The 60948-nt window shown below is 42.2% G+C and overlaps 1 protein-coding gene across 1 annotated transcript; it reads left to right on the forward strand.

Moving 5' to 3' along the window:
• Positions 1-53832: 53832 nt before the first annotated feature.
• Positions 53833-57445, forward strand: LOC117880036. Its single transcript, XM_034775693.1, has 4 exons — positions 53833-54055; positions 54247-54373; positions 56208-56294; positions 57153-57445. The coding sequence occupies exons 1-4, from the start codon at positions 53833-53835 to the stop codon at positions 57361-57363; spliced, it is 648 nt and encodes a 215-aa protein (XP_034631584.1). The 3' UTR covers positions 57364-57445.
• Positions 57446-60948: the final 3503 nt, after the last annotated feature.

Consider the following 60948-nt stretch of genomic DNA (forward strand, 5'->3'; position numbering starts at 1 on the left):
ACTCCTTTCCCCCTCATGTTATTCACCCAGGGGATCCTGCCCATCAGTTCCCTGAGGGAGTCAAAGTCTGCTTTTCTGAAGTCCAGGGTCCGTATTCTGCTGCTCTCCTTTCTTCCTTGTGTCAGGATCCTGAACTTGACCATCTCATGATAACTGCCTCCCAGGTACCCATCCACTTTTGCTTCCCCTACTAATTCTTCCCGGTTTGTGAGCAGCAGGTCTAGAAGAGCTCTGCCCCTAGTTGGTTCCTCCAGCACTTGCACCAGGAAATTGTCCCCTATACTTTCCAAAAACTTCCTGGATTGTCTGTGCACTGCTGTATTGCTCTCAGATATCAGGGTAATTAAAGTCTCCCATGAGAACCAGGGCCTGTGATCTAGTAACTTCTGCTAGTTGCCGGAAGAAAGCCTCGTCCACCTCATCCCCCCGTTCTGGTGGTCTATAGCAGACTCCCACCATGACATCACCCTTGTTGCTCACACTTCTAAACTTAATCCAGAGACTCTCAGGTTTTTCTGCAGTTTCATACCGGACCTCTGAGCAGTCATACTCCTCTCTTACATACAATGCAACTCCCCCACCTTTTCTGCCCTGCCTGTCCTTCCTGAACAGTTTATATCCATCCATGACAGTACTCCAGTCCTGTGAGTTATCCCACCAAGTCTCTGTTATTCCAATCACATCATAGTTCCTTGACTGTGCCAGGACTTCCAGTTCTCCCTGCTTGTTTCCCAGGCTTCTTGCATTTCTGTATAGGCACTTAAGGTAACTCGCTGATTGTCCTGCTTTCTCAGTCTGAGACAGGAGTCCTCCCCTCTTGCACTCTCCTGCTCATGCTTCCTCCTGGTATCCCATTTCCCCACTTACCTCAGGGCTTTGGTCTCCTTCCCCTGGTGAACTTAGTTTAAAGCCGTCCTCACTAGGTTAGCCAGCCTGCCTGTGAAGATGCTCTTCCCTCTCTTTGTTAGGTGGAGCCTGTCTCTGCCTAGCACTCCTTCTTGGAACACCATCCCAGGGTCGAAGAATCCAAAGCCTTCTCTCCGACACCACCTGCATAGCCATTCGTTGACTTCCACAATTCAACGGGCTCTTCCCAGGCCTTTTCCCTGCAGAGGGAGGATGGACGAGAATTCCACTTGCACCTCAAACTCCTTTATCCTTCTTCCCAGAGCCACGTAGTCTGCAGTGATCCACTCAAGGTCATTCTTGGCAGTGTCATTGGTGCCCACGTGGAGAAGCAGGAAGGGGTAGCGATTCGAGAGCTTGATGAGTCTTGGCAGTCTCTCCGTCACATCGTGAATCCTAGCTCCTGGCAAGCAGCAGACCTCTTGGTTTTCTTGGTCGGGGTGGCAGATAGATGACTCAGTCCCCCTCAGGAGGGAGTCCCCGACCACCACCACCACCTTCCTCCTTCTCTTGGGAGCGGTGGTCATGGAACTCACATCCCTAGGACAGTGCATCTCATGCCTTCCAATCGGTGGAGTCTCCTTCTGCTCCCTTCCCTCAGATGTATCATCTAGTCCACTCTCTGCATTAGTACCTGTGGAGAGAACATGAAAATGGTTGCTCACCTGTATCTCCATTGCTGGAACATGGATGCTCCTCTTTCTTCTTCTGGAGGTAACATGCTGCCAAATTTCCTCACCATCCCGCAGTCCCCTCAATATATGGGCAACGGGGTGACATTTAATAACCTGTGATATACAGGAGGTCAGATTAGATGGTTCCGTCTGGCCATAAGCTCTATGAATATGTATTTAACCACATGAGTAGTGTCATTGCAATCAGCTTGCTGGATCGGGGCCTGAAAGTTGCTACTAGTCTGGTAGACTTGTGTGAAATGTGTTTGTTGATGAATCCAATTCCCGCACAACATTGCAACTCCCCTCCTTCTTGGCACTTTCAGTGGAGAGGCTGACAAATGACTGATGTGGAGACTACTCATAGGTGGTCCCTCCTGACTGTAATTATCATATATCTGTGGAGTAGCACTGGGAAGCTTTTACTGCTACTTCCAAGGCCAAAAATGTTTAGCAGCAGTCATAAACGTGGAAGATGGGATTATCTAGAAATTGACACTTACAAAATTTTAATTAATTGGGTCCAAAATATGAGTTAAATGTTTCCTTATTTTTTAAGTTCCTGCATAGATTATTGCAGAAAATAGAGCAATCTGATATTTTTAAGCCAATCTAGATACTCTGCTTTGCAAAGAAATGCCTGGGAGGCATGTGTGGAGGATATACATGGATGAAGGAATCGCAGTTGATCCCGGAGCAAATATTAAACAGAGAAAAATTCTTAGTTGATGTGTCTGGAATTATGGGGTCACGCCATCAGTGTGATGGGGGTGGACTCCCCACACTAGCCCTGCAAGAGGAGAATTAGGTTAGGTGGGCCCAATGAGCTAATTAAACTACAAGCAGGAGCAATTTAGGCTGGAGGCAGATAATTAAGGACAGACTCACCTGTGTAGGAACAGAGAGAGTCTGTAAAAAGCCAGATAGCTGACTGCAGAGAGCGGGGCTGATGCTGGGAAAAGCTTCAGGGAAGTAGGCTGCAATCACTCCCTGAGCAGAGGCTGGCAAACCCAGAGAGGGGGAAGCCAGATATGTAGGAAGAAGTCCCGGGAAACAGCAGCAAGAGGTTGGATTGTACAGGGACTGTGGCCGCTTTTATAGGGTTTCTGGGCTGGAACCCAGTATAGAGGGTGGGTCTGGGTTCCCCTACCAGCCACTGGGGAGTGGCAAGGGCGTTGGAAGCACCAGTCAGCCAGCAGCTCTGGAAAGACTGTGAATTCCCCAGAAGGGGAGGACTTTAGTGATCTAGTACTTTAGTGCCCAATTTACGTTGGCATACAGCCACCACAGTTATTAAATCACTTGTGCGTGTGCACACTTGGCTCCTTGTGCTGATAGTGCGTATCCTCACTAGGGGCATTGTATCGATTGTACTGTCAACTTGGGGCATTGTGGGATGGCTCTTGAAAGCCAATAACAGTTGATGTAAGCAACACAGTGTCTGCAGGGACACTGCGTCAACCTAATTACATTGACCGACTCTATGCCTCTCGGGGAGGTAGTGTTACTAAATTGGCATAGAGAGGCACTTATGTCGGTGGAAGCCAAATGTAAGTGAAGATGCTTCCACAGCTGGATCAACGCAAGGCAGCTTATATTGACCTAACCATATAGTGTAGACCAGGCTTTAATGTCCTATTCAGTCAGTCAATTTCTCTTAGGGCTTTCAACTCCCAAAGAAGGTGGATAGGGGGGATATTCAAGTTCCAGTTTCTAGAGCAGCCTTCACAAAACTGTTTCCACTCCTGGTCCAGCTCTCAGAATCAGCCTTGCTTCTTGGTGCCACATGCAGCTCATTTCCCCCCGTTCTCCTGGGCTACCAACATCCTTTTAAACTGTTCCTCCACTGGGAACATGCCTTCCAACTGTTGAGGGGCAGGGCGTCCCTAGCCTAATATTGCTCTCCTCTCTGCACTGGTTCAGCATAGGGCCTGTGGACCCCATCACAGGAAGATAGTTAATGTGCAGAATGAGTGTCTAATGAATTAGAATTTCTGCATCCTAATCAATCAGTCGACCCAGTTCTGCTGTAGAAATCCTTAAAGCAATATCATAAGCTTACTAGAGTCTGTTGATATTGCAACAAATTGAAGGAAAGGAAATATAGAAAAAGTGCTCTTTATCTGCTATGTAGGTTATAAGTGCATTCACAATCAGCTCCTTAACTAGATTAAGAATTTAATCTTCTATCCCTAACGCACGCTCACAATGAAACTTTTTCTCCTGGAAAATAGGGTTGCCAACTTTAGTAGGATGAATTCCTGGAGATTTCATCACATGTCACAATCTTTAATTAAAGATTAATCTTTAATTCCTGGAGACTCCAGGACAATACTGCAGGGTTGGAAACCCTAATGGAAAAGCATTTCAGATCTCCAAAGTCCTAAAGCCTGCATGTACAGTTCAAACCACTGTTAATATCTTATTGCTGTGTCAACAGGTATTTTAATTCCAGATTCTTGTATGTGGTCTATAGCAGAGCCTTTGAGTGAAAGAATTGACTTTTCATGACTATGGAAAGTCATGTATGTAAGAGATAAAAGCAAGTTCATTCTATGTGATTCCACTGACGGCTCATATGGAATGAATGAACCTGTGTCTTGTTAGACACATGCAGAGGGGTGGTGAAGGGAAACAATTGGAAAACGATCACTTTACAGTGGCAATGCTTCAGGCCTTAACTCTGGTTTTTAACACTCTAGGAGAAAATTGGTCCAGGCATGTACACTAAGCAGCATCTCTAGAGTTTGTTTTTCAAAACCAGCTGGTTCCCAAGCCCTCAAATTTGTTCCAGCTGCAAAGCTCATGTGATGTGGTTATTAGCTTGATTGGTAGGCAAAGCAAGATGTTTTAAAGACAGTTTAATGAGGTAAATTATTGTGTTGCTGGGCCTAGTTTTAAAATACTTTGTGTGCAACAAATTCTCTTAGAACATTGGAAAGAACAGTCTATTCTTCCCTAGAATTCATTTTCAGAGTGGTCCTTAGTCCACATACAAGTGGACAGACTGTCCATTCCCAGAGCAATGAAACCCCAAAGGACCCTATTAAAAAAGCTTGTAGAATCTCATGGTTCATTGAAACTTTAGAAGGAGGGATGAGCATCATGGGAAACTCTTCTTGGCCCTTTTCTGCCTACTGTTATTTGGGCAGAGGGGACTTTTTTGTTTATCTTCAGGATATCTCAAGTCATGATGACCATCCTGCATTGAAAGCTGAGGATGTTAAAAGAGGCACTGAACATATACTGTGATTGAGGGGTGGCCAAGAAGAGGCTGTATAGAGCATGATCCCTGGTGGACAGCTCTGAAATGATGTGAAGTAGTTTGTGGGAATTCAGGTGAATTATTTTCCCTGTTCACATATGTGCTGTTATTGTTATTAGTATTACAGTATAATCCAGAGTCCCAACTGAGAGTAGGTCCCCATTGTAATATATGCTGTACAAAAACATAGTGAGGGACAGCTCCTGTCCTGAGGTCCTTTAAGTCTAAATAGAAAGAGAGACAAAGGATGGAGGGGAAACAGGAAGAGAGGTGGCTAGTGTACTTAGGTTTTCAGAAGCCTTTGACAAGGTCCCTCACCAAAGGCTCTTAAGCAAAGTAAGCTGTCATGGGATAAGAGGGAAGTCTCTCATGGACTGGTAACTGGTTAAAAGATAGGAAACAAAGGGTAGGAATAAATGGTCAATTTTCAGAATGGAGAGAGGTAAATAGTGGTGTCCTCCAGGAGTCTGTACTGGCCCAGTTCTATTCAACATATTCATAAATGAGCTGGAAAAAGGGGTAAACAGTGAGGTGGCAAAATTTGCAGATGATACAAAACTTCTCAAGATAATTAAGTCCCAGGCAGACTGTGAAGAGCTACAAAAGTATCTCTCAAAACTGGGTGACTGGGAAACAAAATGGCAGATAAAATTCAATGTTGCTAAATTCAAAGTAATGCACATTGGAAAACATAATCTCAACTATACATATAAAATGAGGGGGGTCTAAATTAGCTTTTACCATTCAAGAAAGAGATCTTGGAGTGATTGTGGATAGTTCTCTGAAAACATCCACTCAATGTGCAGTGGCAGTTAAAAAAGCAAACAGAATGCTGGGAATCATTAAGAAAGGTATAGATAATAAGACAGAAAATATTATATTGCCTCTATATAAATCCATGGTACACCCACATCTTGAATACTGCGTGCAGATTTGGTCGCCCCATCTCAAAAAATAAAAATAAAATTGGAATTGGAAAAGGTTCAGAAAAGGGCAACAAAATGATTAGGGTATGGAACAGCTGCCATACGAGGAGAGATTAATAAGACTGGGACTTTTCAATTTGGAAAAGAGATGACTAAGGGGGGATCTGATTGAGGTCTATACAATCATGACTGATGTGGAGAAAGTAAATAAGGAAGTGTTATTTACTCCTTCTCATAACACAAGAACTAGGGGTCACCAAATGAAATTAATAGGCAGCAGGTTTAAAACAAACAAAAGGAAGTATTTTTTCACACAACGCACAGTCAACCTCTGGAACTCTTTGCCAGAGGATGTTGTGAAGGCCAAGACTATAACAGGGTTCAAAAAAGAACTAGATAAATTCATAGAGATAGGTCCATCAATGGCTATTAGCCAGGGTGGACAGGAATGGTGTCCCTAGCCTCTGTTTGCCAGAAGCTGGGAATGGGCAACAGGGGATGGATCACTTGATTACCTGTTCTGTTCATTCCCTCTGGGGCACCTGGCATTGGCTACTGTCGGAAGACAGGATACTGGGCTAGATGGACCTTTGGTCTGACCAAGTATGGCCATTGTTATGGCTTACCCAAAGTGGCAGACATAGGAATAGAACACAGGTTTTTGGATGACCAATATCATGCTCTCTCCACTGGATGACACTCCCTCTCCCAGTCAAGATTCACACGTGTCGAATATACCAAGTAAGGTCCTGCATGCATGTGATACATGGAAGGCCGGTTGAAGGGAATTGGCATTCTGCATGCAAAGCTCATGCAGGATTGAGTCCAGAAAGGGCAAAGTTGACGTACATTCATCTTGTCAACAATATTTTTCTATTTGTAAATGTAGAACATAGTGCTACAAAGTACAAACGTGCTGTACAGCCCAGCATCTCTAATCTCTGAGCAAGGGAAAGGAAAACAGTGATGCCTTTGGGATGACTAAAATAAATTATGTGGTTTCATGTTGAAGTATTTGCTCTGCAAGCAGATCTGCAGAAGTGCAGTGTGTGCACGTGTCTCATCTGAGCATGTGCAACTCAAAATGTGTGTGTGCAAATACACATACACTGGTTGGTGATCAGTGTTGCGTGCATGCAAATTCAATATGTGTAAAATTGCACCTTTTAAAAACCTAGTTTAATATGAACCAGTGAAATTATGTTGTCGATTACACTGATGTAACTTCTGGTCAGTTATGCTAGAGTTATAAGGGATACATGAGTAGAATATGGCCCAAGAACTTGGCAATTAGTTGCAAATGACATTTAGGGGGAACACTGAGCATTTGTACAGTGAGATTGCCAATAGTAATGAGTGGTGTTTTCAACCTTCTGTTAGAATATGAATTTATATTTGTGGTAATACATGGTGGAGGTTATGGTACCTTGACCTCATACATGCCATTGTAAAGATACACTTTTCTGGTGGTGTCAGTCAAATGAAGGGCCTGTACATAGTGGAACATCAAGAAGTCTGAAAAATAAGCAAGCAATAGGGTAGGAGAAACATCCATTCAGGAACATTTTTCATCTCCCACCTCTATTGAGAGACTGATGTTGGCTAATATAAGCACACTTAAATCTACAGACCATTAGTTTGGTCCAAATGGAATCTTTCCATTAACTTCAGTGGTCTTTTGACCAGGCCATACATGTCATCATGTGTCCCTGAGCCTTTGGAGATGCTGATCACACTAACTAGTCCCTGGCTGTCTTTGGAAATTTTAAAAGAAAATCAATTAAAACAGTTTTCCAAGTTGTGTGTCTACTTCAGGCCACAATGCTGCAAGCCCTCTCGATATGAAACAGCCACTGAAGTTGGTGGAAGTTCTGCATGTAGAGAGATTGTAAAAGGAAGCCCTCAGTGGATGTCTCTGCTATGACTGCAATAGCTACGACAGTGAATATGATTATAATTTTGAGGGTACTTTCTATTTTTTGTTTTCTGTAGGAGCTTCAGAAAAGGTTAAAGTCCCAACAAAGGCAGACGCCTGATGCAGTCTCAGTTGTGGTGGAGTCACTATTGCTTCACCATACTACATGGAAAATGCTCAGTTTTTGTCCCTACAACTGAAATGTATATTAAAGTTTCAAACAAATTTATTGATAGGTTGAGATTTAGCTCTTCGACTTTCAGAATTCATTTCAGTGAGGATGGGATACTCAAAAACACTCGCCACTGGCCTGACTCTGCTCTCATTGACACCAGTGGGAGTTTTACTTTCTCCTGCAATAGGTGGTGTTAGGTCAATGAGCAGTTTTGATAACCATGCCTATAGTGTACAATGTGATGAGATGGGAGAGAGACATCTTTTTTTTTCTAGCCATATATGCAATATTTTTTTAGCTTCATTTTGGCTTCAAAAGTAATTGGCCCTGAGAATGTGACAGCAGTTTTTCATTTCACTTGTGGCAGGTTTTTTTACGTCAGCATGAGGGGTGAGGTTCGGTGTCTCTGCCTTTTTATAGTGGCAGGAAAATGTCTTTCTCTCCTGCAATTAGTAATATGTGATTGAAAAAGAGCAAAGGGGATGTTTTGGCCTTAGTTGAACATCATAAAAGCTCATGTGCTTTAATCGCTTATTTAAATGTTATTCCCTGATGCACTAATTGGGGAATGATCTCTGGGCTCATACAGTCCTTCACCTATCTACCTATCTCCCATTCCACAGTGAGAGGAAACAAAGTCAAAATAAATGGCTGGCTTATTTCTGCTGTCACACCTCCATTTAGAGTAAATATCTCTCTACAGGTCACGCTTTATTGTGAAGGATCCTAAAAGTTAATGCTTAAGGAAATTATTACGATATTATTTGGATTGTAGTTATTGAATGGGAATGGGAAATTAGGGCTGATAAAATAGGATTACCTTAAACTTCCTTCCTTAGCCTGAACTTTCTTAGGGTAAAAATCTCTCTGAGCTACTTTGAAATTTTAATTATTATTCACTTTCACATGCCTGCATGCTTCCGTGTACCAGCTGGAAACAGCAGTGTTGTGGACTGGCTGTTTGCTCCAACCCTCTTCTCACCCCCTGAGTTTCTTCACCTCAGTCTCACTCCACACCCACACCTGTTATCCTCTCTTCCCCTGCCCTGGTCCAGTAACTCCGTGGTGCAGAATTCCCCCCACACACACTTCCCTTCAGTGTCCCTCTCCCTTCACTTTTCTTTCCATTTACACTCCTGGGGGAATTCTGCACTACGGTGCATGCATAATTAATGAGCCATGCATACTTTTAATTTTTTGCGCAGAAAAAAGCTTCTGCTGAAAGGCAGCAAGGGTGCAAGGCAACATGGGGATGGGGAATGGGTTTCTGAGTGGAGGTGGAGGGACAGGTGGAGGTGGAGGGATACGTGGACATGGGATGCAAGTCATATGGGGGTGCAGGGACACATGGGGGCAGGGGCAGATGTGCCTGACTGAATGGGAGAGGCTGGGGTCAGCCAGGGTCTGCATGGGAGAAGGTCCCTAACAGTCCCTTCCTGCCCTCCCTCAAAAAAACCTTGTTCCATACTTTTTCCACCCATACCCAATAGCCCTCCAAGTTCACACGTAGGCTCCTTCCCAACAATTATTTCTGTCTCCCTCAGCTCTTCCCTTACCCCTGACTCCCCCCAGCCTTTGCACTGCTTCTGGGGTGTGTGTGAAATATGGTTCTGTATTGTAGTTTAAATGAATTATTTCTCAGAGTTTTGTACTAAGGTATCTAATAAGAAATCTGTGTCAAAAAACATTTTCTGAATCTTTTTTGTTGTCTGTATTGTTACAGACATATTTGCTGACAGGTATTTTGAAATAAATGGCCAAAAATAATTAAAACTGGTGTGATTATATTGTGTTATTTTGACAAATAGAATACGCAGAATGTTGCAGATTTTGAAAATATTGTGCACAGAATTTTTTATTTTTGGCACAGAATTCCCCCAGAAGTACATTTAGTTGATCCCTTCTAACTAAAGTGACACACAAAATAAGTGCAATTAACCTGACATTTGCTGTCATCACATTGTTCACTTTGCTTGTGTGTTCTACACCTTCCCCCACCCTGAGTCTGTCTTGTCTTGTCTATTTAGATTTAAGCTTTCAGGGTAGAGATTGTCTCCTACTGTATGTGCAGTGCCTAGCACCCATTCTTGGGTTAGTCTTTAGGCACTACCTTAATAAACATGATTATTATCAATGAAATAGAAGAGTAATGCTGTTCAAAGACTGCTAGAAGCTGCAAGTCCTGGAAATGTCATGAGAGAACTTGTTCTCGTGCTAGTTCCAGCCCATCTGACTTGAAGAGTTGTGGAATCAGTCAGGTCAGCAAATAACAGGTTGGGTGCTTATCTAAACATAACTGAAGCCATTACTACTCAGGACCTATAGTTGGTAGTGCTTGAGAAACACTAATTAATTACAGTTGACAACAGTCCAGTGAGGAGATCCCCAGTTAGGGGAATTTGTGCCCCTTAGATCTAAGTATGACAGAAGCCCTCTGCACATGGATCTCCGAGTGCCCCATGGAAGGGGTGATCAGCTGCCTCCATGGCTAGTGCCTCCTCATTAATCCCCCATATTCCATGGCAGGTGACTGTGGTATGTGAAGGGTCAGCTAGGCCCAGTATTACCCCTGTTTTACAGTCATCAAGCAGACACAGGGAAAAGCCTATATTTTCAAAAATGTCAACTGCTGTCTCACATTGGGCTGTCAACACTTAGGGCTTGGTTGTTTTTGGTCTACTAAGTGACCACCCTCCAATCAGCTTCAGTGGAAGGGGTGGCTGCCTGGCACTCTTAAAAATAAAGCCTTACATGTCTCAATTTGGACACCCAAAAATGGGGAGGCACAAAATTAACAGGCTCCTTTTTAAAGGTAGGCTTAGGTGATGCCCCTCAGGGCACACATCATATCTGCTGCTTGGTAGAGACAGAATATGAACTTGTGTGTGCCCGAGTTGTAATCTTTTGCTTACTTGTCTAGCTAGTACTGCTTCTTCCAACCTCTGACCCTTTCGAGGCTCACGCATTGCTAGTCTTGACATCTCACTCTAAGAGCACTGCAAGTCCCAAACTGATGGGCAATCTCCAGCTGCCACTGCTTCTTAAGTGTTCAACATGTGCAACTGGATATGATTGGTTCATAGTGAGTTTAGTAGGGATTGTTGCTAAGCAAAGCATGAAATGTGTGTTCTATAAGAAAGGCAATTCTAGACCTGGCATTTTCATTTAATTATAAGAAAAATGGCTAACTATTAGCACCCCTGCTACCAACAAAGGAAATAAAAAGATGGCAAAGCACTGTCAACAATTAGTAGGGTTCATTTGTGTGTGAAGTCATTTCTAACTTTCCAAGTGAGTTCATGTGGCTTAAGAACATATTTTAGTCTAGGTCTTCAAGAGAAACATGCATTGCTTAAGCCATTAATACAGCTGAAGAAATGTGTCATCCACTATAATTTATTCTCAATTTTTTTAATTGTAATTTCTTTCAAATGTTAGATTTGCAAGATATATTTGTGTTACAAAGTCCTTGTTGTTCTGGTTTGTTTAAAATAATGAAAATAAAACCAGCCATCCGTGATCTAAGAATTACCAAGAAATACAATGTGATCTAATACCCATTCTTCTGTAGCAAACTGGCTTTCATTTTTAATCATAAATGCTGCCATTCATAGCTTTTGAATAATTACAATTTATAGCAAACTGCCTAATAAATGTACTGTGCTCTGAATGAAGGGGACTAGATTATTTCTGTCTTCTGTTGAAAAGGGCTAAACCAGAGTATCAGAGTTCTGGTACTTCAGTAAGAAAAATAGGAACGTTATGCCCAGTATGTCTACAGCAGAACCACAGTTCTTTCCTCTCTGTGACTGCTATTTTTCATTTTGTGCTGATGACAAGTAAAGGCATAGTTATATACTATGGGACTGGATTAACACAGTAGAAGGATAGCCTTCCCCAAACTCCTTGCAGAGCTCTGGCTTGAAGGCAAATAAATGAGCCAAATATGGATCTGACCATACCCTTTGAAACTAGGGGTACATAAGGAGGACATAATTACTTTCAATATGTTCACACTACAATTGTGACCATGTTTTAATGCATGTTAATTAATCCAAAGGTCATATACTGCTATTGACTTTAGTGGAGCAGGATTTAGTGTCAAAGTTAGGTGACAACTTAATCTTGACCCCATATGAACTGATGGCCAAACTTGCATTTGACTTCACTGGCATAAGGATTAGAACCTAGGTGATAAATATGGCTCATACACAATAGAATGAAATGCGGGTGAGTTCCCCCGCTCTCCTCCCAGCCTCCGTCCCCACTTTCATTGCATACACAACACCGTATACAGCACAGTCACTTTAAATTATCAACTGTTATCTCAGTTCTTGAGTTGAATCTTAGCCCTTAGGAAAGAAAACAAGTATAAGCATTAAAAATCCTTGTATCTAGCTGCACATGTAGCAAGAATTTCCATAAGATGATTATTCCTGAATAATCACCAGCTCATTTTGCTGCACACTACAGTGATCACATTACCATAAATTTGCAAGGCAATTTCAGGTTTGTTTAAAAAACATGCTTGACACTCTTTTGTGAACAGCAACAAGCTAGTGATTGTTCATATGTTGATCAAGGTGCTATTCCAAAGTTACATATAGTGTGATGCCTTAGAGGTTAAATCAATTACAAATAACCATTCAAAATGCCAACTGGTTTAATAAAATTGCTCTATTTGAGGATAACTTGCAAGCAGTAGAGATGGCTGGAGGACACAAAATGTCATCCATGCTGATGATGGGTTCTGCTCGATAACGATCCAAAGCAGTGCAGACTGACGCATGTTCATTTTCATCATCTGAGTCAAATGCCACCAGGAGAAGGTTGATTTTCTTTTCTGGTGCTTCAGGTTCTGTAGTTTCCTCATCTGAGTGTTGCTCTTTTAAGACTTCTGAAAGGATGCTCCACACCACGTCCCTCTTAGATTTTGGATGGCACTTCAGATTCTTAAATCTTGGGTTAAGTGCTGTAGCTATCTTTAGAAATCTCACATTGGTACCTTCTCTGCGCTTTGTCAAATCTGCAGTGAAAGTGTTCTTAAAATGAACAACATGTGCTGGGTCATCATCTGAGACTGCTATAACATGAAATATATGGCAGTATAGAGTAAAACAAAACAGGAGACATACAGTTCTCCCCCAAGGAGGTCAGTGTCAAATTTAATTAACGCATCATTTTATTAACAAGCATAGAAGCATATCCTCTGGAATGGTGGCCAAAGCATGAAGGGACATACGAATATTTAGCATATCTGGCATGTAAATACCTTGCAACATCAGTTACAAAAGTGCCATGTGAACGTCTGTTCTCACTTTCAGGTGACATTGTAAATAAGAAGCAGGCAGCATTATCTCCGGTAAATGTAAACAAACTTATTTCTCTTGGCGATTGGCTGAACAAGAAGTAGGACTGAATGGACTTGTAGGCGCTAAAGTTTTACACTGTTTTGTTTTTGAGTACAGTTATATAACCAAAAAAAATCTACAATTGTAAATTGTGCTTTGATAATAAAGAGATTGCACTACAGTGCTTGTATGAGGTGAATTGAAAAATACTATTTCTTTTATCATTTTTACAGTGCAAATATTTTTAATAAAAATAATATAAAATGAGCACTGTATAATTTGTATTCTGTGTTGTAATAGAAATCAATTGAAAATATAGAAAAATATCCAAAAATATTTAATACATTTCAATTGCTATTCTATTGTTAACAGTGCGAATAATCATGATTAATTTTTTGAGTTAACTGCGATTAATCACGTGAGTTAACTTTGATTAATCAACAGCCCTAGTTCTGAATCATGGTGTACTGGAAACCTTTCAGCTACTGTGAAGTGGTTGCTTTAGAAAGGGGATTGTCCGTTTTTGGGGTATACTATTGATGCTGGCTTCACTGGATAGCAATGGAGCAGAAACATCGATGGGTGATGGGGCAGAAGAATGATGGATTTTCTAGTAAACACCTGACATACCCTGTAATGTCAGAAATGTTATTTTAAAAGCTGATAGGTGCTACCGGAGTGAACAATCAGCTCTGAGCTGAAGGAAATATTATCAAGCAGTGGAAAACTCATTAAAACCCCTACAAGTCTTGGGACAGGCCACTACTTCCCTATCTATCTATCTATCTATCTATCTCTAATTATACTGCATGCACTCAGGGGATTTCACATGTGTTATCTCCAGATAGTGCAACTTGGTGTTCCGTGAGAATGGGCTATTGTCTGTGTCCTAGTACCGATGCAAAATGTTGTGCACAATGCCAATATAAGTTTATACACCAACACAGTTTTGTTGAACCATTTGTTGATTATGCAGCTCTTGGTGAAGGTTTATAGATGGTCTGTCTGTCAAAACCTTTCATGCAGCTTTACAGCTGTTTCTCAACAATGTTTTTATCTGAAAAAGTTACTGTTCTAGCAGTTTGCAAGATGCTACTTCCTGCAGCTGTTCTGATAGACAGCTTTTCAAGGTGTATATGGAGAAACCAATTCAAGGGAGATATTTGAAAAATGGATATTGAAAGATGCTCATACTGTTCTCCCCTCGCTTTAAAGTAGAGCTGGTTACTTGCCAGTCACTTGATTGCAAATTTAGCTCTTTGTCTGAAAGTTTGCTTGTGTCCTGCTCTTGATTCATATATGTATACATATAGTCATTATTCATAATTCACTGAACAGATTATGTCAGCCTATGGAGTGTTTGTGTTCACTTAGAATATTATATATTCACTATTCGTTACTTGTGGTTGGTTGCTTAAGTCACATGGTATTGTTTTGGAAATGTTTTAGCTAGGGTAATAGCATAGGAAGAGTAGCAAATCACATGTTACTGGTGCAAGTGATGAATAATTTGACCACAGCAACATTAATGAATCAGACTCTGAGATTTTATTCACAAAAATATCCATGGAACTATTATAACCTTCAACCAGCTCTACTTCAAAGAAGCAAATAGTGGAATGTATTTATTAAGGCACTGCTACGTCCACTTATGAGAAGATGGGCTGAGCTGCAGTATTTTGCATTTACATAGGTAAGATCCTCAGCTGGTGTAAATCATGCTAATCCATTGACCACAGTTGGAAAGCAAATGTAAGCTTGATAAAAGGAGAGAGGAGAAGTTTATTTATAGTAGTTTGGAGCTGAGTACACCCTCTATCCCTCGCTTTCTGTCACATGACCACACTTCTTTCTTACCAGAAGAACAATCCCATGAAGAATGATGTGATACTGCATTTTCATTCAGAGCATTACTTTTTATTCCAGAATCTCCACTGAACAGGTTGTATTTAGGTGGTTCGGTTTTGGGGAGCCCTTATTTAAATTTGATCTTCCTCATGAGTTTAAGGGCTCATTCAGGCTCCTGACCAAGAACAATTGTATAATGCAAACTTCAAACAACTTTAGGGGTCATTTGGGATTCTAATAAAGAGTTTGTTACAGATCCAGTTAAAATGAATCACATGCTGGTCCCTTATGCCACACTGTTATGGTGCAAGCTATACTCAGTAATTAAAACAAGTGATGAATGCTCCCTCCCCTGTGTCTTTTAAAGATTTTGTTAAGTCATTTGAGAACCTTGGTTACTGACTGAAATCTTCTGCTAATCTATAGAGAAAATCCAGTCACAAGGTAAACTTCTCCACAATTCCCCAATCCATTTGAACATCTGACTTGTGGCTGCAGCTGCCAACAGAAGTGTCAATTAATATTAGTTATGAAGGTGGATTTTGTGCTGTGTGGATAGTTATCAGCAAGAAACTGGGGTGATAACACCAACTCACAGTTCCTTCATTTATGTCCCTGTTCTTTTTATAGGCTGCCTCGCTCCTAAAGCCAGTCAGATAATGGGGTACGCGGTGGGAGGGTTGCTAAATATTTTGATGACGGTCTTTTTTTTTCCTGATGTTTGTTTTTGACTTTTTTTCAAAAGACAGAAAACCTAAAACCTTTTCAGTTATTGGTTGCTAAAAACTGAAACATTTTGGGCCTCAAAATGAAAATGTTTGGGTCCAAAACCAAGAATATGTTGGTTTTCTAACTTTTTTGAAGAAAGAAAACATTTTCATTTAGTCAGGAACACAAATATTTAGATGGAAATTTTTCAACAAGTTTATCATTCCAGCAGTTGAGATCTGCTGAGATGCTCTTGCTAATGGTCCCCTGGCCATTTAGAGTTGGGGTATTTGCTTCCTCCTTGGGTCTTTTAAAACTCTTAGTGTGCACTGGAGATTACAAACTAACACTTCTCTATTCACTTCAGTTTGTGGTTGAGTGGCTATAACTTTGTGAATTGAAGAGAGGTTTCTTTGATTGACTTGTTGCCTATTCTCTGTTTTGTTACTTGGGGCTTTACATTGTTGTATGTATATCCAGAGATCACAGTGGATTTAATATATTAAAAATAAATAAATCCATAGTAGGCAGCTGGTCACTACTAATCTAGGCTAGATTCAAAGCAATGACCTAAGGTAAAAGGCTCCAGGTGGCGGAATCAGGAATCCATGCCAGAGCCATGACCAAGTTGGAAGGGACCAGGGCTTCTGTGAGTGTCATATCAAACCTTGGACACTGTGCTGGGCTATTTAGAGACTTGGACACCTCTATTCCTAATAATTGTATGTGTGAGGTCACGCCACATGGAGGGAGCCATTTTATACAGAAACATGCCAGATGCTTCAGAGGGAATGAGCAGATCAGGGCAATTTATCAAATGATCCATCCTCTGTCATCCAGCCTCAGCTTCTGGCAGTCAGAGGTTTAGGGACACTCGGAGCATGGGGTTACATCTATGGCCATCTTCACTAATAGCTGTTGTGGCACCTATCTTCCATGAACTTTTCCAATTCTTTTTTTAACCCAGTTATACTTTTCTGCGGCATCCATAACTTTCAGTACATTGCAGTAACACATGCTTTTCCTTGTCAAAAGTTACGGGAGGGCCAAAGTTAGTTGTAAAAGACTGTACAAATGTTTTTTTGTTTGTTTTGCTGAATCATTCCCCTATAATGAGTAGAAGGTATGGGCCTCCAGCTCCATAGATATACCAGGATCCACAGGGCAATCCTGCAGGGCTTGGTCCATTTGCAGGATCCTACCTTCCCCAGAGTGCAGCTACAGCCCCTTAGGGCCACATGGAACCTAGAGGTCTGTTCTTCTGCAGTGGGTCTGAAAAGACACACTCTACATTCTTGTGGGTTTGCAGGGGGATTATGCTCCAGAGGACACCTTGAGCCCTTGGGCCACAGCTAATTTGCCAACCTAGCACCTCAGACAAAGAAGGCAGACTTCACATGGAGTGGGTGGAGCTGTGGAGACTGATGTGGATAATTTCACTTTGGCTCAGTCTTTCCCCACCCAATCTGAGATGTTTGACAAAGAAAGAGGACATCTTTCTGCTATTTTTCATCAAATGTGGGTGGAATTATATGGCCCTGTGAGAATTTGTAAATGTTTAGAAAGACAAGTGTTTCCTTAATATTTGTTCTGATTTGTTGAATTATGTCTATTTTGCCTTAAATTCTGTGCTTTTCTGGTGAAACTCAGTTGATGCTATTCTGTATGAGCAAATTCAAAATACTGTAAATCCTCTTATCTCCAAAACTGTCAACTTGCAGCAATAGTGCTGTTTTCATTGAACTTCCAAAAGCATTGGTCATGGTGGATCATAGGATTGTACTGTTTTAAGGGTAGTGGTTGTTAGCTGTTAAATTTGAGTTTTCAGATTTCTCCAGGCCAAAATAGATGATACATTTTTCCATAGCGCTGGTATCAGACTTTTAGCTCGGGATCTATCTGACATTCTTTGCAAGTGGAAGAAGTCTGTTCAGGAAGTGATAAGCCAGATATGATTTTCATTTGGGTTTTTAAATATCAGTCTAATAAATTTCTATTAAATGAAGAGAAAACAGCATTGTGATCTTTGACTCCTAGGAGCATCTTCCCTTTGGCATTTTTTCTTATTTAGAATAGCTCAGTTGTGAACTATGAAAAGCAAGGTAAAAAGGATAGAAGAAAAGCCGTGATAGGAAAACATATTAGTGGAAGAACTTTTACATACACAAAAGCTTTTGCCAAATGTGTGTTTTTTTTTGTGTGTGTGTTTTTTTTGAAAATAGAACAAAATGAATATACTGACTAGATCTGCTCAGAACAGATGTAAGAGTTAGCATTCCAGATATGCATCACATTACATTTGTTCATCATAACAAAATAATAATGTATCCTCAAATAAAAATAACAAAAAATAATGTAGTTGTCTGAAATTAACAATTATTTTCACATCATTTTAGATAACTTTCAGGCACTTTTGTGCAAACAAAATCTTGATTTTGGGGGGAATCACAAAATCGGAGTTTTAACTTTAAATGCAAAAATTGAGTTTTTGTTGATTTCAATATGAAAATTAATCTTTTCAAAAATTGAGGTTTTTGCAAAATATAGATTTTTTTTTCAGAATGAAATTAAAAAATATATAAATTGGTCAAATTTCATTATATCTTCATTAATAAAATATGAAAACCTCCAGTTTCAAGGTTTTTGCATTTGATCATGACTGCTTTGCAAAGCCCGGTTTCATTGGATTGTTTTCTTTATTTTTTCATTATTCCCCGGTGCTTCTCAGGATAGAACACTCCCAAGTAACAGAGGGATTTTCAAAATCACTCTGTACTGATCTAACTCTGCTGTCATTGAACTCACTGGAGTTTTACTGCTGGCTTAAGGGGAGCTCAGTTATATCAATGACAATGATTTTTGAAATTCCCAGCCAAAATAAACATACAAGGTAACATTTTCAGAAGCACCTGAGTGATTTAAGAGCATACGTACCACTTTCAAAGGTGACTTTCTCAGTTAGGTTTAAATCCTCAGAGGGACTTAGGCAGTTAAGTGCCACTTCAGCTCAGCATGGCAATGTGCAAGTCTCTTCATGGATTGAGGTCTTGGGAGCCTATGTCCCACTGACTTTCAATGAGACTGAGGCTTCTAAAGCCAGATTTTTAAAGACATTTTGGTGCGTAAAGATGCAGATAGGAGCCCAGTGGGATTTTCAAAAGTTCCTATGCAAATTAAGCATGGAATCAATGGGAGTTAGGCATCTAATGGGATTCTCAAAAGTGCCTATCTGCTTCTTTAGGCACTTAAATACCTTTGAAAATCTGGCCATTAGTGCATAAGGCTCATTTTTAAAGGTGTTTAGGCAGTGCTGCTCTTAACTTTGTAACACCTAAATGATTTAAGAGCCTAAATCTCATTTTCAAACGGGATTTAATCACTTAGAAGTGCCTAAATCCCTTTTGAAAATGAGACTGAATTTCTTAAATCAGTTAGGCATGGTGACACTCAGCACTGCAATGCCGAAATAACTTTTAAAATCTGGCCTCAGTCAATTTTGCAGATTGGACTTCAGCACTTTTGAATATTTTATCCAAAAAACAAATTTTATACAGAAGTGTAAAGGGGCTTGATACTCCACCGACACCATTTTTACATTTATCTGGAGTTACAGCTGATCTACAACAGTGTAAATGAGAAGGGAATTAAGACCACAATCCTTAGACTGCATGCATTGATATGTGCATTCATATCATTATAAAATGGTAGTCAGACATGCCGTATAGTGATGGAATTGTAATATACAGAGGGAATTGTAAACTTCAGTCAAGGGATGTCTCTTAATATGCGATGTGCAGTACCTAGCACTAAGATCCTGATTGGAACTTCTTGGAGCTACTGCAATTTGAATATTAAATCATAAGTCATTTTTCAAAATTCATAATGAAGAAGAGCAAAGTTCTTATTCACCAATTTCCTAATGGAGGTAGAGATGGATTTTCATAAGAATGTACGGGGAATATACCCACAGCAGGTACAGTAGCTCACAGAAAGATTATCCCCAGATATTGTTTTAAACTCTCATTAGAAGAGACTTTCTGTGGTTATAGGCAAGAGGTATTTTGCATGGACAGCACGGACTAGGTAAGGATCTAGGAATAAATTTATCCCAGGCATGAGCAAGCCCAGTTTTTATGTAAATCAATTGAAAATGTTCTCAGTTGCACCAGAGCTAAATTTGGCCATGAGATTTGAGCAGTTTTACAATAGTTTATTTCTTAAATGGCTTTCTCTGGGTCTACACCCAGCAAGAAAACAGTATTTAAACCTTGTAAGCAGAAAGCATTATTAAGTCTGTGTTTAAAAATAGAGGTTTTTTTAAAATGGGTTAAAATAATAACAACTATTAATGCCTCGCTCTTATGTAGCCGTTTCCATCCATAGATCTCAAAGTAGGGTGACCAGATGTCCTGATTTTATAGGGACAGTCCTGATTTTTGGGTCTTTTTCTTATATATGCTCCTATTACCCTGCACCCCCTGTCCCAATTTTTCACTTTTGCTGTCTGGTCACCCTATCTCAAAGTGCTTTAAAAGGAGGACAGTATCATGACCCCTGTTTTACAGATGAGGAAAATTGGGTCCAGAGAGGGAAAGTGACTCACCCCAGGTCACCTAGCAGACCAGTGGCAGAGGCAGGGGTAGAACTCAGCTCCCTGAGTCCCAGTCCAGTGCTTTCGCACAAGTATGGTTGGGATCTGATATTAAAGGGAATTAGCACACATAAGCTTCCTGTGTTTCACTGAGGCTTTCTATGGGCAAAATTCAGACCTGTTGCTTTTCATCAGTGCAGCCCCTTCAATTGCAGCAAAGGTGGAAGTGGTGGTGCAGACAGGGTGAAGACGTTTTTTCCACTGTGTTTCCTAACCCAACTTTGAGTAAATATATACATACACATACACCCCCTACAGCATTTCTTCTTTGTAACTTTATGTCCATAAAGCACCTTGTTACATGGGAAGTGTAGCCCTCAGCTATTCAGAGCTAAGGTGTTTTGGTTTTTTTCATATGTTGAGGGAATGTGTTTTACAAATTATTTCTATTTTGAGACTAGTTGTGTGTACTCAGAAATCAGAGAATCAAATGGCAGCATAGATATTATTTCCTAATGGAAATTATTTTAAAAGTTTTTGCTGCATTTGCATATCTTATAAGAGCATTCATTCACTCTGATAAAGTAGTCTCAATACTGGTTGTCATGGAAATTGTACCCGCTCTGAAATCTCTTGCTTGATTTATCTCTTCAAATTATACACTCTGTTTCTTTACTTTGCTTGCTCCAGAAACCAGTGTTGGTATGAGATGGCAGAAGAAATCAGGACTGTTGTTTTTCTTTGAGTATTGAATAACCCCTAGGCCTGAAAATGACACAAATTTTTAAAAATAAGTTCTTAAGTATATAATTACATTCTAATCACTATTTAAGAAGACAATGCAGGCTAGGCATAGACACTGGAATCAAAAATCTTTTAAATACCTTTGTGGGAGGCGTGGGGAATTTCTCATTTGAAGCCACTTTGTAATTAATCCTCTTTATCCAGTTAGCTGATGCTTATAAGAATATGAATGGGGTTTTTAGGCTAGGCTGACACCAGCTCTCCTGCTGATTAAAGGTAAAAGCATCATAATGATTCTTACCTGCTTAAAACAAACAAACAATAAAAACACCCCAACTTGCCATTTTGTACTTGGTGGTTAAATAAAAAAATCTGTACAGATCTCTGTTAGAGCAGGTTTATTTTGTTTTGCCTCAGGGAAGACACCAGTTAATCAGCCATCCAAAATGTCTTTGGAGCTGAACAGAAAATGACATGTTTTGCTCCAATAGTCAAGTTGTAACCATTCCAGGACCATGCAGGCTATTGCAAGGTACTCAGGAGTATGGGAGGAGGCAGCAGACATCACTGAAGCAAAAAAAGATTTTTGTGCCCTGTGTTGCTGAGGGAGAGGGGGCACACAATTGGCTTCGAAGGCAAGGAAAACCTGGTGCTGGTATATCTTCCAGGACTGCATTCACTTGCGAGGACCTGCCTTCTATTACTCCTCCCTCAGAGCTGGAGCATTTCTTCCTCCCTGCCCCTGTCAACTGGATCAGCATCAGGAGCTCATCTTGAGACCTTCTCAGCCCCTAGCTACTCAGGTGTTTTTCCTCTCAGTTCACCTCTCCATTGGTCACTCTCAGTGGCCACGGATAAACCAGGCTCTAACTCTTCATCAGTGCCAGTGGAGGCCAATGTCCATGTGGGGAGAAATGGTGTTTACCCTGCTGACCGCTTCCCTTCTGCAGGAGCTGTGCCAGAGGAGAAGCAGCTTCAGAGTGCAGTGTGGGGTACTTTGGCAGTGGAGGTACCTGGGGAATGTCATGAACCAGCCTATCCTCTGGCTTCCCTGGCAATGTCCACTTCCCTGTTGGGATTCCTCACCTTCAGGATGCTGTTTGCTGACTAGAGTCCTCATGGTAGAGCAGGGATTGAGGTTGTCGTGTATCACTGCAGTCCTTCTCTAGGTTGACTCTCTGCCACTGGGAGCTCTTTGTCCTGGCATAACCTGGAGCCGAATCAAACTCAGGACAGCAGTGACCAAAAACAGCATATGAAACCATAGTAGTAGTGAGTGATGTTTTGACTGTCTTCCAGCTTCGTGGTAATTTGAGTTGGTCAAAATATTTTGGCAACATATGTGGCTTTGTCAAAGCTGAGATGTTTCACAGATAAAGAACTGGTAAAACTATGAGTCACGATGGCATCTGGTGACTCCCACTCTAACAATTGCTTGGATTACTAATAATTACTTAACAATGGTACTTATAGCCCCTCTCTCATACATACACACACACACACACACACACACACACACAAAAGAGTATATGTAGCAACCATGACAAGCAAGGAATTGTGGGAAAACCTGATGCACTCAAATGGTACAGTGACAAGGGCCATATAAGTAGGCCCCTAGCAAATTCATGGCCATGAAAAACGTATCACAGACCTTGAAATCTGGTCTCTTGTGTGATTTTACTCAATACTTTACAGACTTAACGGGGGGAGACCAACGTTTCTCAAATTGGGGTCCTGACCCAAAAGGGAGTTACGGGGGGTCATAAAGTTATTTTAGGGTGGGGTCGTGGTATTGCCACCCTTACTTCTGCGCTGCCGTCAGAGCTGGGTGGTCAGAAGGTGGCAGCTGTTGGCTGGGCACCCAGCTCTGAGGGCAGTGCCCGGCCAGCAGCAACGCAGAAGTAATGGTGGCAATACCATACCATGCCACCCTTTCTGCTGCACTGCTGCCTTCAGAGCTGGGAGGTCAGATAGTGGCGGCTGCTGACTGAGGGTCCAGCTCTGCAGGCAGCAGTGCAGAAGTAAGGGTGGCAATACCGTACCATGCCATCCTTACATCTGCAGTGCTGCTGCTGGCGGCGTCTCTGCCTTCAGAGCTGGGCTCCCAGCCATCAGCTGCCACTCTCCAGCTGCCCAGCTCTGAGGGCAGCCACTGCTAGCAGCAGCGCAGAAGTAAGGGTAGCAATACCGCAACCCCCTACAATAACCTTGTGACCCTCCCACAACTCCTTTTTGGGTTGGACCCCTACAATTACAACACCATGAAATTTCAGATTTAAATAGCTGAAATCATGAAATTTACTATTTTAAAAATCCTATGACCATGAAATTGACCAAAATGGACCGTGAATTTGGTGGGGCCCTACTTATAAGTAACCAAATAGGTAGAAAGTGAATGAATGTTGTAGCTTTGGTGCAAATGAGCTGAGTTTGATCTAAGCTAAACTGTAGCCTATTGTCTCCATCTGTAAATCTTCCTGCTGCACTGGGGAATGGAGGAGCAAAAACCACCAAGAAACCATTAAAGAAATACTATTTACTGTGGGACAGAGGAAGTTATGTACCAAGGGCTTGATCCTGCTCAATACAGGAGGAGGACAAAGCACATGTAAGTGCAAAATAAAAAGTGATGAGGCCAGAGACCACGGGGGGAGTCTGACCCTGAGTAAGAAATGCTGCTGCATGGCTGCACAGTTGACTTCTAGCTGGTGTTGGGAAACAGGTATTGTGTCACTAGTAAGGAAATGGCAATGCTAATGAATTGATGTAATGTCTCTCTGGAACTGACTATGCTAATGGTCATATTAAACCACTGAGCAAACTAGGGATCTAAATGCTTCTAGAAACCTGCATGTTCTTGGACAGTTGATGATAAATATTGTGCCTTGTCTTTTGATCATCTTGCTTCTGGAGTGTTTCAATATTTCACCCTAGCAGGAATTAAGAGAGGAAAGTGTAGCTTAGCATCTTTCTAGCACAACAAAGATCATGTGTCCTCAGACCTGCCCAGGCCTCTCCCCATTTAATGGGAGCAAGTGCTGAGGGGACTCAGTGCAGATGATACCTTGCCATTCATCTTATTTATGCCTGGTGTCCTTACATAGCCTTCACTTACATTTGTAGTAGAGCACAACAACCATGTATACCCTGCTGTATGTCACACTTGGGTCTGCAAGATAAAGGCCCAAGCAGCATTCCCCTGTCATACGTTTATTGGATTAAGGCAGGAAGGGAAGAGGGCATTGGTTTGAGGTTGAAGAGCAAAGGAAGAGACAGTACAAATACCTAAAAATAACTAGAGCAAATGCATTGAATTCTATCATCGCACAAGCTTTATTCAGCGTGGTCTGCACAGTTGCCTAATGCGTTAGTATTAACTTTATCCTGGGCACTCAGGAAAATGATCCCTAGCAAGAACTTAAATTTAGTAAAGTCTTGGCAGTCTTTTGTGGTAATAGAATTTGCTAATATAAGAAACCTTGAAGAAATAACAACTAAATATTTTTGACAGAAACATTTCATGAATTCTTGTAGAATTCACTGAATTGTTTCATGTGGAAAACAAAATTCCAAAAGTCGAAACATTTCATTTTGATCTTATCAAATTGAAACATTTTGATTTTTATTTATTCAAAATGACTTTTTGTTTAAATTTTTATTTCCATATTTTAAAAAGGTGTTAAAAAACCCCTTGAAAATGGAATACTTTGTTTTGGGTTAAACTTTGAGTTTGTCTACATGGGAAGTTAGCGTGCAGCAAGTGAGGGTATGAATGTACAGTCCTCAAGATACTGTGCACTAACTCCCTATATGGATATTCTTACCGCACACTAAAAGTGTCTTTGTGCCCATTAGCTTTAAAGTGTACAAGACTAACCCACCTGAGGACACATAAGTGCACACATAAGAGTGTTCATGTAAGGAGTTAGTGTTCACTAGCTTCTCTATATAGACAAGTCCTAAATGTTTCATTTGACGCTTTTTGTTTTGCTAACATTTTTTTTTATTTGATTTCACTGAACTGAAAAACTGGTTATTCACACAGCTCTACTCAGGAGCCATTAACTTACCTCAGGACTTAAGTCTCATGGAATGTCTACACAACAATTAAATACCTGCAGCTGGCTTGCATCAGCTGACTTGCAGGACTTGGGGTGTGGGGCTGTAAAATTGTTATGTAGACGTTTGGGCTTGGGTGGGAGCCCAAGCTCTGGAACTCTGTGAAGGGCGGAGGGTCCCAGAACTCGGGCTCTAGCCCAAGCCGAAAGATCTACACCCAGCAAGCCTGAGTCAGCTGATCTGGGCCAGTCATGTCACTTAGGCACTTTGAAAATTTTACCCTACAGCTTAAAACCTTCAGCTAGGTTATTTTGTCAAGCATTGTCCTGACCTAACTCAAGGTATTTCTGGAACAGCTAACTTGTATATCCTGCCAAACTTTGTAGGGATATGTGGTTACTTTTCTTTGTAATTACCGTTTCCAGTCCCATCTGTTCAGAAAGATTTCTATGGGAGTTCTCGCAGCATCATTGTTTGCTAGGGCTGTTTCATAATGTGCTGTCTTGAAGCTGCTGGTATGGTTTTATGTAGCTGGTGTGATGATCCATGGGGGTACTGGAGAGAGACAGTAAGATGTATTATGCTTTAGAATAGAGATAGAAGTTTGAGCCCATTGTTTGAGGCTGTTAAGGCTAGGCAGGATAAAATAACAGAATATGTTTATTATTGCATTAATAACTGTGTTAATATAAGGAATACTTTATTTAAATGTAGCCCCTCTCTTCCTGTGGGTATTCTGCAAATACATCACTTCCTTATTGTGACCGAGTGAATATCTTTTCAAGTACTTTACATTTATGGATTATAAAAATGTTTGAAAATGTGGCTGTGCTGCTTAGTTGTAATTGGTCAGATAAGTCACATAGTGTCTTTCCTCTCTGACTGCATAAGCATTTCCTGCACAAATCCTTACTTGTGCAAATAATCTAATATTTGGTTTCTGCATATATCTATGCACGTGGCTTTGAAATTTGCTTTCTGTGGAGGTTTATGCTGGTTGAATTTGGGCCCCCAAATGTGTGTCAGCTTTCCCCCCCTGTAAAATGGGGATAAATCAGGTTTCTCTACCTCATTATGGGTGTGGTGAGGATAAATATATTAACAGTTGAGGTGCTCAGGTACTATGGGGTTGGGCACCATATAAGTACCTGTTGCGGTGCAAAGGGGGGGGGTTTATGGGCCAGGATGAGGACTTCCATATGCAATAGTAGATTGCAAGCCTTTGGGGGCAAGGATCATCTTTTTTGTTCTGTGTTTATACAGCGCTGAACTCACTGGGGTTCTGTTCCATGGCTGGGGTTCCTAGGTTCCACTGCAATATAAATAACAATAATAGTAGTAATAATATCCAAGCGAGCTTTCTTAGTTGTGATAGTTTGTGTTATCAAATACATTTTGTCGTCTTTGGTTCTGGAAAACATCAAATGTCAAGTGAATAAATTATGGTAAAATGCTCTCACGGTTAAGCAAAATCACTGCCTGATTTTGTTGAAGAAGGGGACGCAAATATGAATTAAGTGCCTTCTAACTATGAATAACCTTTCTTTGGTCCTTTAACTTTTTTTAATGACCCTGTAATATTCCTTTATGCTTCATCATCTCTCCTTTGTCCTAAGGCAATCATGTGGCTCAGGGTTCACGAGCAAAATTGACATATTCTAGTTTAACACATTAAAATCACATCTTAACCTTTCTACAGCTATCCCCACTCTAATGTTGCAAAGGATGTAGTAATGAAATAAAGTGATAGATTTACCAGGGGTGAAATTCACCTCTGAGCCGAGGATTGTTTCAAGGCCTGTGTGTTATACACTGTTCTTTCCTGTAGTGGGAGTCTGCCTTCCATTGTCCTACAACAAGAAATATTACTGTACATTTAAAGAATAGGTGCACTCGTGTAATAGTGAATGTAATGATGACCTTCTGTTTGTAGTACACATAGTGCTGTATTTCAAAATGGATTCCAAAGCACTTTGCAAAGTCAGCAAGCTTGTATGTAAATGATGTACCAGGATCATTTAATCAACTAAATATAGCCACTTCTGGGGTGGAATGTGCATGGGTGTGGTTTGCTGATCAGTATTATGTAATGAAAATGGTGGGGGAAGATTGGTGTTTGCAAGACTGACTCTGTCATATGAAAGGATCAGGCAAGTGGCATCAAAGAGACAGGCACTATTCCCTTCTGTGCAGATATGCACTGGGGCAAGAGCTAGGAGTGTGAAGTGGGCACATGGGGCAAGTGGGCTGGAATCTCTGTGCTTGCAATCTGTGAATATAAAGGAGCTATTCTGCCTGCATGTGTTTTCCACACACTGCTGGGACAGATCTATCCCAACATGGCAGCATCTTTAAAAAACACCTTTAGCTGCTTCATAAGAAGGTGCAAGAGAAACCAGCAGTAGCCAGTAGAAAGATAATCTTCCCCCTCAACCCCACCTGGTAAGTTTCCTCCTGACCCTGAATAATCAGAGGTTGAGTTATGCTTTTGCGAACAGGGGCTGCTAACAGGGAGTTTCGCAAGGGAGTTTGGAAGGGGAGCAGGAAGGGGGCGAGGGTCCCTTGCCGGTTCTATCTGTTTTCTCTTTATTCCCCTTTGAACCTATAACCAACTACATTCAAAACTTCTTGCTTAAACAACCCTTTCAGCGGACAGGGGGCTGCAGACGGGAGTTTGACAGAGGGAGGCTTACGATGGTTAGGAAGACCCGCAACACCTGTGCCAGCACTGCTTCTGTCTCCTCCACCAGTGCCTGTAGCCAGACAGAGCGCCTGAGCATGGATGCTTCTACCCAGATCCTGGTGTGGTTTTGCAGAGACTGTAACTTGCAATTTCCACTTACTGATATCCAGGCTGGGGGGATCATCCAATGTGAGAGGTGCCTGCTGGTGGAATCTCTCAGGCAGCAGGTGGGAGAGCTACAGGAGGAGGTGGCTAGGTTGAGGAGCATCCGAATCCATGAGCAATTCCTCGACAGTGTCCATGTGGAGACAGCTGAGGTAGCTGTCCCAGTACACAGGACTGCTGATACACCACTGGTGGAGGAGGAGATGGCTCAGGGTGGACACTGGCAGCTGGTTACTTCTGGCAGCAGGCAGTGCTCCACCCCTGCTCCGAACCCTCCCGCCGTGGTAATAGATAACCGTTATGCTCTTCTTGATACAGGAAAGAAGGAATCACTCCCTACAGTAAAGGAGGAGAAGCCTCGTACCCCTAAGGCTGGGAGGTCTGCTGCCACCACTGCGAATAGGAAACGTAGGGTAGTGGTGGTCGGAGACTCTCTGCTGAGGGGGACGGAGGCGCCCATCTGTCACCCTGACATTTCATCTCGGGAGGTATGCTGCCTGCCGGGAGCCCGTATCCGAGACGTTACGGAGGCATAGTCGAGGATTATCCAGCCCTCTGACTACTATCCCATGCTACTCATCCATGTGGGCACAAATGATACTGCGCGGTGTGACACTGAGCGGATCAAGAGTGACTACAGGGCTCTGGGAGTACGGGTGAAGGAGTTTGGAGCGCAGGTGGTATTCTCTTCGATTCTTCCTGTCAAAGGTAGGGGCCCGGGCAGAGACAGATGCATCATGGAGGTGAATGCCTGGCTGCGAAGATGGTGTCACCAGGAGGGCTTTGGCTTCCTAGACCACGGGATGCTATTCAAGGAAGGACTGCTAGGCAGAGATGGTGTTCACCTTTCGAGGAGAGGAAAGACCCTATTTGGACACAGACTGGCTAACCTAGTGAGGAGGGCTTTAAACTAGGTTCAATTGGGACAGGTGAGCAAAGCTCACAGGTAAGTGGGGAACATGGAGACTGGGGAGATGGGTCGGAAATGAGAGGGAGTGTGGGCTATATTGTCAGAGAGAAAGGAGGGTCAGGACAAAACTGGGAGGAAAGATCAAACCAGTATCTTAGATGCCTATATACAAATGCGAGAAGTATGGGGAATAAGCAGGAAGAACTGGAAGTGCTAATAAATAAATACAACTATGACATTGTTGGCATCACTGAAACTTGGTGGGATAATACACATGATTGGAATGTTGGTGTGGATGGGTACAGCTTGCTCAGGAAGGATAGACAGGGGAAAAAGGGAGGAGGTGTTGCCTTATATATTAAAAATGTACACACTTGGACTGAGGTAGAGATGGACATAGGAGACGGAAGTGTTGAGAGTCTCTGGGTTAGGCTAAAAGGGGTAAAAAACAAGGGAGATGTCATGCTAGGAGTCTACTACAGGCCACCTAACCAGGTGGAAGAGGTGGATGAGGCTTTTTTTAAGCAACTAACAAAATCATCCAAAGCCCAAGATTTGGTGGTGATGGGGGACTTCAACTATCTGGATATATGTTGGGAAAATAACACATCGGGGCACAGACTATCCAACAAATTCTTGGACTGCATTGAAGACAACTTTTTATTTCAGAAGGTTGAAAAAGCTACTAGGGGGGAAGCTGTTCCAGACTTGATTTTAACCAATATGGAGGAACTCGTTGAGAATTTGAAAGTAGAAGGCAGCCTGGGTGAAAGTGATCATGAAATCATAGAGTTTGCAATTCTAAGGAAGGGTAGAAGGGAGTACAGCAAAATAGAGACAATGGATTTCAGGAAGGCAGATTTTGGTAAGCTCAGAGAGCTGATAGGTAAGGTCCCATGGGAATCAAGTCTGAGGGGAAAAACAACTGAGGAGAGTTGGCAGTTTTTCAAAGGGACACTATTAAGGGCCCAAAAGCAAGCTATTCCGCTGGTTAGGAAAGATAGAAAATGTGGCAAAAGACCACCTTGGCTTAACCACGAGATCTTGCATGATCTAAAAAATAAAAAGGAGTCATATAAAAAATGGAAACTAGGACAGATTACAAAGGATGAATATAGGCAAACAACACAGGAATGCAGGGGCAAGATTAGAAAGGCAAAGGCACAAAATGAGCTCAAACTAGCTACGGGAATAAAGGGAATCAAGAAGACTTTTTATCAATACATTAGAAGCAAGAGGAAGACCAAAGACAGGGTAGCCCCACTGCTTAGTGAAGAAGGAGAAACAGTAACAGGAAACTTGGAAATGGCAGAGATGCTAAATGACTTCTTTGTTTCGGTCTTCACCGAGAAGTCTGAAGGAATGCCTAACATAATGAATGCTAATGGGAAGGGGGTAGGTTTAGCAGATAAAATAAAAAAAGAACAAGTTAAAAATCACTTAGAAAAGTTAGATGCCTGCAAGTCACCAGGGCCTGATGAAATGCATCCTAGAATACTCAAGGAGCTAATAGAGGAGGTATCTGAGCCTCTAGCTATTATCTTTGGAAAATCATGGGAGACGGGAGAGATTCCAGAAGACTGGAAAAGGGCAAATATAGTGCCCATCTATAAAAAGGGAAATAAAAACAACCCAGGAAACTACAGACCAGTTAGTTTAACTTCTGTGCCAGGGAAGATAATGGAGCAAGTAATTAAGGAAATCATCTGCAAACACTTGGAAGGTGGTAAGGTGATAGGGAACAGCCAGCATGGATTTGTGAAGAACAAATCATGTCAAACCAATCTGATAGCTTTCTTTGATAGGATAACGAGCCTTGTGGATAAGGGTGAAGCTGTGGATGTGGTATACCTAGACTTTAGTAAGGCATTTGATACGGTCTCTCATGATATTCTTATCGATAAACTAGGCAAATACAATTTAGATGGGGCTACTATAAGGTGGGTGCATAACTGGCTGGATAACCGTACTCAGAGAGTTGTTATTAATGGTTCCCAATCCTGCTGGAAAGGCATAATGAGTGGGGTACCGCAGGGTTTTGGGACCGGCGCTGTTCAATATCTTCATCAACGACTTAGATATTGACATAGAAAGTATGCTTATTAAGTTTGCGGATGATACCAAACTGGGAGGGATTGCAACTGCTTTGGAGGACAGGGTCATAATTCAAAATGATCTGGACAAATTGGAGAAATGGGCTGAGGTAAACAGGATGAAGTTTATCAAAGACAAATGCAAAGTGCTCCACCTAGGAAGGAAAAATCAGTTTCACACATACAGAATGGGAAGAGACTGTCTAGGAAGGAGTACGGCAGAAAGGGATCTAGGGGTTATAGTGGACCACAAGCTAAATATGAGTCAACAGTGTGATGCTGTTGCAAAAAAAGCAAACATGATTCTGGGATGTATTAACAGGTGTGTTGTGAGCAAGACACGAGAAGTCATTCTTCCGCTCTACTCTGCTCTGGTTAGGCCTCAGCTGGAGTATTGTGTCCAGTTCTGGGCACCGCATTTTAAAAAAGATGTGGAGAAATTGGAGCGGGTCCAGAGAAGAGCAACAAGAATGATTAAAGGTCTTGAGAACATGACCTATGAAGGAAGGCTGAAAGAATTGGGTTTGTTTAGTTTGGAAAAGAGAAGACTGAAAGGGGACATGATAGCAGTTTTCAGGTATTTAAAAGGGTGTCATAAGGAGGAGGGAGAAAACTTGTTCACCTTAGCCTCTAAGGATAGAACCAGAAGCAATGGGTTTAAACTGCAGCAAGGGAGGTCTAGGTTGGACATTAGGAAAAAGTTCCTAACTGTCAGGGTGGTTAAACACTGGAATAAATTGCCTAGGGAGGTTGTGGAATCTCCATCTCTGGCGATATTTAAGAGTAGGTTAGATAAATGGCTATCAGGGATGGTCTAGACGGTATTTGGTCCTGCCATGCGGGCAGGGGACTGGACTCGATGACCTCTCGAGGTCCCTTCCAGTCCTAGAATCTATGAATCTATGAATCTATGCCATGAAGTATGAGGGTGTATTATGTTAATTATAAAAATCCTGGATATTGTTGTTACCTTTATGAATGTCTAACCCTGTTTTGAATCCTGCTAGCCACAGGCTAATTGTGCATTGGGTGAAAAAGTACTTCCTTTTATTAGTTTTAAATTTGCCACATCTCAATTTCAATGAATGTCCCCTCATTCTTGTGCTATAAGAGAGGGTGAAGAAAAGTCCCTGATCTATCTCATCTGTACCATTTGTTATTTGTATACCCTTATTCTCCATGTTATTTCTTTCCTTTCTCAGATAAAAAGTTCCAGACTTTCTTTATATGCAAGTTTTTGCATATCCTTAATCGTGTTCATAGGGTTCACCTGAAAAATATGTTTATAATGCATGGATCTTAATACTTGTCAAGGCTGACAAGAGACTCTAATAGGATGGACAAATCTCTGCATTAGTGGTGTTTGGGGGAGAATGGAATTAGGAAAGACATCTGCATTTTTTGTGCTGTATCTGTTCCATCAACTAATTTAGAGTGACTTTTAATCCTAACTGCTTGATAGCAGCCAGGAGACTCCTCTGCAATCAAGAATTCCTTTTGAGAACATTCAAGAACTTTCTTTACGTGCTGTAAAGTTTTCATGAAGAACTCCACACTTCAGAGGCTGCACAATTTCCTGAGACGCTTGCATTTCAGGACAATTGAAAAGGGATTGTTCAAAAATTAATTCCTCTTTATCAGTTGCCAGAATATAAGGTTAAAAGATGGCTTTGGGAGAGAGCTGTTTCAGCTGTAGTTCAGTTCCTTGATAAAGTGCTGGTGGAATGTGGTGGGTAAAAATATTTCTCTTTCACCAGTGAAAATGAACACACATAACAGAGAGGCTTTACTGGGAGAGGCAGAAGAGTACTTTATGGCTGGAGGTATATTTATTCTTTTATATCCTGTTGTGGAATAAAGGAAGCATGCACTGGTACCCAGTCTGCAGGCACAAGTGTGAGAATTTCTTATACAGATTAGGCATTTGTAAACCCAGCTTCAAGCTGGTCAAAAATTTTCAGTTAGTGTGGTTTTGGTAATTTGTCAAAATTGGCATGTTCCACAAGAATGTGTTGATTTGAAAATTTCATTTTAAAATAATCAAAACAATTTGAAATGGTGTTGGGTTTCTTCTGCATTCCCAATCCTATAATTCTTCTGTGAAGAAAACTCCCTTTGATTTCACATTGTCCATGGCATATTGTCATCAAAATCAATAGGTCATTAATAAGAAGTTTTAGTACAGTTTATACTGATGCCAAAAGTTAACTGATAAGGTACTTGTAGAGTACAAGATACAATAATGTATACTGAAAAGTCAGCACTTACTAACAGTTACTACACAGCAGTTGTGTATCTCAGGGATGCCACAGTATTTAGTTATACTTAGAATAAGAAATAACTATGCTGTCTCAGATAGCACGGCTGATAAATGTTGAAATGTTAATGGCACCCACTCTATGAGCCTGAACTTGCATTCCCATTCTGCTAAGAGATTTCCATAAAGTTCAGTGCCAGTTTTGATGTGTAAAGGAAACAGGATCAAGCTTTAAGATTATGCAGTCTCGTTTCATAATAAACACAAGACTTCAATAGTGCTATGCTGAGGGGTCTGCCTATGTGTTGTAACTTGCAGGATTGGAACCCAACTTGTTATCAATCCAGACATAGGTAGGGTGAAATAATAGAGAATGAAATAAAAGCAAAGTCATGTATTTTTTTTATCATGATCAAACATCAGTTTCTTAAAATGTTTACACTACATGATTCTCCAATCAGGCAACCTTCTTATAGTAACTTTGTTCATGATTTCTGTACTTGAATTTTATACTGTAAGAAACACAAACAAAAAGTAATAATCAAATGCTCTTTAGCTGACAAAATGACAGCGTTATGATTGTACCAGAAGATGCTGTCATGTGGTATTTTTCAGAGCACAAATGGATAGAGTACTTAGACCAGCCTTTGGTGCAAGGAGACATATTTAGCTATGTTATCTAATCAATGGGACCTCCCACAGAGCAACATTCCTAGAAGATGACTGACAGTGTTTAACAAACACAAGCTTCTCCTGCTGTTTTCTTTGGCAGAATTACAATTGCTCTTTTTAGAGCTAATTTTTTCACATTATGAATACAGTGGACTATGTATAACCACTTCTAATCCATGAAGTTAGGAGCCAGTTTTCTAGTAGCTTTCTAACAGAAAGCCCCGTAGGAAGTCCTATTGTATGCAGTTGTTGCTGTCAACTAGTAAATAGATATTTTCTTCCAAGTGATAATGCACAGGAAGAAAGGGAACGAATTCTAGTTCAGTAAGAATAGTAATGTCTGTATTTTCAGAAGTCACCAATGATTTTGGGAGCCTCTGGTTTTGAGTGCCCAACCTGAGTCACCCAAAAAGGGGCCTGATTTTTTTTTTGACTGTAGGTGCACATCGCTTCCTGAAAATCAAGCCCCGTTCAGATGTCTCTAGTTGAGCACCCATAAATTGAGACACCCAAAATCTCGAGTGATTTTTTTAAAATATAGGCCATTTATCTTGTATTTATAATAGTGTAACCCACAGCAGAATGTGTGTTACAGGTCCCCCTCTGTACTTGTTACACGAAGGATGAGTTTTTACAATGCCCAGCACCCTAGACTTGGCTTTTTTGCTTAGCTGTACAGCTCATGCTTTTAGGTCTGTAGATCCCCAACTCAGTTCCCAGTGTGTCAGGCAAGAAGGCAGCCATCACAATAGCACTAATTAAAGGCCTGCATGTGTGACCTTTATTCACATTGAGTGGCACTTAATGGAGTGTGTGACTACTTTTGTGAGTAACAACTACTCATCATGAATATGGATTCAAGGATGAGGCCTGGGGTGTTTTTAGTCCAAGGCTGGCATTTTTAAAGGGTCTGAAGAGAATTCAGTGCCCAATTCCTGCTCCTGCTTTCTTTACAAACATGAAGGCCCCTATTCAGCACTGAAGCATGTTAATTTACCTTGGCAATACTTTGACTTCATTGGGATTTAAGCTTGTACTTAATTGCTTTGCTGATTGGGGATGGGATTACCCGTCTGCTTAAAGCTAAACACGTTGCTAAGTATTTTGCTGAATTGGGGCCTTGTATAGCAACTTGCATCAATAGATTCCAATATGCTTCAAAAATTGTGCTTACAGTGAGTGTCACATTACTGTGCAAGAAGTCCCATTGGTATCAGGCATTGCCCCTATATAAGAAGTGCATTCACCTCTTCTGGTGAAAGGTGGCATAGCACAGTGCTGCTACACATCAAATTAAGAAAGGGAAGGATCTAGTTGAAGTCCTAGGAAAAACATCAGTAGGCAGAATGGAATTACCTTAGCTGGAATTTCACCAAAACTGGGGATTAGCGCCTCCTTGGATGAGACTTTCAAAGATTATCAAAAGGTTTATCCACACACCCACCATTGACATGAATGGGAGCTGTGTCCTAGTCTGCCTTGAAAATCTTGATGCTAGTATATTCATTCATAACAGGGTGGTTGAATTCCTGCTTTAAATGCAAAACTCAGATCAACCTTAATTCAGTTGGTGCCTCCTTAACAAACACAGTTAGAATGGCAGTGAATGTGTGATATACATGGGAGCAATGGGATGTTGTTATCATATTTTAAAGGAATCGATGTAGGGTTTTATATATTAGGTTTGAATGGAAAGTTGGTTTCACAGTTAATTTTTATCTCTCAAATTGAAACATTAAGCATCCTAATTAAGTTTACACAGTGGCTTATTGAGTTTATTCCACAATTACACTCTGTTTGTTAGTCCTGAGGGACGAAAAAATCATTACTTCTCAGCAGAGTGCTCTGGGAGATTGTCTGGCATGTGATGTTGGACAGGTGAAGATTAAATGACTGCTGGATCCATGGGAGACCGATCCCTATGGATGCTGAGCACTGAGAGATGCTGAGTGCTTCCCTCTCCTTTCCCATTGCAGTCCAGACATAGAAGCCCATTGGGACTCTTTTCAGATGACAGGTGTATGTAGGTCAATGGGAGCTCCTTGAATAAGGTCCTGTAGCCTAGAAGGTTAGCTTGCTTGCTTGCCTTTATATCTTATGGTTTTGATTGTTTGTTTTATAATAATAGGTTTATAGATTTATATTAAAGTAGTTTGGCTGTAATGTAAGAGACCTACAGGCCATATCCTGTTTGTTAAGCTAAGGCAAAGTTAGCATACATATGTCTGAGACCTTTCACCTAGATAGATAGTGATAAGTTAAACACATAAGGTCCGTATATGGCAGCGACCTTTAACTTAGATAGATAAAGGATGCATTGAAGCAGGAGGGCATAGGGGCTTTCCAACGTTCATGCCCTCTGTAAACAGGTACTCCACAAGGAAAAAACCAAAATAACGGGGAGAGCAAAAATAAAAATGTGTGAATGTTCTAATGTCATTATAATACGTATGTATATGTCATCAATACGTACAAACATACCAGCCTATGGAGTAAGTGTATCCCAACATTTTGGTGGATGAGGGAACTAAATTTGGATATAGAAGGAGGGCTCAAGCACTCATGCCCTATAAGAGGGGTGACACACCTGTGCCACAACTCACCTTTTATCTAATCTAATCTAAGTGTCTATGCGTCTAAGCTTCAAGCATCTTTCTTAGTTTATTAGTCTTTTAATTTAATTTTAAATTTTAAGTCAGTTAGTTAAGTGAAATTCTAAGCCAGCTTCCATAGCTCTTAGCTCTCGCTTCTTCTAAGCTCTGCACCTCCCACTCAAGAATTGAGGATTCCGAGGCGAGGCTGGTCCTTGGTCTCTGATAACCAGGTCATCATGGCTCCCAGGGAGAGGAGGTGCTTTACCTCCTGATCTAGAAGGAGCGCATGTTCCGGGTCCTCCACCGACTCCCTGACCGGAGGGCAACTGGGAGGGGGCGAAACAAACTGCAACTTGTACCCCAGGATATAGTGTTGAGGACTCAGTGGTCCATAAAGATATGGACGGAAGGCAGGTAAACGATTTGCAAACCTGAATTTTATTAACTGGGGGGGGGTTAACCCGGCAACAGGCCCGGTGACCCCCCGCAAGCAGTCAAAAACCCTGCTTTCCCATCCTCCTGGCCTTAGAGGTCCCCGGACAAGGGGCCAAACGGGATTGGCGCTGTGACCGGCGCCTCTGCTCCCGCTGCTTCTTAGGTGGGGCCTCATATCTGCCCCAAGCCTGTGGCATGGAGATGTGAGGCCTGGGTTTGTCCTTGGCCGGTGGAACGTACAGGCCCAGCGTCTGCAGGGTGGTACGGGAGTCTTTCATCCCATGCAGACGCATGTCTGTTTGATCTGCAAACAGGGCCCGACCATCAAACGGCAGGTCCTGCATGATCGACTGGGACTCAGCCGATAGCCCAGAGAGTGAAAGCCAGGACGCCATTCTCATGGAGACAGCCGCAGCCATCGAATGGGCGGCCGTGTCCACCGCATCGGAGGCCGCCTGAAGCACTGCTTTAGCCGCCGCCGCACCTTCATCCACCAGAGCTCTGAACTCCTTCCTGTCCTTCTCGTGGAGAGAGGGCTCAGATTTGGGCAGGGACCCCCAAAGGTTAAAATCATATCCGCTCAAGAGCACCTAGTGGTTGGCCACTCTGAGCTGAAAGCTCGCAGACGAATAAACCTTTCTTCCAAAGGAATCTAGCCTGCGAGCATCTTTGTCCTTGGGGCTGGGAACGGGTTGGCCGTGTCTCTCTCAGTGGGTCACGGACTCCACCATTAGAGAGTTCGGAGTTGGGTGGGAGTAGAGGTACTCGTGTCCCTTTGTGGGCACAAAGTACTTTCGCTCGGACTTTTTAGAGCTAGGGCCGAGAGAGGACGGGGTTTGCCAGAGGCCAATAGTAATATTGGCCACCCCTGATGAAGTGGGAAGGCCACATGTCCCGGCTTTGAGGAGGTAAGGACATTAAACCATGTGTCTGAGGGTTCCTCCATCTCTTTGGCCTGGAGCTGGAGGTTCGATGCCACCCTCCTGAGCAGCTCCTGGTGGGCCTTGAAATCCTCCTGAGAGACAGGAGGAAGGGCGGCCACGGAGTCATCTGGTGCTGAGGAGGTCGGTGCCGCGGTGTCGTCGGTACCCGGTGGTACCGGTAGCTAGACATCCTGACCCGGGGCCCTAGTCGGTTCCGAAGGGTCGGTGCCCACTGCCTCATTACGGTGCGGAGGCGGCGACGTCGGCTGGGCCTGGGACACTCCCGCCACGGAGCGGGGTCCTGGCGGTGCCGGTCCCTGGGACCATGGTGCCCACTGGCACCACTGTCCCTGCCAGGGAATGGCCTGGCCCTGGGACCCAAGGGGCCCCGAGAGGGCTGACGGGTCCCGCGGCACCGAGCGAGTCAAAGAGGGACGGCTGGGTGCTGAAGCGGAGGTTCGGGACGAGCGGATGGTGCCGTACGAATGGCTGGAGCGGTCCCGAACATGACGTCTACGACCCCTGGAGGAGGAAGACAGGTAGGAATCGGGAGTGCTGTCCCTGTATTCTCTCCGCCCGTGGCCACGACGCCTTGATCCCCAGGAATGGAGGAGCTAAGCTCACTAGCAGATGACTCTGCTTGCAGCGTGGAGATGTGCCTCGGTCCGCGGCTCGGCCCTTCCTGCCAGGACAGTGCCTCAACCACGGAGACGTCCGGCGAAGGTTGATGGGCGCTTAAAGGTAGCTTCCCACGGGATCGGGGGCCCAATTGAGGCGGCACTCCTGGCACTGGAAGCGTCAAGATGTCACACACGGCTTGAGCTGCCTCCAGCATCAAAGGCATTCTCACCTCTGACGAGGCCCGCGTGGAAGGCATCGGACTACTCCGTTCCACCCAAGTTGGAGGTCTCGATCCCAATGGGGATCGTGGGCTGCCCAACAGGGTCTTTCTCCCGGTGCCGCTGAGTCTTCCCTTGCTTCTTAGAAGGGGAGCGGTGCCGGCTCGTCGACGGCGCCTCGCTGCGCACTGACAACACGGTACCAGGCGCGGAGTCAGGACAGCACACCGGAGGCGCTTCGCTGCGTGCCGAAGACATGGTGCCTGGTGCTGGGTCAGCTCGACGTGCCGGTGCCGGGGCCAATGCCAATTCCATTAGGAGTGCTCAGAGTCGGATCTCACTCTCCTTAGTTCGCGGCTTGAAGGAGCGGCAAATTTTACACTTCTCACTAATGTGAGCCTCGCCCAGACAGCAAAGACACTGAGTGTGTGGATTGCTTCTGGGCATAGAGTTGTGACAAGAGTCGCACGACTTGAAGCCTGGGCCATGGGGCATGCCCCGAGCCAGGCACCGATCGAAAGAAAGTTCAGCAAGGAAAGTTCAGTGAAACAGGATACCACTAAAGCTATAAACGCTGCAGACAAGGCTGGAGCACAAGTTCCGACTATCTTCACTGGCGGCAAGAAGGAACTGAGGGTCGGGGGAGCACGCAGCCCCCTTTATGGCACGATATGTCGGCACCACTCCAGGGGTCGCAGCGGTGCTCCCCCACTACGGATGCTGCTAAGGGAAAAACTTCCAGCACTGTGCACGTGGCGAGCACGCACACCTACTGTGGAATACACAGGAGCAATCACTCGAAGAAGAACTCTGATTATTTTACCATTTGATTACTATTTAATTATAATTCCTTTTTATCTCAATAGTATTTAAGACTATATTGGTTTCAGGGTGAGTGTCCTGTCATACCCCCGAGAGTCCTGTGCATATTCTGTGTAACCTGATTCTGGGACAAGACCTTATTATCTTCTGATCAGATTGATTGGTGAGCCTATAACCCATACTATCCAAATTAATAATATTAACCTCCTAAATCAGGCAACAGCCCAATGCAGTGTTTTGTGTTTAATGTTTTTTTCAATTGTTCTTCATATACTTGAAGCTAATACTACTTTGTGCTAGGGTCAAATCTAGTGAGCTAAGTGGTACTGGATAAATTGTTTACATACTTGGAGATGTAAACAAATGGCAAAGATTTGGAATTAACAACTTTATGTTCAAGATAAGATTCCATGGGAAAGACGGGACAGAACCGCCTCACTCATTATCTGGCTGTGCAAACTAACAAGGACAATAAGTTCAAACTTAAGTAGCATCTAACACTGATGAGCTTCTATTTTGAGAGAGAATGATTGAATTCAAATTAGTCTCCTTCTTTTATTGTAAAACAGCTGTGGGGGGGAAAGTAATCCACCTCTTCCTTTACAGCTTTGGCCCCAGTTTCAGTAAAGTTATGACTGCATGACACCCGTACAAAAGTGGAAACCAGAGGTTAGCAAGTCTTGTAAGGACAGTCTAGCTGAATCTTTACTGTTACTGAAGGTATAGTTGGATGAACTCTTCACAGGGAACAATCTGAATTGTTGAACTTAACCCTTTCTCCCTGTCTGTGATCTGTGATGCTACACAAAGGACTGTCTTTTGCTGATGGGCTCTGATCTGGTTAAGCCTCTAGGTGTTGTTATGATACAAACAACAGGAAGTAATAATAAACACTGCAGGGACGGACACAAACATTTGTGGAATGAGAAGTGATGGGGATGTTAATATATGGATCATTAATTGGGCTTCAGCAAAATCATACATGGTCTTTTATTAAGGTTCACCGGAATGTTGTCATGCCTCATTAAAGTAATAGCTGCCAAATTGTTCTGAACTCTCTCCACTAAGACTAAGCTGATATCATTAATTTCATGTCATTGAAGACATGAGCTGACCCTGTGTCATAAAGCTAGAGGTTGAAAGCCACCGAGCTCTCAAGCATATGCATTTATTAGTGATTTTTAAGAAAACTGAATTCTCCTCCTTCTTTGCCTTCCATTGTTTGCATCAGTCACTAAAAAAATGTATGTGGTACGTTTGAAGACTTAGCCAGTTTTGGCATTTGTACTTACAGTGACAAAATGCTAGTCTATGCAGAGCATTGGAGGAACATTGTTCTGACAGCCCATTGAGTTGTATATCTCCAAACTTTTCCTGGTTAATGTACCATGCAGCATGTTCCACCCCTACCCCTCGTGACCCCTCCCTCCCCTCTTATGCTGATGACACTGTTCTCTGAAGCACTATTTATCATGGAACATGCCAAAGAAACACTGCTTTGAGCTGGAAGCATCCCAGCACCCCTGTCTGAAATGCTTTCAGCTGCAAAACAATGGGGGAAGTATCTTCCCCTATGTTTATTTCACAATACTCCTCACCAGAAGAAATCTGGGTATAGCAGCACATTATTACATTTAATGTAAAAATGGTGGTGATTCTGCTAAAAAAGATTTTAGAAAGAAATGCCAGGGAGAAGGCAATAAAAATACCCCAATTAAGCAGCACCACTTCAATGTATAACAATTTGACATCAATACAAGGCTGCAGTCGGTTTTGTTTTAATTTGTGTGCTTATGTTAATGGCACCTTCTAATTAGGGTATCCATTAAACCTCTATAGTACTAAATTAACAGGGAAACTTTTCAATTAAATGTATTCAAATTGGGCAGCAATAAACGTGATTTTTTTTTTTTTTGCACAAAGTAATGCCAAGCCCATTATGTTCAGTTGCACAGGATTGTACAGTTTCATTGTATATGATAAACAGGTTATATAAAGCTGAGCAGAGTAGTAACATACATTGATAATGTATTTTTTAAGATTAATAAAAGCTTCTGAGGAAGCAAATGTTGCCATACAAACACAAAGGTGTATGGAATTCAAGCATCAAAATGCAAGTAATGTGGAGAATGTAAAGATCTAAAATGAGAGGTTATTACTTGAGTATTACTATATTCTTAGGAATCTGTTGTTCTTTTTTGTTTTGTTTTATTACCATTTTATAAGAAACACTTCTAAATTCTGTGAAATGGAGCCCATTAAAAGAGGAAGGCTTGAAAGCATGACAGCAGTGTAGTCATAATATCGTTTCTGAACATGAAGATTTATTTCAGACCATTCAGGAAAACACATTTTAATTGTTTTGTATATGTCAAAAATGCACCTTTATGGTAGGAACCTGCAAAATGCTGAGCATCAAAATTAAGCACATGATTGATGGGAATGAGTGTTTTTCTTTACTGGTACTCTCCCTCCCAATCGGCACTTGTAGAATGGGTCTGGTCATAACGTCCATGGGACTTTGCATGTGCTTAGTTATACAGATGCTTAATTTTGCTTTTCTAGGTGAAAGCCATGACACTTGGCCACTTGCAGGACTGAGGCTGTGAACGTGACCTGTCTAGGATACAAGAGAGGTAGAAATGTTAAAACTTCTTAAGTTGATACTTAGCTATTCAGTTCACAAAACTCATGTAATCTATCATTGTCTGACACAGCATAGCACAAATTCTGATTCAACTTGTGTCGTTCTGTTTTCACTTTTTCTTAAACTGAAAAAATTAAGTGAAAGGACTTTTTATGTCAAAACAAAATGACCTTTTTTGTTTAATTTCAAAATGCCTATTTGAAATAAAAACTTGTAGTTCAACATTTCTTGATGTAAATTTGAAAATTTTCACTGGAATTGACAGTTTCTCATCAAAAACCAAACCAAACAGATTAAATGAAACTGTACTTTTATACAAGAAAACTTTCCAGATGAAAATTTTTAATAAATTCTAGTATTCTCTGCTATTAGTTTGCCCAGCCCTAGAAGGGATTAATTAAATCAAGGTAATTAGCCTACATCACAATGGGTTTAAGTAACCGAGTGTGGAAAAGCAAGTGAATGAGGTTGTCATTTCAGTCATACCATTTTCCTGGTCAGTAATCCGGCTGGTATTTAGCAAGCCCTTTCAGTTTATAATAATATAACGTAATGGCTTGTGACTACATATATTTTTATTTTCTAAATGATGAAACATGTCGGACTTGTTCATATGCACATAGCAGCCCTCATTACCTGAAGTAGTGCAGACACACTTTTAGTTCACTTCCTGTTTTTCTGATGTTTGCCATGAGTTATATCCCCAATATTATATGTCTGTGATTGGGTAATTGTTGTGTTATCTGTGAACATAAGTTTGCCAATTGAGGCCCAACTGCTGTACTAAGCTCCAAACTGCAGCTCAAAGAAAAATGAAAAAAATCATGAATATTTGAAAAAAAATTTTCAAAGCATGAAAAAGACGTTATCAAGTTGTTTTTGAATAAAAGTTTCAGTTTTTATTTTTTTAAGCATCTTATCAGCTTAGTTGCATGGTGGGATTTAAAAAAAAAATCAAGATTTCCAAAAGTCAAATGTCTTATTTGAAAAATTGAAAAATCTTGATTAGAAATTTGTGACGTTTACAGAATTTCAGAACAATTTTTTTGTGAAAAATGTCAATAAAGGGTATTTTCGATTAAATATTTTTGTTAAAAATTAATCAGCTCTACTACAAACTACAGATATTTTGCATACAGGTTAGGGATGAGATCTCTCTTAACTGGTCTTAGAAATCTACTAGTTGTGTATTGATTTACCAGTCCCGTCTCTTGCAAGGTATGTTAAACTTATTATACCAGCTATCTCTGGTAGAGTGGATTTTTTTTTCCAGCTTATTGTGTAGCTAAAAGTTGCAAGTTCAAGTCCTGATGTTACATGTATTCATATTACTGAAGTAGGCTGTCCTATTTGTACATGTGACCAAAGATTGTGATGCCTCTGACTCAGCAAGGTACATAAACCCATGCCTAAACTTAAGTACCTGAGTTGTCCTACTGAAGTATAATATAGCAATGAAAAGTATTGTGCTAATTGAAAGTTCTGCATAGTAATTGATATTGATGGAGCTATTCATTGTGACCTTTCTCCTTTATTCCTCATTTTCAATATGGACTATGTGTGTATTTACCATTTCCAGTTAGTAGCAGTCAGTGCCAATATTCTGTTTTCACATAGCCATTCATTTGATCAGAATTAGAAATAGTAATTTTTTTTTTAACCTGTAACTCTTGTAATACAAAATCACCTCTGGCTGGAATACAGCCAGTGTGTTTAGATAAAGTACTAATTTAAACTTGTTTTTTCCATGCCATTAACTATCAGAAAGAATATCCATGTGTTTCAGGTTTTCCATTGTTTTGAGTATGTAAATATATGTGCATTTTTTGCTCTCAGCTATTTACTTGGTGTGTACAGGAGATTTTATCTGAGCAGATACATGTATTCACAAATGGGCTACCCTGGACTTTGATCTTGTTGGACAGATGAAATATTTTCATACCTGTCTTGTTTTATTTATTTATATTGTTTTGCCTTTTTTCAATGCTATAAAAACGAGCTAACCATGAGATATTTACTCTAGATCCTCATTCCTTTACATCAGAAATACCATCTTTTCCCGAGGGATTTAGCTGAACACACAATGTTTTCATTATCTGAACCTCTAGCCTTCAGTTACAATCATCATCTCTATATAAATTACCTTTAAAAAGAAACAGTTTATCCTTTATACAAATCATCCAGTTTCCACAAGTCCCTTTATCACAAAACTACATTATGTTTGATGGAAGTGCTAGTAAAACAGCCATCAGCACAGCCTGCCTTGTCACCACTTCAACTAACAGTTTAATGGACTTACTGTAACTTTGGAGGCGTCGCTTATTTTCAGTCAGCTACATGGTAGCTTTGCTACAGCCCCTGGTGTCAGGGAGCACGTGGATGTACCACCACAGGGAAGTGTGCCTCTTAGGTTTGTCCACACAGTAAAGCTATGCACAGGCTGGCCTGCCGAGCTAGCTTGAGTCCAGCCAGCGCGGCTAACAATAGCAAAGAAGACCGCACAGCGTGGGCTTCTGGGCAGGTAGTACAAGCCTGGCGCAGATGCTGGGTATACACTCAGCTTGCTAGCCTGCTCTGAATTGTCTTTGCTGCTATTGTTACCCAAAGTAGCTGGATTCAAGCTAGCTCAGGTAGTTAGATCCTGCAGAGCTTTTGCAATGTAGACATATAAGGTATGTCTACACTGCATACTAAGGCCGGACTCTGACTCTGGTCTGAACCTAAGCCTGCTTCTGTCTACATGCAGATCAGTCTGGCTTGGGTAAGAAAGCACTCAGGACCTGGATCCCAGAACCCTGCTGGGGGGGTGGATCAGAGCCTGAGTTCCACTGTGATGTGGATCCAAGCCTGTCATTTTGCAGTGTGGATACAGCTCAAGCTACAGATCTGAGTCAGAAATATGGATGTGTTCACATAGCTGAGAGACCCAGGCCCAGCAATTGTAAACTCAGGTTTACAGTGCAGTGTGGACACTCAAGAACTGGTTTGGAAACATTGAGTCCACAAGCCCCATGTCCCACAGTGCCGGGTTTAGTGAACAGTAATCACATACCCAAGAAGCCCCTTTTCAGCGGTCCATCCCTATTCAAAGCACATAAGCACATGTTTAACTTTAGGCATATGTTTAAGTCATATTGACTTTGATGGAACATAACCATGTGCTTTAACGCTTTGCTGAATTGCAGCCCAAGGACGCCAAAGCAATGGGGAAAGGTGTCATTAGACAATGATTTTGTTCAGTCAGGCTGAGCCTGACTCCTAAAGGTCGCAGCTCACATTTGATTACAGTGATGCAGGACAATGGACCTAATTAATCACTGTGCCAATCTTCTGTCTTTGATGGAATTAAGCCTTGGATTAATTTAATCTAATTGGTTTGGGAGGGTTTATCCTTAGCTGGGTTTCTACTCAAATTCAGTTCAAAGAAATCCAGATTTTAATTTAAGGACCCTGAAGCAGACATTGACAACTAAAGCGTTGTGATCCTTTAGGTACCAGCACAGTTCAGTTTGTTGGAAAGTGGCAGTGATTGTCCTTTGTATGCTAAAGATAAGAGTTTGTGCAAAGATATCATTCATTGCTAATATACAACAATTGGTAAAGAGCGAATTAAAAATGCTGGGCTCTGTCATTTTCAGGCAAAGTTACTGTTTCCTTCAGTGTAAATTGGTGTTTCTTCCGCAGTGTTTTGATTAATTATGGTGGTCACTCATTCAAGGAAACATTTTTGACACAGTGCAGTGAACTGAAATGACCTAGGCTTGGTCTACACTACCCCCCCCAATTCGAACTAAGGTACGCAACTTCAGCTACGTGAATAACGTAGCTGAAGTCGAAGTACCTTAGTTCGAACTTACCTTGGTCCACACGCGGCAGGCAGGCTCCCCCGTCGACTCTGCGGTACTCCTCTCGCCGAGCTGGAGTACCGCAGTCGACGGCAAGCACTTCCGGGTTCGACTTATCGCGTCCAGACTAGACGCGATAAGTCGAACCCAGAACTTCGATTTCCAGCCGTCGAACTAGCTGGTAAGTGTAGCCAAGGCCTCAGAAATAATTCCCTAACAGAACCTGACACTTCTGTTTATCTCTAGATAGATATTTATGGTCTTGCTCAGAGAAGATTTTTGGCAAAATACTACTGAGTTGCTCTCAGGGCAGCTGCATACCATAACCTGCAATACCAGAATGCATTAAACATGCCAAGACATTTAATGACTTTCTGCACCGGAAGTTCTGGGATTTGGGAATGAACATTTGCTTGTAAAGATTCAGAGGCTGCCTGTTGTCTTGATGCTTGGAAACATACAGTGGCACCAAGAAAAGATGCAGCATCTTTTTAGGAATCAGCTGTGGCAGCATCAGACTCCTCCGCACAAATTGGTTGGCCTTCCCCTTCCCTGTAATATAAAACCAATGCTGAGCACAGATGGAAGCAGCTCATTGCTGTTATTGTCTTTAAAGAGCCATGCTGGTAAAACCTCATATAATCAAGAAACTGGGGTTAACAAGGGTGGGATCCTATATCTGAGGTGCTCAGCATATCACTGTCATAACTATAAAGGGAAGGGTAACAGCCCTCCTGTGTACAGTACTATAAAATCCCTCCTGGCCAGAGACTCCCAAAATCCTTTTCCCTGTAAAGGGTTAAGAAGCTCAGGTAACCTGGCTGACACCCGATCCAAAGGACCAATAAGGGGACAAGATACTTTCAAATCTTGGTGGGGGGAAGGCTTTTGTTTGTGCTCTTTGTTTTTTGCGGGGGGGGGGTTTGCTCTTGGGTCTGAGAGGGACCAGACATCAATCCAGGCTCTTCAAATCTTTCTGAACAAGTCTCTCATATTTCAAACTTGTAAGTACAGTCAGGCAAGGCGTTTTAGTTTTATCTTTGTTTTCTCAACTTGTAAATGTACTTTTTGCTAGAGTGTTTACCTCTGTTTGCTGTAACTTTGAACCTAAGGCTAGAGGGGGTTCCTCTGGGCTCTTTAAGTTTGATTACCCTGTAAAGTTATTTTCCATCCTGATTTTACAGAGATGATTTTACCTTTCTTTCTTTAATTAAAAGCCTTTTTAGGAACCTGATTGATTTTTCCTTGTTTTAAGATCCAAGGTGTTTAGGATCAGTGTTCACCAGGGAATTGGTGGAAGAGTCTCTCAAGGCTACCCAGGGAAGGGACTTAGCACATTGGGAGTGGTGGCAGCGGACCAGATCTAAACTGGTAGTTAAGCTTAGAAGTTTTCATGCAGGCCCCCACATCTGTACCCTAAAGTTCAGAGTGGGGAAGGAGCCTTGACAGTGCACAGCATAGCGCAATATCAGACCCCATAATGTAGGGAGAGGAGTGGAAACACTGTCTTGTTCACATGTACGTGGTCCCTTCTTTGTTCTTCATGGACTTCTGTAATTGGCGTAGAAGTTTAGGTGAGTTGTGCTGGTATAGGAAATGTGCTTATTGCAAAGGTTTTTGAAAATCCTTTTTGGAAAATAAAACCAACCTCCCAGACCTTTAAAATTCACCTCTATTTGGCTTTTTTAGACTTCATTGCTTTGCACTAAAGTCCTTGTGTTGTACAGAAATTGTGCTTCTGCAATGTAATAAACATGCCAATCAGTTGATTGAGTTTTTACATGTACAGGTTGGGTATTAGTTGATTTGCTCCAGTGCTGTTTGTGCAGAGAAAATTCCAGGCCCAAATATAAAGATTGTTCTTGTAAAATTTGATCCTTTTCTATGCAATGTTGCTTTAAAATGTTCAGTAACTGAGTGCTCCAGTTTTTATTCTATGCAAAGACAGATGATTAAGATATTGCATTATGACTAAAGCACCATTGCTGGCAAAACAAATTAATTTCTAGTTCTTGTGACACTTCCTCATCTGTCCTGTCCTTCTCTAAGGCAGTTTTGGCCACATTTAGCACCATCAAGTACTCATGACTCACAAATAATTCACCAGATTACTTCAGCCTTAACGATCAAAATAAGCATAAAGATCTGCTATTAACCCTAATATCGACCACTTAAGACCTGGAAAAATGGCACCTGCTAGATTGAAAAATAGTATAAAATCTGTTTTATTATTATACTATCATGAATTTTCAAACCCTGCTCCTGGAAATTAAGAGATGATGTTTATACAAGTATATTTTTCAGAGTGTTTTACCAGTACACTCAGCAATAGTTCTTTATTTTCTATAGAGAAGACTGATAATCAAGGATGCTATTGAGATACCAATACACATATTTCTCTTGTAAAAATTGAGTTGTTTATGTCAGCAAATGGGGTGCTCAGCTGGGAACTGTACAAACTATGATCTGCAGCATAAAAGTGTAAGTCTGGAAATGACCTCACCTTCCTGAAAATATCATAAAAAATAAATTTGCATAGTGGACCCAAAAAGTGATTTTTACATCACTTGAAAAAAAAGAAAAAAAGAAAACAAAAAAACCCTGCTAGCAAAGAAAGCTTCATCCAGATATATTTTCACCAGTGAGATTTAGCATGTAAATTGATTGAAATTGTTTTCTGGGGAATAAGACTAACAGACATCTGTAGAGTGATACTTTAAACTATTTGGACCAAATTGCCACCCTCATTCCACCTGTTCTGTCATGTCTCTTTCTTTCTATAACCTGTGCTCCTCCCTGCGAGTCCCATGCATGTTACTACATTGGCCTTATGCCTCTACACAGAGCAATGACCCTTTTCTTGAAGCCATTCTGGGATTACATAGATACACTCTCAATTATAGTCTAACAGGTTTATTCCCAAAATGTCATTTTTAAAAGCAATATTAAAAACATTTCCAGGTCTTGAAGCTACTACGACTTGTACCAGCTGAGGATCTGTCCTGTTGTCCAAATTGCATACTCTTCCTGGTATCGAGGGAAACCCCTTTAATTTACTCAGGTATCTGTTATGGTTGGCACCAGAATAAATCTGGAACTCTCAAGCCTCCAAACATTGAAATCAGAGTTCACAGTTATATTCCAAGACAAAAACTATGTTAAAATGGAGTTAAGGTTGGGAGTACATATCACTAACTTAAGGGTGAAAAAGCATTACAGGGATATTATAATTAACCCCAAATCCAGGCATTCCAAACCCAGGAAATTTAGAATTAATGTTACTTTTAAAAGAAATCCAAACTTCTTAAGGTACCCGAACAACCTTAACACTGCCCTATAGTGACTCCCTTCAATATCCATATCATTATCATAAGGACATTTTAGTGTTTGTGGTCCCAGATGAGATGAAACATAAATCTTTAAAATATATGTTTGCCTCATGATGTCACTAACTACCCAGGTGATTTTAGATCTGGGAAAAGAAAGAATTAAGAAATTCAAGGTGCGGGGGGAACCCCAATAAGCTAAGAGTATCTGAGGAATGAGGCTAGGTTATTTCTAGTGTCTTCACACACACTTACCTTACTGGTCATTTTCCATCTTGAATTTTTTAGTTATTCCTTGAGAAAGGAGGGACAATTATCTGCTAGAATCTCATGGTATGGAAAATGTTCTCTTTGGTGCTGTAAGACCTTTACCTGGTGTAAATGGGTGCAGTTCCAAACTTAACTCAATGCTGCTCCGCTGATTTCCACAGACTCCGGATCTAGCCCATAGCAATAAGAAGTTTACTGCAGGCCCTCTGGAGCGCTTCATGCTTCGAGTAGACTTGGCTCAAACTCTAGATCTTACCTAGCCATTATCACTGACCAGTGGAGCACCCTTGTGAAACTCTAACCCTTAGGGCCAAATTCAACCATACTCTTTTAGTCTCATTTTGTTTTATGTTTAATTAGGAAACAAAGGGCCAGGACATGCTTGGCAACCTTCAAGCTGTTCTGAGGTAATATGCCACTGAATGTGCATCATCCAGGCAATACCCTAATTAGGTCCAGGACAACGGATTTTCAAAGGGAAGCTAGGAAAACGAGGAAACAAATCAGTTTTTCAGCCAGTAATGTGAGCAGGAGTTACAATACACTGCACACGCTTCCCTTCCCTGCAAGGAGCATTCTGGGTGATTGACCATTTTGCACCTTAGGAAAGAGTGCACTTAAAGATTCAACTTTTGTTCTTAATTGGTTGGCGTCAAGAATTTTGAGTGCTGCCTGCTCATATATTCATGCTGTTCATGGCTAGAGACACAGTGACAAGTCTGACTCCATTTGTGACCAGAGACTTAGGGGAAAATCCCTCCACATCCACAACCAGGAATGGGGTGTTGGATTAAAAGTAATAATTAATACATTAATTATTTTGGGGAAAATATGGTCCAGTACAGACCCCGGATTTGGCTTGTATTATTAGAAAGAAATATGTCTCTCAGCCTGTTCTCTCAGCCTGCTGAATTTGTGCTAAGTGAAGCAGGCCTGTTAGTTTGCAAGGTCTGTGCTAATTGTAGAAAAACATTCAGAGACAAAGAGTTTGTCCTAAAAGTGATAAGATAACAACATGTTACAAATGTTTTTTCTGAATTCGCGAACAAGATTTGTTGTTCCTCCACTTTTACATTCCTATCTTGCTTGTGACAAGTGGGATGGATAGATTCATTGGCATCTGTAATGCCCCAATGATTTGAGAATAGTTATGTTAAGTGAAATAGGGTGTGATTGTAAATGTATGTTTGAATGAGTAATAAAAGGTTGATGTGCCAGCCTAATAAATAATATATACATAATATATATTTATATATATATAATATAAATAATAAGAATAAGAATACGCAGAATGGCCAGCCTAATAAATAATACATAAATAATATATATTTATATGTATAATATAAATAATTATTTATTATTTATATAATATTATTTACATATAATATAAATAATATTATATAAATAATAAATAATAATAAATCATATATAAATAATATATATATATTTATATATATAATATAAATAATAATAAGAAGAATATGCAGAATGGAAATAACCGGATGACCCCATAGGGCAAAAAGGAATCCACCCCGAACTACCCCAAGGACAGAGGGGCAGAAGAACTGAAGAACAAAATAACAACAAGCTGTCACTGCTGTGCCATCTGCATGATGGACTATCATTTTAAACGTGAGAGCCGTGATTGATTATCACTTCAAATGTGAAAACAGCATGACGAAGCAAACCCTATAGATTTGAATGAGGATGAATCCCAATAAAGACAGACTCTAAAAACGGAGAACTTTGAGTCTGGTTCTGCAACCACCCTCCAGGAGCATCAGATGTGCATCTGACAATGACTCGGCTCCACTCTCGTGTCCAGGCTTCCTGGCCAGTAACATGGCACGAGCAACCACTAGGCTGGTAACGATAACAACTTAAGCTTGCAGAACGTGTGTGTGTGTGTGTGTGAATAAAGGATAGTAGTTATAGGACACTGTATTTTGTTTTTTCATATCTGAATTTCAACCTTGTATTCACAATAAATGTGGCTTTTTGCCTGATCCCCTTTACAAGATCCTGTTGGTCTCTATTGGTATAACAATAGCCCTGAAATAGGAGGAGGAAGGAGTCAGGATGGGACGATCCTATGATCCCTGCATATACATGGCTGTAGTCCACAGGGTTTCTTTTTGTCCCTGTGCACAGAAGGAATTTGGAAGGCGAAGGTAGTAGGGGCCACTGGGTCCATTGCTGTTGCTCTGCTATTCTTGTGATGTCTGGGGTGGAAAGGTTCCTTCCCTAATGAGTTTCACAGGACTCCAGTTTATATGGACTGGGGACAGTACTCAGGATTTAGTCCTTGATCAGTTTTATCTTCCAGTGTCTCCAGAGCCAGAAACATTTGTATTTAATAGTGATACTATCTCAGTTTTTTACAGTGTAATGTCCTGCATCCACAAGGAGCCGCAAAACAATCTTCAAACCAGTCCTGTAGCTTTTTCACAAACAAAACTCCTACTGATGTGAATGTGACATCTTGCTTGAGTAACAAGTGTGGATGTGACCCCATAGAACAAACTTTCAAAACTAATTTCACCTTGCAAAATATGTTTGTGTTCAACAAACCAACCAGTCTACAGCAGCGCTACACAGCTGACCAGGACAGTAAATGAAGAAGAATCCTGTATTCATTTAGTATTTCTGTCCAGCACAGAGAGTGACGTAGAAAATAAAACATTTACTACATGGGGTTAATAAAACTTTGGGTTTTTGTCTATTGCCATCTAGTCTACGGCTGAGAAAGAACACTTCCATAAAATTATGTTGGGAAGTGGTGTGCTGGATTCAGAGCAAATACGTTTTCTTTTGATTTTTACAAATTTCTAGCCCAATGTTGGTAACATATAGAAGTGCTATGTGTGCATCATTATAAGCAATAAAAAGCAATACTGTTTAGAGTTGCTGTGATTTTTAGTTTTCATTATTCAGTGCAATTCATTTAGATTGAATTTCAAAGCACTGTTGGCCCTGGGATCATCCAGATAAAACCCCTAGTGTGTCTTCTCCAAACCAAGCCCGTCTGCAATGGCAGCGTGGTGTCTGAACATCTCTCTGGATATCAATTGGCACTTTGAAAAATAAATTATTTTAATCCTAAGCAGTCAAATCTCTATTAAATCCTCTCCATTAAATTAATTTAAAATGCATGACATTTTATTTTAAAAATTGCATTTTAAAATATGACCTGTTTAACTACCCAAACTGTGTGTGTGTGTGAGTGAGAGGTGGGGGGAACACACCACACATGAACTATGCATTCTCTCTGCCCCATCTAAAAAGTGTCTTATTTAGATACTTCTATGGAACCCATTATCATAATATCTGAGAACCAGATTTTAAAGGTTTTTAGGCACCTAACTCTGGCTGATTTCATTGGACATTAGTGGCAAATTTTAAAAAGTATTTAAGTGTCTGAGTGCCCAACAATCTTTAATGTATTTACCCCTGTGAAGAGTAAATTTCTTTTTACTGTGAAGTAACTGACGTTACTGTGCAGTAACTGACGTTCTTTGAGATGAGTGTCCCTGTGGGTGCTCCACTGCAGGTGTTGGTGCGCCCCTACGCCTTCGCTCGGAGATTTTTACAGCAGTATTTGTACTGGTCGCACATGCGCAGAGCCTGCCCTCGCCCCCGCTCTGAGTGTACCTTAATAGTACACGTGCACGACCGGTCTCCTCAGTTCCTTCTCTACAAAGGAGGCTACTCCAACTCTGAAGTAGAGGAGGGTGAGGAGTGGAGCACCCACAGGGACACTCATCTCAAAGAACGTCAGTTACTGCACAGGTAAGTAACCTCCTCTTCTTCTTTGAGAGGTGTCCCTGTGGGTGCTCCACTCCAGGTGAATTGAGAGACACTCCTTTTAAGGAGGTAGGGACTTCAGATTTGGTAAGAATGCGGTAGATAATACAGCTCTGCCTAATCGTGTATCAGAGAGAGAGGGCCTTGAGTAAGGGTGTAATGCTTAATAAATGTGTGTTCAGAAGACCAAGTGGCCGCTTTGTAGATATCAGCCAGAGGAACTTTGCGTAGAAAAGCCACGGAGGTAGCCACAGATCTATTGGAGTGAGTTATGATGCCGGCAGGAGGCGTAACTTTCTTTATCTGGTAGCACAGTCAGATACACTCAGAAATCCAGCTTGAAAATCTCTGGGTAGAAATAGGTGTCCCCCTGGAGTGCTCCGCAATGGAGACAAAGAGTCTGGAAGAGTTCCCAAAGGGTTTGGTTTCATCCAGATTGAATGACAAAGCCCTGTGTACATCTAATGTATGCACTGTGGAGTCAAAAGAATTTGCACATGGTTTAGGAAAGAAGGTTGATAGGTGTATCGGCTCGTTGATGTGGAATGACAAATGCACAGTAGGGGACAGGTTGCGGAAGCTTGGCGAGGAGCTAAGTGGCGGACCAAGTATGTGACTGAATGTGAGCGGAAGCAGTTGAAGGCAGTGCAATGAACTTTGTTCGGCAGATCCTGCCAAAATGTAATTTAGTATAGTTCAGCATGTTTTTGTCTGTAAACAAGTTAGCTTATATAACGAGTACGATTTATGAATGCAATGAATGTAGCCAGCTGTTGACCCTATGTAACCTTGAGATAAGCGCGGGGGGATATAGCATTGCAGCGGACTCCCTTCAGTGAAGTCCTGCCTGCCAGCTGTCCCGGACGGTCAGAGTTCCCCCGCAGCCCCTCCGCGCATCTCAAGAGGCTCCCCGCGCTGCTTGGAGTGTAAGTTCTTCCCTCAGTAAAGCCTTGCTTTTTACTCTCAGGCACTGAGTGTCATTCTTTTGCCGGTATTACAGCCCCCCTTGTTGGCACAGCACCTTTGGAAGAAACTTGGGATGTAGTCGGAGGGTAACCTTGTCCTTGAAAATAGTGTATAAGGTGGGTCTGCCATGAGAGCTGCTATTTCTCCTGCCCGTCTGGTGGAGGTGATTGTACTAAGAATGCTGTTTTCATAGAAAGGTGTAAGAAGGAGCAAGTGGCTAGGGGCTCGAATGGTTGTTGAGTTAAGCATGATAATACTAAGTGAAGGTCCCACGGAGGGGTAGGAGGTTTAATGTCCAGGTATAGGGATTGTAGCCCTTTAAGAAAACACTTGGTGATTGGCTGAGCAAAAACAGAGGTATTGTCAATCTTGTCATGAAAAGTTGTAATAGCAGCTAAGTGGACTTTGATGGAGCTGAAAGAAAGGCCCAATTCCTTGAGGTCTAAAAGGTAGTTGAGTATGAGCCAAAGAGGTGAAGAAGTAGGAGGATGTTGTTTACTTGAGCACCATTGTGTGAATCACTTCCACTTGCAAAGATAAGTGATTCGTGTAGATTGTGTTCTGCTATGTAGGAGCATGCTTTGAACCTGCTCAGAGCATGCTAGTTTGTTTTGGGAGAACCATGTAGGAACCAAGCTTTGAGATGAAGCATGGACAGGTTGGGATGAAGAAATCGGCCATGTTGCTGTGATAGGAGGTTTAGAGTGAGGGGCAACGAAATTGGTGGGCGAAGTGACATTCTGGTGAGGAACGGAAACCACGGTTGTCTGAGTCACGACGGGGCAATCAGAATTACTGTGGCATGATGTGTTCATATCTTTGTCAGAACTCTGTGGAGGACAGGTATTGGGGGAAATACATATAGCAGGTCCTGGTCCCATGAGATCATGAATGCGGATCCCAGGGAATGTTTGCCCAGTCCTGCTCTGGAGCAAAATTTGGGACATTTCATGTTTTTCACTGTTGCAAAAAGATCTATGGTTGGGTATCCCAAAATGAAAAATATATTGCGGATGATTGTGTTGTTTATCTCCCATTCATGATCCCAGGGAAAGCATCTGCTTAATTTGTCTGCTGTGGTATTCATAGCTCTGGGAAGATAGGCGGCTGATGTTGTTCGCAAGGCTCCAATTCCAGAGCTTTATAGCCTCTGTGCAAAGTGAATGAGAGCGAGCTCCTCCCTACCTGTTCAGATAGAACATGAGGGCGATGTTGTCTGTCATTATCCGTACATGTTGGTTCCAGATCAATGGGAGGAAGTGAAGGCAGGCACTGCATATGGCTCAAAGTTCTAGGACATTTATGTGTAGGGAAGTTTTGGTTGAAGACCATAGCTCCTGAGCTGTGTGGTGAGATATGCATGCACCCGACCCTGTGAGGGATGCATCGGTAATCATTATGAGGGATGGAGCATCCTGTAGCAAGGGGACTTCAGAGCAGAGGTTGGAGGGAACTGTCTATCATAGGAGAGAGTCTTTGACTCTGAAGGGTATGGATAGATGCTTGTTTAGAGCGTGTACATTTGGTCTGTAAACCGTGGCCAACCAAGCTCAGAAGCACCTCATGTTGTGCATTTTTGACCACGAAAGTGCATGAGGCCATGTGACCCAATAGATGTAGACCGTCTCAAGCAGTGACCTGAGGACTATTGCGAAGTTTCGTGGCCAGTAGTTTTATGGTGTTGAAGCGGTCGGGAGGGAGAGATGCTAATCCCGTCCAGGAATCAAGGTGAGCTCCTATGAACTCCAGGTGCTGGGTAGGAGCTAACCTGGATTTGTTTTTGTTTATTTGTAGGCTGAGGAATAGGAAGCAAGCGACGGTGAGTTGCGTGAATCGAAGCACTTCGTTGAGCATTGTGACTTTGAGGAAACAATCATCGAGGTAAGGAAATATTATGACCCCTTGTCTTGTAAGGTAGCCAGTGACTATGACTAGGAGCTTGGAAAAAACTCGGGGGGCGGTGGATAGGCTGAAGGGTAGCACCCTGTATTGAAAATGTATCGAGCCGAGGGTAAAATGAAGGAAATGTCTGCGGGCTGGATGTATAGTCACATGAAAATAGGCGTCCTGTAGGTCGAGGGTTGAAAACCAATCCAGCTCCAGCTCTGGGATTATGGTGGTGAGGGTAACCATTTTGAACTTTTGCTTTTTGATGAATTTGTTGAGATGCCTGAGGTCGAGAATTGGTTGCCATCCCCATTTTCTTTTCTGTTAAAACATAATGGGAGTAGAAATCTTTTCTTCTGTGTTGTTCGGGCACAAGTTCCACTGCTCCTAGTAGAAGGTGTTGTACTTCTTGGAGGAGCAGTTACTCGTGAGAGGAGTCCCTGAAGAGGTACGGGGAGGGTGGGTGGGTGGGAGGCAAGGATATGAAAGGGATGGAATAGCCAATTGTGACGACCTCTATAACCCACTTGTCAGTGGTAATGTTTTGCCATTGGTGGTAGAATGGCCATAGGCGGGGTGTCCAAAAATAGGGACATGGGTGTAAGTGCTGAAGTGGGAATGTTGTTTTCTATACCCTCGACCAAGGCTTCAAACCTGCTTATTAGTCGGAGCGGGTTGAGATGCTGCCGAAGAATTGGGGCAGTGATGCTGGTATCTGGGTCTCTGGAGTTGCTGCTGCTGTTGTTGCTCAGGTGACCTATGGAATTGCGGGGTGTATGCAGGGTACCGTGGGTGCTGGTAAGGTTGATATCTATATTGTCACCTTCTGGTCATAGGTGTTTGAATTCCCAGGGACCAGAGAGTTGCCCTTGAGTTCTTCATTGAGAGAAGTACGTCGTTCATCGTGGAGGCAAAGAGTTTGTCACCATCGAAGGGAAGATCTTCAATGGTACTCTGGGCCTCTCGAGGAAAGGAGGAGGAGGAGAGCCATGAACCTTGGCACATGACAACTGCTGTAGCAGTAGATTTTGCTGCAGTATTGGCTGCATCGAGGGATGCTTGAAGAGTGGTATGTGAGATGATTTGTCCCTCGGAAACTAGAGCCGTAAATTGTTGTTTCTTTTCTTCCAGAATTTCATCAATAAAGTCCATGAATTTGTTGTAATTTTTGTGGTCCTATTTTGCCAGAACAGCAGTATAATTAGCAATGCAAAATTGTAACGTAGAAGATGCATATACTTTGCGTCCGAGCAGATCTAATCGCTTACTGTCCTTATCAGATGGGGTGGATGGGGAAACTGGTGCTTGGTCTTTTGGTTGACTGCATCTACTACCAACGAGTTTGGCGCTGGATGTGTAAAAAGGAATTCACAGCCCTTGGAAGGGATGAAGTACTTGCGGTCTGCTCACTTACAAGTTGGTAGGCTTGCAGCGGGAGTCTGCCAGATGGCCTTAACAGGTTCCAAAAGGACTGCGCTGATCGGTAATTCAATCCTAGAGGAAGAAGAGGGTTGCAGGATGTCCATTAACTCATGCTGCTGTTCAGGAACCTCCTCCAAGCTAATTCTTAATTCACTTGCAACTCTTTTTTGAAAAGATCTTGAAATTTTGAGAAGTCATCTGAAGATGACTGGGGAGGAAGCAGTAGAGCTTCATCAGGCATAACAAATGGGTCTACTGGGTTGGAGGCAGGTCGTGACTGATCCTGCAGTTGTGATGGTGCTGCCTGGACCCTTACGTCAGTGGCAGGTTCGTCAGCGGCGGTGGCGGGCAGGTGTCACGCCTGGCTGTGGCGATATAGCGAGTGTTGTCTCGAGGATAAGATGCCCATGGAGCCCAATATTGCCACTGTCGTGGGAAGGGCATGGGTGGTGCCATCCAAGGGTTCATGCACCACGGGGCAGGTTCCTGAGAGTATGACGAGGTGATTTTTCTATGAACTCTATTGATTGGGATCTGAGGGTGGGAGATTTGATATGGTGAAAACTCCCCCTGCAGACCAGCTTCCTCATCAGTGGAGGAAGGCTGTCTGGATCCTGACTGAGCATTTGGAGAGAAATAGGCATTAAGTAGGGGTGACTGCAGGATAGGTGACACCGGCAGGTCCCTCGGCTGTGTAAATTAAGGTGCTGGAGTTGAGTGCTGTGCAAGAGAAATCTGCTGTGAAGAAAGGTTCCTCTGCACTGGTGTCCTGAGCATTGTTTCATTGCCAGTCAGTTCAGTGGGAGACGGTGCTGGGAGAGCAAGAATAACCTGCGGTGGGTCAGATATGTCGACATGTGTCAGCACCGCTTCCATCATGGTGCCGAATGGTGCCATGAGAGAGGCAGGCAACTGGAAGCCTGAAGCCTCAGCACCAGAGCTTCGCATTACCGCCGCAGCCATAGGTGGGTTTCGCACAGCACCGGAGGAGCTCCGTGTTTCAAAAGTGCTCAGTCAGGGAAGTGCCGGGAGGGAGGCTGTAGACCTGCCCGGAAAAGTCTTGTCCCACAAAGAACTCTTTGCCGGTGAGAGAGGGTGCCCTTTTTTTGAAGTCTTTTTGTCTTTCTTTGAGGTGGGGGTGTCACAACCCAATGCCCCCCTCCCATTAGGAAGTCCCCTGGGAAGATAGACCAGCACTGTATATTGCTAACACTGTTGCAAGAATCACAAAGAATTTTGCGGAGGGTTAAAGGTGTGTGAATGGAGAGTGGAAGATTCTTTTGCAGGAGTACGAGAGGCTGGGGGGGACGGGGAGAGAAAGAAGAAAGCAGAGAACAGTTAACTCAACCCTGCAGCTAGCAAGCTCAGGCCGAAGATAAGAAGCTGACTCCAGCCCAAGGCCACTGCTACCTGCCAAGACAGAAGGGGGGAAGTTGCTTTCTTTCTTTCTTAACGCTTTCTTTCTTCCCCTGAGTGACGTGGGGTCATTCCCAGCACTCTCTGCTGTTATTTTATTATTTTATCAATAAAGCTTTAAAATTTAAACAGTTGGTGTGCCTCGTCATCTCCTCCCCAAAAGATCCTGTGGCCCCAACCTGATCAATTGTGGCCTCAGGCAGATTGGTAACAAAAATCTGTCACGGGGGGGCTGTGGTGTGTAGTTGAGTTGGGACCTGGGTCTGAAGCTGGCCCTAGAGATTTCTGAAGGAGGAGCAGTTTTAATCTCAGCTCCCTGTCCTTACATTCCCTGGATTGAAGTTTGCTGCAGTGAGCACATTTGGGGGGATGTGGGACTCCCCCAAACATTTTATACATTTGGAATGGCCATCCGAAAGTGGGATGGCATCATTGCAATTAGAGCAGTGCTTAAAGCCTGGGGAGCCAGGCATGTCAGAAGCGGCTGCCGCTGACAAGAACAAAGTTTTTTTGTAGTTTTAGCGAGAAAAGACAGGAAAACATTATCTAATTACTACTGGTAACAAACTAACTAACAGGGAAGGTATATGAATAAAGGAAGAGAAAAGTCTCTAACGAGTCTGCTGAGCGCCGTCTCAGACCAGGGATGGTAGAGAAGGAACTGAGGAGACTGGTCGCGCATGCGTACTAGTAAGGTACACTCAGAGCGGGAGGGGAGGAGGGAAGGTACTGCGCATGCGTGACTGGTACGAGTACTGCTGTAAAAATCTCAGAGAGAAGGCGCAAGGATGCACCAACATCTGCAGTGGAGCACCCACAGGGACACCACTTGAAGAAGAACTAGGGATTTACTGCTATCCCCATTTTGCAGATGTGGAACTGAGGTACAGAGAAACTAAACCCTGGATCCTTGAAGGTATTTAAGACCCTAAGTGACTTGACCAAAATCGCAAAGGCATTCTGTGGTGGAACAGGGACATAAGCCCTAGTCTCCCAAGTGATATACTAGTGTCCTAACCACTGGACCATCCTTCCACTCAAAGTATCTATATCTACCAAAAATTGTGTCTACATGCACACGCCTTTCAGTGCTGTGTAGAATACATACACTACACCTCCCCCAAGCATGGGTATAAATAGCAGTATAGTAGATGGGGAGGCACTGCCTAGGTGAGTAAAGACACACCTGAACCTTGTGGGTACATACCCTACACGGCTCTCTACTTACCCAAGCAGTGACTCCCCAGTCTATACTACTGTTTTTAGCTGTGTAGTGTCCCACAGCTACCTCCCTGCAGCAGGAGACTTTCCCTGTTGTGGGGACCTGCCAAAGCCTTTCCTCACTGAAAGGAAAGACTCTGGCAGGGGAAAGGCAGCAGAAAAAGGCTCCATCAGCTCCCAGATGCTTCCTCCCTGCCAGAGCCTTTCACTGACACATTACATGCCACAGGGTGGACACAGCCTGTTTTTCACTGTGGCATGTGGATACACATACGCTATATGCCACCACAAGTGGTGTGTAGTGTAGACGTATCCTTGGTCATCACTGAAATACCACACCTTCTAACAAAATGCTCCAATGACATACAACTCTAAACTGAATGCTGGGGTTTTGCTGAATGTATTTTTTTTCTCCTGCAGAATAAAGAATCAGTCCCTGCAAAGTACATGTAAAACATGAAAATATCAGTATCAGCTGTATTATTTTTAAACTAATTTTTGCACAGAAGACCAGCAATACATACATGAATTAAATCTTCACGAAAAAGATGTCAGCTACTGAAAGGCTCAAACTCATCCCCTTTAGGCT

Source organism: Trachemys scripta, chromosome 7, assembly GCF_013100865.1.
Source record: "Trachemys scripta elegans isolate TJP31775 chromosome 7, CAS_Tse_1.0, whole genome shotgun sequence".
In the NCBI taxonomy this organism is placed as follows: Eukaryota; Metazoa; Chordata; order Testudines; family Emydidae; genus Trachemys; species Trachemys scripta.

Coding starts and splice junctions, on each gene's coding strand:
- LOC117880036 (XM_034775693.1), top strand. CDS start 53,833: ATGGAGACAAAGAGTCTGGAAGAGTTCCCAAAGGGTTTGGTTTCATCC. Junction 54,056..54,246: donor GGAGCTAAGTGGCGGACCAA/GTATGTGACTGA, acceptor CCTTGAGATAAG/CGCGGGGGGATATAGCATTG. Junction 56,295..57,152: donor TTGAGGAAACAATCATCGAG/GTAAGGAAATAT, acceptor TTGAATTCCCAG/GGACCAGAGAGTTGCCCTTG.